This window comes from Clytia hemisphaerica, unplaced genomic scaffold (assembly GCF_902728285.1).
Source record: "Clytia hemisphaerica strain Z4C2 unplaced genomic scaffold, Clytia hemisphaerica genome assembly, whole genome shotgun sequence".
Taxonomy (NCBI): domain Eukaryota; kingdom Metazoa; phylum Cnidaria; class Hydrozoa; order Leptothecata; family Clytiidae; genus Clytia; species Clytia hemisphaerica.
This window is the reverse complement of record NW_027103968.1, coordinates 2290517-2357566: the sequence shown is the minus strand read 5'-3', so window position 1 is coordinate 2357566 and position 67050 is coordinate 2290517. Positions and strand designations below refer to the sequence as shown.

The following is a 67050-nucleotide window of genomic DNA, read 5'->3' as shown; positions in this document are numbered from 1 at the left end:
CTTCTATTTTCCCCCCATTGTTTAGAGAAATCTATTTTTTGTAAGTTAATCCTGCTGCGTGACGCGAAAATATATTCAATTCAATACACCTTAATCAGAAATTCCACCTCTCGCGTTGTTGCTACGACCTTTTTGGGGAGGTAATTTAACAAAGCGCGATATTGCGGTTTTCAGGCAAAAAGCCTTACAAAACACCCAAAATATTGATGCCAAAAGAGCCTCCAAATCAACTGAAAAACCACCGAAGTTGTTGTTATTCTCTTTCTTATAGCTTCTGCTAGCATTTTGAAAGCTTTGTTTTATTTGTTTTTTTCAAATTCATAATCAGTGATTCCAACTTTGATTAGGAGTGTCGGAATTAGATGTGGAATGTCGGAATTTTAGCTGAGGGATGTCTAGTTTGGACCAACTTACTACAATGGGCTATTCAAAAAAAATTATATAGGGGTGTGTATTGGCAAACTCTTTTCACCACCCCCACTGGAAATTTTAAGTAAAAAATTATCCTCTGGAAATCTGGGTAGAACCCCCTTGAATTTGAAAATTTAAAAGGGTCTGGAAACAACTATTGATGTCATTTTATGAGGAGAGAGTCCTCTGAAAACATTAAGAAACTTCAATGATCCCTTTGAAAATCTGAAAAATGAACAAAATCCCTCTGGAAAATCATTACACAATCACACCCCTTGGAAAAGTTCATCGATACCCCTTTATGGTTAAAAAATGGAATAGCCCAACAATTACTACTGGGAACGCCTTATCGTTTACTTCACATGCCAGCAAAAAATGTGCAACAAACTTCTAAATGTTTGAATGAAAAGTTAGACAGGCTCTTTTTAATGAAATTATAAAGGGATACTCAAAAATAAATTTTAGGTTAGGAAAACCTTGATTGACATTTTTAACTTTTTCCTGAAATCAATCAATTATATTTCTGTAATAGGGGCAGAAAAAACTAGCCATCTGCAAAAATTCTAGGGCTGTGTACGGGCAGTCAAACAATTAGAACCCTGAGACATAAACATTGGGTTGTTTGTTTGGGTTTTCAAAACACAGGGTTCGAATTATAGATTTTAATAGCTTCGCTAAAAAATTGTAGTGCCGCAGTCGAAAATTTTTTCAATGTTTGCAAAGCATTTTCAGTATTTTGCGATGTTGTTTGGAAGAAATGCGAAATTATCTTCAATGCATTTCTCTAAGAAAGTGAAGTAAGAAGTAGACAAGGCAAAGCATAGAGAGTTGATAGATAAAGCAATAGATAAACGAATGAATAAAGTAAGTTGTAAAGTAGCGAGTTGATAAAGCAACAGATAAACAATTGAACAAAGTTGTGAGGTAGCGAGTTTATAAAGCAATAGACAAACAAATGAATAAGGTTGTGAAGTAGCGAAAAAGCAACATGGCCAGTTAAACGAATGAAGAAAGTTGCGAAATAGGGAGTTCAGTTGATAAAGTAATAGTCAAACAAATAAAAAAAATGATGAGGTAGCGTATTGATAACTAAAACAACAGATAAACGAGTGAATTAAGTTGCAAAGTAGCAATGATAAAAAGTAATAGCTAAACCAATAAGAAGAAAGTAACAAAGTAGCGAGTTTATAAAGCAATGAAAGAAGTAGCAAAAAGTGTTTTCTTGTAATTTTTAACTTTGTAATTTTTGTGTCGCTAAATCTAAAATTCACTGTAACATTTGGTATGGAATTAACTTCTCTTAGGTTTATCCTTTTATAACAAAGTTTATTTTCACTTGTTTCTAAAAAAATGTAACCACCTTTAACCCTCACACATTTTCAAAAACTTACATGAGATAATCCAATAAATCTATGTTTTAGATAACAACTATGGCCAAGGGGGCGGTGGTCAACAAGGAGGCTACGGTGGAGGTCAACAACAAAGTTATGGTAACTATGATCAATCCTCAGGTGGTGGGTACGGAGCAAGTGGTGGTTATAATCAGGTATACTTTTCTGCAATTCTAATGTTCCTTATTGTATTGCCAAACGATTTGATATATTCTATGATTTTTAAGACCTGTTAAGACCTGGAAAAAAGTTACAGTCCAAATACTAGAAAGGCAGGACATGCTCTATTTTCGTCATATTCTTTTTAGGGTTATCAGCAACAGTCAGGTGGTGGGTCATATGGTGGATCTAGTGGTGGCTATTCACAAGGTGGCAGTGGTGGTGGATATGGTGGTGGCAATTCTTATGGTGGAAACAGCCGTGGAGGAGGATATGGTGGTGGCAGAGATGGCGGACGTGATGGCGGAAGGTGAATAAGTTTTTCATATGCCTTTCAAGTCAATTTAATAGAGTTAGAAACTAGCAAGCCAGATCCACCAAGGTGTGAGTGGCTAAAGTGGGGTTTTTCCTTTGTGCCCCTCTAGAATTAGTATTAACTCTAGTTTGTACCTGATTGGTCTTGAAGTCACATTTTCTTAATTTTGTCTACCAAAAATATCAGATTTCTGATGGGTGATCAACAAACTTTCTTTGCCTAATGTAGTCTATGGTTAGGATATCAAGAATTTTGTAAGATCGTCAAGGCCCAACTACATTTTCCTATGTGTTTCACTAAATTCAATTTGAATAATTTTGTCACAGATATTGATTTTGTGTTTTTGGCAGATCATCAGTGAATTATATGGGTTAGCTGACCAATTTGAGAGTTTTGAAATCTAGAGGTTGTAACATCAAGTAATAAGAACATTTCTCGGTGATAATATGACACTTATACAATTTTTAAAAACACATTAAATTGACCTTGCAATCAGTCCATATTCTAGAAAGGCATGGTAACATCAACTAAAAGCTAGGGAAGGTGTTTGTTCAGTGTGTTTTCAATAAAAATGGAATATTTCAGGAGGGGCAGTATTCAGTGGGCAGACAAGTGTGCTTGCTGAATATATTTCTCAACCATTAAACCCCTGAACTCACTGTCACCCCTTCATATGTGAGGCCAAGCAATTTTTGATATAAAAAGGAAAAACAATTCGTTTTAAACTGCACAAAATAGTTTGAATAATGAAATAATGTGAACAATGAAGCACCCTCTGCCACCATTCAGCACTTCTTCTTTGACCTTTTTTTTTGTACTTAAAAGTTATATAGCATGTACCGGGTGCGTCAGAAAAAACTTTGGACGTTTGGTGAGCCACTGGGACTGAGCAAAGTCTTTTTGAAACTCAAAACCACTTTTATTAGTAAGAGGATAGTCTAAATTACTTTTGAGGTCTCATTCATTACTTTGCCGCAAAACTTTTGCCTCTGCTATTTGAGCTCCCCTTCTTATCAAAAGAGCCCATGCATCCAAACAGGTAATTATTTTTCTCTTTTTTTCTATCTCTCTCTTTCTCTTTTGTCTGATGTGCACGTTTTTAACGATGTCCATTATGTTCCACGGATAATAAACTACCAGAATATTGTAAAACAACAAAAAAATTTTCTTTTGGTGAATTTTTGAGAGAATCTATCTGTGAGAGTGTGATGTATGGAAAAAAATCTCTCTTTCTCAAAATGCGGCGACAACATGGCTATTGTCACAAACATTTTAATTACCCCTTTTTGACGTTTTTTTACACTTTCGCAGTGAATTTTCTTCAAAGCTAAGGGCGTGTTCACACTACGCTTCCTTAATAAACTGTAGTTAGGAGAATCTTTTGTTGACTACAATCGAACGTGATTTAACAGAGTCGAACGCGTCGACGCGTAAAGTTAATTTTAATCGATCTTCTGAATTAAGAGTCGTAAGCTCTATTGGTAGGATAGGGTAGAGGCTTCCCTTAAACAACGATTTATAAGGAACATACAAGAAGCGACAGTGAAAAAAAGTTTTACGATTTCAAACGAATGCCTGAGGAAAAATTAAATCGTCAAACGGTGTTGTTGAGGTAAGAGATGCAGTAATGAGTAAACCATTAGAACAATATGTTTGCAGATTTCAAGTGGTAGGATACAATATCACCAATACAGGTGAATCGACTCTCAATAAAAATCACCAATGAGCTTAAGCAAATCAATTAACAGTTATAAAGATCTCGTGAACCTACAAAAACTATAAGAAACAGTGTATTCATTTATCATAAATCTCTTTGTTTGTTGTTAATGGATTTAATTAAGGAAGGTCTGCAGTGTGAACACGACCTATAACTTGAGAAATACTTTACCCAACTTAAAAAGCTATACCTCAAAATTTAAGTTAGACTATCCTCTTTCTAATAAAAGTGGTTTTGAGTTTCAAAAAGACTTTGCTCGGTCCCAGTGGCTCACCAAACGTCCAAAGTTTTTTCTGACACACCCGGTATGTTTATGCGAGGAACATCTTTTTTATGTAATTAAATTGTAAAAAGTTCTTCCATCCCGTTCAGGTCTCTTCCTTAAGGCTTGGGGACACGAGAAGTTTTTTTTGTGTTGGTGCAATGCAAAGTGCGTGTCTCATGGTTTCTTTCATTTATAAAAGTGAGAGAAGCACAAATCTTATTAATATTAAAAGAAAAATGGGACGGAGACATGAGAAAGCGTTCCCTGTCTGAGCAGGTCTGAGACAAAAAATTTGCTTTGACCACTGGCAAAAGACATCAAGGTTTATTATTATGGTTACCCTCTCATCACACGAATGATTTAAAAAAGAAATTTAGATCTTGATGGGAGTGAATGGCACTAAAGAAAGGGTGTTCTTTTATAATGGCTGTTCACCATGTTTTATAAAAAGGAAGACTTCACAATTCAGGGTGTATATGGGACTTAACTGGAAAATCTTTGAATTTACTATAAACACTAACTATGACATAAAACAATTATTATTATTAAAAGAATTAAAGATACAATGACATATCAATCTGGCTTAATTGCTTTCCTTGTAGCCTTGAAAGCTTTTTGATAGACTGGATAGCGCAATTAAGTGGCCATGGGTATTTCGGTTTTGCTTAGGCGGACAGATTTTAGTTGCTTTTGGAAGGTAAAAAGGATTTGGCAATGTTTTTATTTGCAGATAGAGTTTTGGAAACCTCTCATTTATGTTTGTTTCCTATTCTTAGTTCTATTTTTTTAAATCAAAGTAGTTTTTTATTATTTAGAATTTTTAGTGTTCTTCTTTTACAATGGTGACCTCGTCAATTGCTCCTAGTCTACTTCACTGGACTCAGCGTCATAAAAATTATCAAAAGGCAAAGTTCAGCTAGAAGTGACTCTAGTCTTCTTTCCCTGTAGCCTAAAGACCTGTAAAGACAGCCTAAAAATTACAATTTGGGTATCTTTGAGGGCTTGGCTACTGCTACTAAAGGAGGGTTTAGCTGCCTTTCAAATTGTGCAGTTACTGAAGCTTGTATAACTTGTGTATTATTTCGCTCTTACCTCATATTAGTGGTTATGGTGATCGTGGAGGTTCTAAACCTGATGGCAATTATAATTACGGGGGTAAGTTTATGGTATGCAATACGTCATCATTCGTTCATGTAAAACATATCGGTAAAATCGTAACAAGGTGTCGTAACAAAAAGTATAAAGGTAACATGCATGTAACACAAAGGTATTTATCTATGAATGGTATGTTTTATTTGTTTCACGTCCATCAAGTGTTAACGTCAATTGGGTGATTAATTCTAGTACAAACAGGGATCGAATTAGCGTATCACATTTCGCAATCCGCGGTGCGTTTTTGAATTACTTACAAGCTAAAAATTGAAAATTGATCCATTTTAGGATACAAAATCATGCTTATCAAAAAATTGCGATGCACTTTCTATTCATTATTTCAATGCCTGACAAATGGATATGATGTTCACTATCACTTTATCATTGACAGGCTGGATTCTAGCTTTCCCTTATCAACTTTGGTTGTCTCGTTTTTCTGGTCAAACTTAATGCTTACTTGCCTTTAACTAAAATTTTACTTTAAAATTTAAATTTTTGTGTACAGCTTCTTGATAGTGCCCAAGTGTGGGATCAAAGCCTAGTAATGTAATGGGTATAGTAAATTGAGCATTAGACTCTTTGGTGTTTACTGTGTTAACTGCAATATCTATCCGCAATCATCTATTCATTACAAAAAAAATTAAACTGTCAGCCTGGTATCATTTTCATTTATATCTCACCAAGATTAAAAGATACTTTCATCAGAAAAGTTCTATAAGATATTAGTGAAATGGTTCATTTTCCGTCCAAGAAGAAAAACTTTGAAAAAACTGCTTTAACCAATGTCATTAACAAGAAGTATTTGCTGAAAGAGTGGTAAAAATACCATAAAATATCCTAATCTTTTCAAGTCTATCTGGGTAATCATTAACAACTTTCTGTGTGCTGGATAGTAATGAAAAATGGAAATGTAAACGTAAACCTTATCATGCGCAAATAGTTCCCTACAAAATTTCAACCAGGGCGCAAATAGCTCCCTAAGAAGATTCTAACCAGGGTTAAAAAGTTATTAAAGCCTTTATTCGCAAGAGGATGCTGGCCGGTTTAATGAACAAAAATAAAAGGTGACTGATTTTGTTAAAATTACAAGACAGCATTGATGACAGCATTGATAGAAATATTAAAAAAGGTTTCTAATAAAAAACAGGTTTTTTTCGAAGAAGCTACAAGAAACTAAAAAAAAATTGTCACCTTCCATAGAATTTTGTGTTGCCTTTTTTAATTGGCACTGGAGATATAAGGTTTATAGATACCAACCAATGAAAATGGTTGACGAAAGAAGTCTTTTTTATTGGTTTCAAGTTGCATGTATTCTTTTTAAAGAATTTTTAATTTCTTAATTAGTCTTTTGAGATAAAATGATCCTAAGTATTTGAGACTAATTATTAACAGCCTTAATGTTTTTCTCTTGCTAAGAAAAATGTAAAATTCCATGAAACTTTCAGAATACTACTCATTCTTTTTAAGTAACCCAAATTTTCGAGTCAGGGTTGCTAAGCATACTTACTCATTTTCTGAAAAATTTGCTTTTACCGCCTTTAATATTATACTCACTAGATGTCGTGCTTTAAGCTCTTCCAAGAAAAGTTAATATCGCAAAAAATATTGTTGCTGTTGTCTTGCGACGCTTCTTATTGGTCAAGCGCTGAAACTATTGTAATGCTACGTGGCCTAGGTAGGATTTCTTACCTAACCTTGGCACTCTTTTCAGCCAAAGCACAACATCTAGCCCTTTGGGCTTAATAAATCTATGATTAGACCATATTTATGCTTATTGGGTAAAGGGCTATCGTTGGCCCTGATTAGATTATCTAAAAAGTTTATGCTTTACAAGATAGTAAAAAAAGACTAATTTCAGGACTCGAGCCTTAGCAACCTGTGTAATTCATTAGTTCAACGGATGTTTTTCTCTTTGTAGGAAACAACAAATTTAAAGATGGGATGATTATTCAGGAAGATACTGTCTTTGTTGCTGGTTTACCTCCAAGTGCCAGTACAACTGAAATTGCTGAATTCTTCGGGAAAATTGGAATCATCAAGGTGAGAGATACATTTTATAAACAGCAAGATCCTGAAGCTATTTGATGCCCCAGAGACGAAGCAATAGTTGAATGTTTGTTTTGCAGTGTGTGAAAGGTGATGTTTCTTCTAGAAAACACTGCATTTTCAAAACAGACATACAGCGCCAAAAATAGCAACATGCTAATGAGAGACCTGATACTGGGCCGGGGAGGAGTTTTATCTCTCTATAAAAAGACTGAGATGTGCCACCCTTTTCAAAATACTAAGTTATTAATTCCTGTCTTGTGAGCAATTCAAATGATTTCAAGCTGTGTAATCTTAACTAATGCGACAATGCCTTGGATATTTTAATAATGGCATTTGGCATTTGATTTTCTTTCTTTAGACGGACAGGCGTACTCGTGAACCAAAAATTTGGATGTACAAAAACCATGATGGAACACCAAAGGTGCGTAGACGGCCTCTGACAGTTTGCATGATGACATGATTAGGGCTAATTTACTGCATGATGGCGTGATTTCAAATTTATTTACACGTAATCACAGTGGGTACCCTCTCCCCCTGGATTTTGGAGGGTTGAGAATTTTGAAAAAAGTGAAATAAGGTTAAAAGTTTTTTTCTCTATTCTCTTTCTGTCCAGTTTGTAATCTTAAAGTTCTTCCTTTCACTGAGTATAAAACATTAAGTACAATAATTCTAATATTATTATATGGTCTTTCTCTTTTTAGGGTGAATGTACTATAACATACGATGATTGTGATGCAAGTCAGGCTGCTGTTAGTTGGTTCAATGGGAAAGAATATGATAGTTCTCATGTATTGAAAGTATCCATCGCCCAGCGGAAAGCACCCGAGGGTGGATTCCAAAAACGCGGTGGAGGACGTGGTGGCGGTAGAGGCAGAGGCGGTGGTAAGTTGAACTCTCAAATTTTTTAATATAATAGAAGATTTAACTTTACCATACATAATTAGATTTGAGAAGATTTCTAAAACTTCCTGACGTCAAACACTGTCAGCAATTTGTCTGAGTCTTAAATCTCAATTTACAATTCACACCCTAATAATTTCATCATCTCCTATCTCTTACAGGTTTTGGTGGCCGAGGAGGCGGTGGTCGCGGAGGTGGACGTGGAGGCGGTGGTGACCGACGTAAGTGTACATTCCTTTAATTCTTATTTCTGTGTTTATGTATATGTTCCTTACTCCCTTTTAGAGAAGTGGTCTTTCAGTACCAATGAACTAAATTTTTGATATTTTTGTCACAGAGACTACCCAATTTTGTTTGGTTTCTCAGGACAATTTTTGTCTTCTGATGACCATTTTCTCAAAAGTGAGAGTCAGCCTGAAAGTGCTGATTTTTCCAACATGATATTCATTTTTGCAAAAATTGATTCTTTTAAACAATGCTGCTTTACAAATCAAACAAATAATAAAGACATTTGACTGAATGCAAAAATAAATGTATTCAAGAAATTTTCTTAAATGAAAATATTTGATTTTTTTGAGAAACTCTGAAAAATCACGAAAAATACTGAAAAAGATAGAAAATATGATCAAAATCACTAAATTTAGTACCAAAGTACTAAAAAATATCTCAAATTTTGGTCTGGATACCACCTTTTTTATATTCAACACATTCTCACACTTATTTCTACCATATGTGTAGATATTAGAATCCGTAAATCTACCATATGTGTAGATACGGTAAATGCTTAACATAAAGACTTATGCGCATGCGTAATGTTAACACCACATGTAGTTAAATAGCGTGATGAACAAAAAGGAATGAATCGCTAGGGGTGGTACAGTCACTTTTTGGTCGGGGTTGTGGAGGGCAAAATATGTCGTTTCGTTCTTTGATAGTTAGGGTTAGGGTTTGAAATATGTCGTTCTTTGGATAGTTAGGGTTAAGGTTTGTCATCGTTCTTTTTGTTTCGTTCTTTGATAGTTAGGTTTAGGGTTTGAAATATGTCGTTCTTTGATAATTAGGGTTAAGGTTTGTCGTTCTTTTTGTCGCTTTTTAATAGTTATTTGTCGTTCTTTTTAGATTGTCTGGATAGTATTTACCGTAACTACCAATATGGTAGATTTATGGATTTTTACATATCTACACATATGGTAGATTTACGATATCTACGCATATGGTAGATTTACGGATTCTAATATCTACACATATGGTAGATTTACGGATGTTTACATATCTACACACATGGTAGAAATAAGTGCGAGATTGGCCTGTTATATTTTAATACCCCGTGGTACTAAAAGGATTTTTAAGTTTTTTTGGGCATACCACACGTTATTCAACATCATGATGTCCAGGATTTTAGTACTGACCCCCCGCCTGGTTTAGTAGGACCTATGTGGATTATGGGCTTTTAAGATTTTTATATATTTTTTTCATACTTATAGCTAATGCCAGAGATGGTGACTGGAACTGTCCAAGGTGAGATTGCATCTGATTTATTACCTTAAGTAGATTAAATTTTGTATAGGGGTCGTCCATATAGTACGTATATTCCAAATATTTGACACCTCCTTCTCTTGGACGCAGAGAAAAAGAAATGACGCCATTCAAACAATAGGCGTACGCTTTAAACCCCACTCTCCAGTCTTTATGGGTGGCTCCATTTATTAATTTGATATCAAAATTTCAACACAAACCCCTAGGAGATAAAAAATTTCGTTCATGCAATATTTTAGATTCTCAATTCGCTGAACAAGTCCAGGTTGAAAAGATACTGAATTGTTTCGAAAGAATTTTAGTTCGTGTTCTCAATTTCTTAATTCAATTTCTTATTTTATTCCTTTTACAGCTGTAATAACTTGAATTTCGCAAGACGAAGTGAATGTAATAGATGTCAAACACCAAGGGCTGATGGTGGTGGTGGCGGCGGTGGTTCCTCTTATGGCGGAGGTAATATTTATGCCATTTTGAAATAATTTTAATGTATAACCATAGTTTCCTCCTGGGTCGGACCCCCTCAGAAATTTTAGATTCCCCGGTTGTAAAATCCCCCCTGAAAATGAAAAAATGCTTTTCCCACACAAATCCTTCGTGTTTTCCCCACCCCCAGAAATGTTGACCCCCCCCCCCAGAAATGTTGACCCCCCCCCCCCCCCCACTTTTACCGACCTGGATTCGGGCAATTAATTTTTATGCACCTTTGGCACTTGCACACTAAAATGTAGTTTGTTGATGTTCTCTTTCTTAGATAATTGCTAATTATCCAAGAAAGAAATCTTCCATGTGATTTGAGGAAGAAAAAACATGCATATGTAAAAAAAACTAAAAAGACTTTCTGTCAAGAAGTCAAAAAGTTCTCTCCCCCCCCCCCCAGAAAAAAGTTTTGTTGCACATTTTAGGAACCCCACCCCCTGGATTTCTATTTTCCGTTTGCCCCCCCCTTTTGGAAGAGTTTTTGAAAAACCCTAACACCCCCCGGCAGAAAAGAGGGGGGAGGAAACTATGATAACTCTTTTCGTCAGACTTTTGAATTCTACTTTTTGAGTTTTGAATTTCCAGACTTTTTTAATTAAAACCTCTATTTAATTTTTAACTGTTTTCATAAAATTGGAGATGGTTTAGTGCAAATTGGGCATTAATTGAAACATTGAGAAACAAACATTAAAAAAAAGTGATTTGAAACACCTTTCTTTTCTTACACTCAACTGCACTCCAGAATACCAATGGGCCCCTATTCTCTTGAATTCGTGGTTTGTCTTTAAACCAACGTTCCTTGTCTAAGTAAGGCTGACATTGGTGTGTAAATGAAAGATTTATGGTTTCGCCGTTAAAAAAAGTTTAATTCTTTTTATCTTAACTACTTTCCAGGACGAGGTGGTGATCGCGGAGGTGGTCGTGACAGGTATGTAAACAACCATTTTTTACTTAAAGTGTTGCTAGCTTTTTCGTTGTTTCTAGTCTTTTTAACATCAATAGATGTTTAAAGGTACTAATTTTGGCCAAGAAAACTTCGCTAGTGTCGTTCTATAAAGCTTCTTAAACTTAAACTTGAAATATTTTCTACATAAAAGATGAAATTGCTTTCTTTGTACTAAAGTATACTTACGTGGTCTTCAATCTACTCTAATGTCTAATCCTGTTCCACCGCCATATTTGTGCAAATACAAGATCGAGTACACGATCAATTTCCGATGCAAATAATGTTTTTTGTGTACAGGAAATTATTGCCAACGTCACTACATCTTTAAATGTTTTGATAATGTTTTCCTCTTGTACTCGTAATTGTCTATACATAATACACTTCCTGGCCGAGCTTGAAATATTTTTTATACCTTTTTAGGAGCTTTTAAAGCAGTATTTAATCTGCAATATACTAGTAATATACCTTGATGCGTACTGTGGAACGTGTGTATCTTTTTGAAATATCAATTGAATTGCATTCGTGCTGGGGGGATGTAAGATATATTGGATAGATATATTGTCCGGGGGTGATGAAAATCGACAAAATTTGCTTTGTTTGGGGGCAAAACTGCTCTGTTTAGGGGTAATTATAAATGTCAGGGGGTTAGATCTGTTGTCCGGGGGTAAATTTTCAAAAAGTGTTATATCCTCCCATATTCAATTTTTTTCTGGAAGAGCCAGGGGGGGGGTCAACATTTATAATACCAACCCATAGCCCAAAAACCTGACTTTTGACCTTTTGAGCTAAGTTAACACCACCACCCCAAAATTGGTATCGATACCAACTTGAAAATCATAATTTTCAGAAAAAGGTAGGGACCCACCCCCTTATTTTGGTATCGATACCAGCTTGAAAATCATAATTTTCAGCAAAGGGGGGGACCCACCCCATTAATTTGGTATCTATACCAACATGACTTTTTGAATTTGACAAAATATCATGCGACCCACCCCCTAATTTAGTACCAATACCAATCTGACAAATTTGAGCTTAAAGCTGTTTAAAGGGGACCCACCCCCTCCCACACAAACAAGGTACTAAGAGAAACTTCAAAAAACTCATTTTTGAAATACTCTTTCTTCAACACAACACAAAAAATGTCATATGCTAAAATAGAAAATGACTGAAAACTGACAAACCCAATGATGCTAGCAAAATCAATCTGAATCAATATTATATTATCTGAATATAATAATTGATGTGCAAAAACTAGGAGAAGCTATTATTAGTACATAATTTTAGAACAGAATAGATTCACTCGTTCATTACCAAATGCTATCACAGAAAAAATGTTTTTTCTTCAGGCTTGATCAAAAAGAAAACTTGAAAATATCGAAAAAGTCCAAAATAAACAAACTTCAAAGTCATTTATTTATACTTGTTACTCATTTACAGTCATTATACTCATAAGCTAAAACAAATCCAATTGAAACCTGTTTAGACTGATATGTACCCCGGGGTATTTTCTAGCTATAGGGGCAGAATTTAGGAAAGTTTTGCTGTCATTTTTATATGGGTACCAACTTTCTGAATCATATTATTTAAAAAAAGGGGTACCCACCCCCTATTTTGGTATCAATACCAACTGAGAATAACTCTTTTTTTCTAAAAAAAGGGGGACCCACCCCCATCAATACCAACTTGACTTTTCAAACTTTTAAAGGAAAAAAAGACACCACCACCCGGCTATGGGTCTGGTATCTGGATGTTGACCCCCCCCCCCTGGAAGAGCCCAATGCTCTTTAGTGATTTCATCGTTGAAATGCAAACTTAAAAATTGAGATCTATGAATTTTCGAGTGTAGATTTCTTCATGTGATAACTTGTTGGTCACCAGCTTTGACGTTTTCCCTTCAATGTGTGTTAATTTGAAGATCATCTTACACATAGGTCGTTTCACAGTCGCAAAGCGTAATGGGTAATCAGGACCCCTGTGCGCTAATGACGACTTAGTATTTGTCCAAAGTTTTGAAAAAATTTGAAGATTTTTGCGTCTAGCCAACAGAAAGCCGTTATGGAGTCTCAATCTGTCCTGATTACCCATAATCCATTTCGACAGTGAAATGGCCTATTCATGACGTCGTGTTTTCTACGAAAGACCCTGGTTTTTGCCAGTAGTGGCAAATTTGATCTAACTTTAGTCTAGTAAAAATTTGCCACTACTGGCTAAAACCGGGGTCTTTCCGTAGAAAACATTACGTCGTGAATTCAACTGTTGTCTTTATTATTTCAGAGATCGTGGTGATCGTGATCGTTCTGACAGAAGATCGTCGAGACCTTATTGAGCACCATGTTTCATTCCACTACAACCAAAAATGTGTCGAACCTCGAGCTACTTCAACATAAAACGAAAACGTGAAACTTTAAAACACGTGACGACGACTAATCGATTCACATGATTCAATTTGAAAGTGTTGTGAATCCCTCAACCAGAATCTCCAGCTCAAAAGACGGAGTTTTAACCCAAAAATGATTGAATTATACCGGACATTGTATATAACTAACGGGTATCTGCAGATCACCCGACATATTCCGTCCACGCTTATATGATTCTTTTTTTGTATCATAAATTTTAAACTGGAAATAAAACTTTTTCAAACAGAATAATTTTGAACGAAGAACTCTCGAAACTTCTGCACTCCTTTTTGTCAGTTCTGTTTCATATATACAGAATAATTTTGAACGAAAAACTCTCGAAACTTCTGCACTCCTTTTTGTCAGTTCTGTTTCATATATACAGAATAATTTTGAACGAAGAACTCTCGAAACTTCTGCACTCCTTTTTGTCAGTTCTGTTTCTTCTTACTAATTGTTTGCTTCGCAAAGATACTTCACTAGGAAAAACATTGGTTGCCTGAAAAGATTTTAGTTACAGTATGTGGCCCCCAAAACGGCGATCAAATTTAAAATTTCTCTCAAATCTAGAGGAAAAAAGGTTTTACAACAATTTTTCTTGCATGAAAACCTTTAACATCTCTACTTTATTTCCTGGTAGTTCTTTTTGAAAATTTCTAATTTCAACAATATTTTTCAATCGCTTAAAGATAGGTAGCTTTTTTCTAATGGCCCCCAAAACGGAGGTTTGAAATTTTAGCGATTTCTCGAGATATCTTTAAGATATGAATACAAAATTTTGACCATAGTTTTGAAATATGATTTAGAGGGTTTTGGGCATAAATTTATTTGATAAAATTTTTACAGTATACCCCTGGTTGTCAAAATGCAGGTTTGGGGCCCCCAAAACGGAGGTGTAGCTAAAATCAAATTATTAAGCCCAGTGGTAATAGGGGGAAAAACTATGAACATATTTGTGTTTCCCCTTAAATTTACGACCCGATGGATGTAAAATTTATGATTTTTATGAAATATTTCAAGATTTTCGATATTGCAAAGTCCAAACTGAAAATTTAGAAATTTTCAAAATGACAATTTTGATTTAACAACGTCTTAATCCAGGGGGGGGGGTCGGTAGTAAAATCTCAGACATAATGACGTTTACTACGGTGGTGGTGTGACGAAAAATCGAAAAAAACTTTTACTACCCAGGGTAGTTAAATACTAAAATGGGTGGTATCTATGTGTTAAATGTTGAAAAATTTTTACTACCTGGGTAGTTAAACTGGTAAAATTAGCAAATTTAGCTATATTATTGTAATTCTCTCAATTTTTTGGATGACTTTTCTGAAAAAATCTGAAAATTTTTATAATTTGAAAAAATTTTCTGGTGGAAAGTTGTTTGTTGCAAACAAAAAATCCTCGAAATTTTTTGTCAATATAAAAAAGACTTTGATTCTAAGGGCAAAACATTAATTTTTGCACTAAGTGACATATGTGTCACAGAAATAATCATTTTTTAGCTTTTTTTGTAAAATCAGTCCTAAAAGCAATCAAAAAGTAGGTGGTCTCCATGACAAATTGTCCCAAAAACTTTTACTACCAGGGTAGTAAAATACCTCTTCCAAGAGTCTGGGTGGTGTGGTATGTAAAAATTCGTAAAAATCCTTTTACTACTCATATATGTCTGAGATTTTACTACCGACCCCCCCCTGCTTAATCAAGTTTTTGAAAACAAATCTCTTTTGAAAATAGTTCCATTCATGTATGGAATAAGCTGTGAAAATTTTAGAAAAAAAGCTTAACTGAAACTGAAAATATTAAGCTTTAAAGATATTTTTCTCCTATATTTTGCAAAAAAATGAGAGAATTTGCCGTTTTTGCTGATCCAGCGAAAAAAAATATATATAATGTTAATTTTTTGTTATAAACTATTAACTCAAGCTGATAGGAATGGAATTCCAAGATTTTTTGCTGTTTCTCATATTTAGAACTTTCGGTTTTATCAATGCTGATTCTAGGGTCCCAAAATACTGGTTGACCTTCAAGATGCTATATCTTTTACCCAGCCTCTAAAGTCACTGATGTATCTGCATTTTCTGAACGGCATTAGATGTAGAAAGGTTCCTATACCTCGTTTTCATAACTTATTTTCAATATTCAAGGAGCTAGAGTGAGTTATATGCAATTTTTATCTAATTTTGGTGTTAAAATATTTCCTTTAGACGCAAATATGCTATTTTGAATCTGTCTCAAACCAGCAAAAACATGCTCATTTTTAAGTATAACCATCTTTCTTTCAAAATAAACAAAAATCGTTTAATTCTGATAAATCTACAAGTCAGAATCTTCATTTTAATGACGACCTCCGTTTTGGGGGCCGTCTCTGTTTTGGGGGCCATATACTGTATTCAAGCTATATGCTTTGGTAATTTTCTCACAATTTAGCATTTTTTTCAATTATTGGGTATATTTAATCTTAGGCGTAGTGGTGTGATGGTCATCGCTCTTGACTCCTGTCTGGGAGGTCCTATTACGATTCCAAACTGTAGTACTACGGTTCACTAGGCAAGTGAAAGTGATATGCCAGACATTGGTTTGTGGTGTCACTCATCCCATCCTGCGATGAGCTATATGCTCTCCCGCGCAGGTCGAGTGTCACCACTATGTATCATAGTATCTGTGTCTCGCGTGCACGGAACCAGCGGTGTCTGGACAGTGCTAAGCGTTCCAACTTGAAAAAGAAGGAATTCCTACTTCGTAAGGAGTAGGATCCATTCGCCAGTGAGGAGGGCTCATATCATTTAATCTTAGCGCAGGAATGGGAATCTTATGTAAAACGACGGTATTTGGTGGTTCCTGGACCCAAAAGATCTATCAGATTAAGAGGCTGTAACTTTTGACGTGAAAAATAATTATTTAGCTGAAATCCGGAGGTTTCTAATAACATCTAAGGTAAATAAGTCCAAATTTTGTTCTTCACTTTCAAAATATTTTGAAAACTTTTTTTTGAAAAATTCAAGTGCTTCGAAATATCTTTTCAACGATTTGTAATTTGTTAAAGAATAGCTAGCAAAAATGAGCATCAGGCAGCAATGAACTTTATTAAACAACACGTTTTTTTATAAGAACATTCAAAATTTTTCAAGTTTTCGGATGTTCTTAATTAACCTTTTGAGTTTAAGGCTCAAGAATGTTCCTAACATGTTCTTATTTTCGCTATTTCTTTGAGTATTTTTGTCCTTATTTGCAAGAAATCAGGTGTTTTTAGAGTCTGCAAAAGCATAAATTCTTCTTAATACCATTTTCGTAACAATTTTTAAAGATGGTAGAGAAGCTACTAGATCGAATTTTTTTGTTCGAAAAAACCCCGGGGGGGGGGACACTGAAGTTAAGCGATCTATCGGTAGGTAGATGCGCGGCCCTTTATTAAGGGCCATTTTTCAGGCTTCCTAATCCTAAATTGAATAAGAGTGTAAAAAATGAGAAAAAAGGCTTTGGTGCAAAATTTTTTGCCTTAAAATAGATTAATTTCAAGAAAATGCACTGTAGTCAATTTTTGGCCCAAATTTCCTCTGCATTGTCAGGGGTTCATAGACTAGACGATGCTAGTGAACTCTTTTTATTAGAAAGCAAAGTTCAGGGCTAAAAACTGAATCAGTTTGTACAATTTTTTTCTTTATAAGGAGCCATTTTTTTAGAATGCTAAGCAACCCCAGCCCTGGACCCGAAAATCGGAGTTACTTATAAAAAAAATGTGTACTAGTACATTTGCGTTTACCAGCAAACATGGAATCTTTATAACATCCTGATCTAAGGTTTCCTATAGGAAATAAAAAACTCATTTAAAAATCAAAAGTCGATTGAAAAAACAAGAGAAAGTAAAAAAATGAAATCATCATCCCAAAAAGAATTTCCATTATTATTCTTTCCGGATTCTAATTGCGGTCGGGATAATTCCGGATCGGTCATTTTTCTATAAAAGGGGGTTCCAGTTTGTAAGACTTCATCATTTGCAAGCAACACTTCTACTAACGAATTGTTATACATAGCGACATACAAGCGTTATAGAAGTTGGAATCAAGCGGGGAAAACAACGAAAAATAACAAAAGGTTGCAGTTACTGTATCGTTCTAAGCAACTCAATTGCAGTAAAACTACACAAATTATAAAGTGAAGACCATCGTAACACACAAATCACACAAGACACGACAAAGTACAAAACAACACAGCGACACATCCTGAAGCGCCGAGTCTCAGACAATCACCGCAAGACACCAAAAAAACACGTCAAAAATAGGAAAGAACGAAGAAACTCCGGATTATGCAAATGCGTTCGATGCAACTGTACTCATTGCGCGAAGAACCGGCAAGCAATCACCAAAGGATGTAGTTCACACTCTTCGTCAATTGGATTGTGCTCTGGCAAAAATTGTAAATGCTATAAACATTTCTTTGGAACCGGTATGTTCTCTCATATGCAAAAGTAGACTCTCCACATACATGCTTTTTTTAATAAGCAGGTGACAAGTACCGAAAACTGAGTCTTCACATGCTTATAAAAACATGTAAGTTTCAAGGATGCAGAGATGTGTATGATTAAAATATTTTTAATATTATAGAATTTATTGGAAAAACTGAAAATCAAAAAATGAAAAGTTTTAAAAGGGGTACTAAAAGAGACTGGGAAATAACTTAAGCTGGGGTATCATTCATACATTGAATGGATTAAAATCCTTTCGTTTATTAAAGGCTGATTTACACAAACCAGCCGGCTCACACAAAACCAAGTTTACATTACAAAGAATTTTGAAATTCAGTCGTTGCATTTGCGAGATTTCACAGAGTAGGAAAGGAAAATTTAATTGAAAACTTTTCATGAATTGGTCATTAATTTTGCTTTTGATACTTTGAAAATAAACTCAATTTTGACGTAAATCACGCGATCAATTAGGGCCAGAAATTAGCCTTATATGTTTTATCAGATTAAATAGCTTATTCTCCCCATGATCATAAGTTGTCAAAAAATAGCCTAAATTTTTCGTCAGATTTATCAAGATTAAATTTAGTGAGAATTTAGATTTTTCCTTGTTTTTCTTTTTTTTCAAGGGCGATTTTAAGTTTATGCTTCTCAATTTTCCTACTAGTAATATTAGGGAAAGAAGTTTCATTTGCTTCCTACTTCCAAAATTTAGAACAATTATTGAAATAGTAACGTTAAAAAAGGCAAATTTTGTCCCCGTCAGCAATTAGCTCTTGCGTGATGTCATTTAATTGACAATTCTTTTAAAACTAATATTTTTGCAAAAAAACAAAACACAATACTTTGTACTGTAAACATTAAGATGTATATAATGTAAATAGTTTATCCATTTATCGCTATATTTAAAAATATCATTTTGGTAATTTCGAAATAAGAAAACTTTTGATGAAAAATATTGATTTGAGTAAAAGTTTTATTTTCATTTTAATTTGTCACATCCGTTTTCTAATTAGGTTAACTTTCATAGACCCATTTCCATTTCAAATCGCCTCATTTTTGCGTTGCTCGTGACGTAATTTATGAGAAGGTCTATTGCTTCTCATCGAAACGAAGATTTATCTGTCTTCACCGAAATAAATTTCTTTGTAATTAAAGAGTTAGTAATTAAAGAATCAAACCCCTAATTTTTTAAAAACGCTTACTTTTAGGCAAAATGGAACTGGTATCCTGTCATTCGCCAAAATTAAAAAATCATGTAATTGCCAAAATAAGTTGTCGATATCCTTCACTAAAATTAGTCATGGCATCGAAATAAGTTTTATTTTAAAATGTAAAAAATGTTATTAATTATCTTTCAATAACCAACGTTCCGTCACTGATAGTATAACGCTAAAATCAAAAGATAAAAATAAACAATAAAAAGGATACCGTTTTAATTTGGTACTTTTGAACCAATCGGTTATTTACAAAGAATAGGTATCATTATGCTCCAAGCCTTAAAACGTTCAGATGTCTATATGCTCTAAATTGAATTATTTAAACACGAGTGTCTTGTTTTTCCTTCTCACTTTTGACGAATGTTAAAAAATGTCCATGATGCAATGTCCACCATCAAATTCAATATTATCTTTTAGTTTTGCAAAAGTGTCTATTAAAGCCCCGTTTACATTAACGTCTTCTTGGGAAGAATCCTCTGGATCCGCCTCTTGAGCCTCCACGTTCCGTTCCACGACCGCGCGCTGCAACTAAAACGAGAGAGAGGAGAGAAGAATCAGAATGATTACTCAATATTTTCAGCAGTGGCCAAAACAAGATTTTTTGTATGAGACTATGAAAATGTAATTCAAACATCAAATTAGAACATAATTCTTGAACTTTTGGTGAATTATGCAGAATTTTGAGACGGGAAAGCCTCTTTATGTGGGACAAGCTGGAGTTTTTACAAGCTGGAGTTTGATTTGGTTGGTCGTTAACCTGTTATAAAACAATTTTGTTACTTTTTCTAAAGAACGCGTCATCTCTATTACTTCAAATAACCAATTAGTGAAGTCTCTTGTAAAAACTCCAGCTCATCCCCTTTATGTGTACATCATCGAGACGGAAATCCTTCTAAGACGGAAGAACTTTTAACACTGCTTCAGATTCAAAACATCATTCAATAATCTTAACAATGTCTATACGCTGAGGAAAACAACCAATAATTTTTATTTTCCCTTTAAGTAGTCCCTGAAACCAGTTCTTTTACCAATAAATACTCTTTCGTATATTTTCTCAATGATTATCACTTGGACAACACAGAGCGTACATTCATTCTCTGATTTTATTAATTAAGTTCACACTGAGTCGAAATTACAGCAATATGAAGTAATACTTAGTGGGTAAAGAGGGAGGAACTCTTGAGGCAGAATGCAGACTTAGTGTTTCAGCAAATCGTTGGGTCTAGATGCAACATATTGCCAAAACGTTTGGCCATCAATATATTATGTACCGAAAGTATACGTCTTTTGTTTGAATGACGTCTTTGACATCCCAAAATCACACCCCTTCTCACAGACCCGATAGGATTTTTCAGCCAATGGACCAAGACTCGATGGGGGTTTGAAATCCATTGTTTTCAAGTCATAAAATTCAGTGTGGATTTACTTATCTCGTTATATAATTACCCAATGGGGAAGATATTTTGGCCAATTCTTCCAGCGGGAAGGGGGTCCCAGTGGGTCTGTGAGGAGAGGTGTCAAATCATATTCTTTCCTCACCTTGGGCTTTCAGTAGTGCAGACTTTCCACGGCCAACACCACTACTTTTTTGGATCATCATTTTCTTGAACATAGGAGCGTTCTTCAGCATATCAGGTAAGATAACAAAACGAATTTTACTTCCTCGGATGAAAATCTGTTCCAACTGTGAGACACGACCATCTCGTGCAGTCATGGTAATGTTGATCATTTGACAGTTCATATTGTCTTCAGCCTCTAATAATTTTCCACGGTAAACTTCACCTGTAAGTGTCTCTAACGTCACAACATGGCCTTCAGCTTCGTGAAGAACTTTAATAGGAACACCGATTGAGCCACCTGACATTTTGGATTTATTTTCTATTTATTTCTAGCCTTAAACGAAAAAAAGATACTATAAATGTTAAAGCTTCAAAGGGTGCATTATAACATTAACATTAAGGTTTTTTTTTTTTAGTTTAAAATGATTTATCGTAATACTACTTTAATGGGATAAACTTTCGCGGGGATTAAATTTTGCGGTTGGGCCTATCCGCGAAATTCAAAAATTTCGCGGGGACTTAATTTCGCGGGTGGCACTATTGGGTGGCAATATTTTAACGATTTTGTGACTTTTACTGTCAAATCATGCATGTTGGTTGTTGAAATATACATTATTTGCGCCTCTTTGATGCAAGTAAACATTCAAATAGTATTTATTTGACATATTTTGAGTTTTGTTTAGAAATATTTCGCAGATGAGAGGCCCTTCCAAATTTCCATTGGGACTTAATTTCGCGAAATCTGTGAAATCTAATCCCCGCGAAAGTTTATCCCATTAAAGTATCAAAGAACAAAAAAGCCAAGGTGCCAGGTTTCAAAAATTTTGGTCCTGATATTAATATAACTATGTATGTAGTGGGGTCGTTTAGCATAATTTACAGGAAACAAGTAATACTTTTATGGACCTACCTGGTTATGCATTTATAATTGATATCTACGTGATTAAACAATCATTCAGAACACAAATAGTGACGATCTATTAAAATTAGTCGTTTGCTTCTTATAAAAAACCGTTTAGAAACCAAAATTTCATGCTCTTTTTAAAAATATTCTTTCATATTCAAGACTTCATGAGCAAAAAAAAACATCGCTCTCATCAAAATATTGAGTAATTTGGCTAAGAACATTGATGTATGCTTATTAATAGTGATTCTTATAGATAAAGATGCGTTTTTTGAGATGAAAAATTCGTTTTTTACAAAAATCTGCTTGAGCCATCTTTTACTTACATTCATTAAAAAAAATAGAAAAAATTAATGATCCAACTCGTTTTTAGCTGCTTTTTGGCCCAAATTTGCCCAAAAACTTTTTTTTCGAAAATCGGGCTCCATCACATTCGAGGGTTTATAGTTACGCATCTTTGTGCAAAAAATCATAAAGAATGAAAGAGCCAATCTCGAGAAAAGTTAATACCTAAGTAATTAATAATGTGCTTATAAAAAAAGATTGAATTTGGCCAGTTTTTCTATAAAAACACGCCAAGCAACCAAAATTTCATGTCTAAAGACACTTTCTTTAAAAATAAGCCCTCATGAGCAAAAAACATTTATCTCATAAAAAAATTGAGTAATTTGACTAAGAACATTGATGTATGCTTATTAATAGTGATTCTTATAGATAAACATGCGTTTTTTGAGCCAAAAATCTGCTTGAGCCATCTTTTACCTATGATGGTACCCTACTTTCATACAAAAAATCAGAAAAAACCAGTTTTTTAGCCGTTTTTTAGCCCAAATTTGCCCAAAAACTTTTTTTTTGAAAATTGGGTTCTGTCACATTCGAGGGTTTAGTTATGCAGCTTTGTGCAAAAAATCAGAAAAAACTAATGAGCCAATCTCGAGAAAAGCTGGTAACTAACGAACGAACGGACAATGCGCAAGTTCCACTTTTTGCCACATTTTGGTCTAAAATTGACCATCAATTGCATCTTCTGCGTGAATTATCTTGAGTTAGGTAATGAAATCGGCTATACCCGAGTAGTTTTTTGAGAGCTTTCGAATGGTATACATGATATTGTCGGAAATGAGTTTGAAATTTTCAAAAATTTTCGACCTTAGGGTTTTGCATGGGGAAAAAAGAAATTGCCCAAAAAAGGGATGTTCCACCAGTGGGATTTTAGGGGATTTTTTCCTGAGGCATAAGCATCCTATAGAGAAGGTCTGGAGAAAGTTTCAGCTAGATATAATTGTTTTCCTACAAACAGCCTGTAATTTTGTAACACGACCGCACTAATGGATGGGTGGAAAAAAGCGATAAAGTAAAAGTTGCTGGAAAGGTTAATAATGGTCTTCTTTTTAAGAAGACGCTGCATTGACGGACACAGACACTTTCGAACCTTCTAATTTTTCCAATTTCAAATGTTTACTTTTTGTCAAAAATAAAAATGAAACGTTGAATGTTTTGAAAAAGTTGAAGAGGTGCAAGATGTTGGTTGAAAAGAAGCAGTTGAAACTGTAGCATAGAGAAAGAACAGAAGAAAGAAGATGGAAATTTTTATTGTTTCATCGACAAGCCAGGATCAACAGAGTTGGTTGTGTCATTTCCAGAAAGGAAAGCTGAAAAATGACCTGCATACTTGATAAAAAAAACCTTTTTGCAAAGCGAATATAGCAATAATATGAACTTGGACTTTTTGTATGCTTTGAAATGGGGACGAAAATATTCAGGATATGGATAATCTGGAAGAATTTATCCCTCCTCTTATTCAGTGGAAAAGAGAACTGATTGTTTGTGTCGTTGTTCTTGAAATGTTGACTTGGCTCCTCGAAAATGTGGGCTCTGGTTGCTTCAATCCTTCAAGAAATATTTGAGACAAATGGGAAATTCCCCAGGAAGTTTTGAAACCACAATCGATTTGCAGTACAGTCAAGTATCAATATTTGAGGTATTACGAAAATCGCTACTTTTTGCCGTAATCGCTTTCGTTTTTAACATAAGGTCTTAGCAACGAGTACCCCGGGCATAGTTACGAGGCATTGAGATAAAATCCTGACATAGAATTTCAAAAAGATTCACGCTATCATATTCTTCATTACAAAATACACCTGTTCTATGTTGGGTTTATTTCTCGGTGTTTTGTAGGCTTAATTATCGTCATGCAAAGTAAATAAAACCCCCTGGAATTCTTTAGGTTTTGATAAGCAAAATACTTACATACTATTGTTTACTTTTCAGGTATTCATCCAATCAGAATTCACGCTCAGAAACTTTCAACCAATCAAAATTCAACCGTGACGCGGGAAATGATCCAATCAGAATCCCGAAGCTAAAGACTTACAGCCAATTAGAATTTGTTAGCGAGTGGTATTCATCCAATTGGAATCGCGTAACACGAAAGCGAAAGTGAAAGTAAAGGCGGAAATATATTCTTTTTTCAACGTGATTTGCATATATTAGAACAGAAAGAAACGCCAATTTGTCAAAGATTTGTTTAAAACCACCTTATTTAATGTTGAGTATCGCCTAAATTTATCGAAAAAATATGCTTTTCAACATTAATCTTAAAATCTCTTTTATTGTTAAGTATCCCCAGGGCTCAACGCCGAAAGAAAAATAAGCGGGCGGAACCGCCCTCGTAGTTTAATCCCGGGATTGAAAAAACCTGGAGAAAACCTTTTCCATACATATAATGTAGCTAAGGAATTTTAAAACACGGCATTTAAAGTGAAACAAGATGGCGGAGAAGTAGTGATTGGAGGTTTTTGTAATTAGACAGCATGACAAAGCAAAGGTTTGTTATATTTTAGCATAACAAAGACAAACTCAGGAGGTAAGGTAAATTGCGTTTTGACTGCTTTTAACTGTTTTTCTAATAAAGAATATCTTCAAACTTGACTTCACTGATTTGTAAGTGCTCTAAAATAGGTTCGAAGGGTAGAGTTTTAACTCTGAGTTTTAACGCTAGACTTAAGACTTAGGACCCAAAAGTTCAAAAATGGTCCAGTAAGGCTCCGAATATAGCCTGGAAGTCTGCCTACCCGTCTGGAGCTTATAGGCCCAATGCAGATAAAAAATTCGAAAGTTTTTTGTCGAAGACCCCTAACAGAGTGATCCAATTTAATTTAATCGCAATCAAACTCATCGAACATAATCGTAATCAAACCAATGGAACATAGTCAACTAATAATCGAACCAATCTATACTCGAACGCAATTGAACACAATCAGGAATCAGCTGTTTGATTGAGATTCGATTACGTTCGACAATCGAATCGCAATTATTCGATCGTGTTCAATTACGTTCGATTGGTTCAATTGCGATTTTTGTTCAAAGTTGTTTGATTGACACCGTCTGGGACATGTACCTGTCGATATTAGACCAACTTAGGCGGTCATCGAAAAAATGCTCTGTTCGCGTCACAAGTGTTACGCGTAAGCCAAATCGCGTATTACGAACAACCTCTAAATTGCCGAGTACAGGAGAAAAAAAATCGAAATTCAAAATGGCGGCCAAGCCCACGCTGATAACTATCAAAAATCTTCGTTTTTCAATCAGCTATTGCAGCTCAATAAATCAATGAAATAATTTGAAATAAAAAGTAAACAAACCTTGAACCTTTCACGAATCCAAATAAATAAAGGTATTCATCTAAAGTGAAGATTACATTTCAAAATAAAACGATTTCTAAACCAACCTAAAGTCAGTGTCTGCCAACTAAAAATGTCTCTGCGGGTTCACTGGCAAGGAGTTACGACTTCAGACTTTAGATTCCAATTCTTGTATAGGCTGCAACTACACTGCCAGATGATCTGTATTACAAAGACTTCCAAGTGGGTCCATAAGCTAAGAAAATGAGATTATCATAGAGCACGGGGGTTTTGTTTTTAAAAACAAACTTCAAAATAAAATTGTTAATGAACTTATTACTTAAAATATCACTTACTTACATGATTTATATATGATATAACACCCCTTTCTTAAATAAATGGCCTCTTAAAGTCTTTTATGTTTGCCGCAAGAAGAGAGAAACATTTAATTTGACCCCCGGTTTTTTTTCTCTTTTTCTAACAAATTCCCGCGCGTTAGTGTAGACACAACTTTAATCCGGGGAAATGAAGCGTTTTCATTGGTCTAAAATCACGGATAAGATGGTCACGTGACCAGAATTTTTATCCAGGGAAATGCCGTGGCCGCAATGTTTTGCTTTAGTGAGATTGACCATTTTGTTGTTTTAGATTTGAGCGGGCGAAATTTCTGTACAAACCAAAATATGGCTTCGTTGGAATACCGGTTGAAACACTTGTGGCGTCGCAACGGGTGTTAAAAATGCATGCGGGCGGACGGGCGGTCAAAAACATTCCCGGGTTTTTTTAATCACGCCAGTAACTCAGGGACGGGTGGTAACGCGAGCAAAACAATTTTTCGATGGTCGTCAGAGCAATTGAGAAAAAAGCTATACTTTAAAAGAACAAATTGCTTTTCCCAGATTTTTTCCTCATCTCCGCATCTTGATCGCTCTGGCGGCCATCAGAAAATTGTTCTGTTTGTGTCACCACCTGCCCCCGACTAACAGAAGCGATTAAAAAATCGCCCGTCCGCCCGCATGCATTTTTAACACCTGTTGCGACGCAAACAGAACAATTTTTCTATGGCCGCCTTACGGTATGGCATTTTATTGTTGTAAAGGAGGAAGATAAAAGAGTTAAGACGGCCTAGTTTCTAACCCTGATATAAGAGTTTAAGTCTAGACTGTCTGACTACTAGCTCTGCCACCCAATCTCCCCTGTCCTGAGCTGAATGAATTTATAAAGCTATAGAGGTTTGGACAGATAAAAAAAAAATTCCTTTCAAGTTTTGATCAACGATTATAATAAAAAAATGCCCAAAGATCATACCATGATATTCATATTTAAAGTTTGAAAACCTGTAGAATCAATCTTACAGAATGTGATCCAAAATAATGTGTCAATGTGCTTCCCTCACTTTCTCTGGAGAATCGACGTCGCCATCTTGCATCCTTCGCGGTGTTTTGTTCTCCACGAGCCGAGAACGTTTTAAAAACCTTACGGGACCGATTGTTGAAGTTCATTTAATTTCCCGCTCATTGGCTGTACCGGATCATTTTGAAAGTGAAAGTGAAACAATAGTGTTGAGAGAATTTAAATTTTGATCAATAAGAACTAACTCTCTCGTTCAGTTGATTCAAATCTTAAGTCAGAATTTTGAGTTTTAGCTGGTTCCAGTAGTGAAAAAAATCATTAATTGTCTTCATTTGGCTAAATAATGGATCAAATTGACCAAAACATTGGGATCCAGTGGGATCAAGTATTTTCCATCTTTCAACAATATCAAAAACCGGTCTGCTCTATTACCGGTTGAAGTTCCATGACGTACGGAAACAACCAGAGAAAGACTTTCCAAGATGGCGACAGTCGTCAATGAAATTTTTCATTAGTCTGAAATTTTTTAGCGTGTTGTGTTTTTAAATTAGTTTTAATTTTCATTCATGGATTTATGATTAAATAATGGTCAATGTAAATCTTTGATATTTTCGTATCAAACTCATCAGTATGACTGGAAACAATGGTAGAGTCCGATCAGCACAAAATATGAGGTAAAAATTTGCCAAACTTTTTACTACTTTTGTTTTAAAATTCATTGCTTTGTTATTACTATCAGTCCACAAGACCTTAAAAACCTGGAAAATGAAGCAGAGTAGTTTTGTTACATGTAGCCCTCCAGGGGTTACAGTCAAAAAGGAACTTTTCTCATTTGTTTTTGGTTTTTGATCCATTGAGTTAGGGGTCAGTCACAAATCGATTTTAGGTTAGAAGAACGTCAATTGACGTTTTAAAAGCTGACCCACCCACCCACACCCAAAAACGTCAAACACCTTGATATCCCCGTAAATCGATAAAAACTGCCTTCATCGCTGTTTCGTCAGCCATCTTGATTTTCACTACGGCTCGCATAATTTATATTTGAAAAAAAAAAGAAACAGAGATAATTTCTAAACTTGTTCACAAAATTCCCGTAATTAATTATCTCCGTAGTATGTAGCGACAGAAACAAAAAATTCAAGGGCCGTTCGGGCCGTCAAACAAAGAAAAGACCTAAACATCGGGCCGTTTGTTTTGGTTTTCAAAACAAACGAAGCGATCAAACAGAAACATGGCGAGAAGTAATATTTGGCATGGAATGAAAAATCGATGTTTCTGAAAAACGTCAACAACCTTTAACCCACCCACCCATATACGTCAATTGACGTTCTTCTAACCTAAAATCGATTTGTGACTGACCCCTTAGTTCCATTTTAGAACTTTTTTTGACATTGGATTGACGCTTGATCTGTAATAAGAATTTCTCTACTGTAAAAATAAAATGCCTTCCAGTTAAAACTTTCTTCTTCAAAACCATAAAATAAGGTTGGCAGACGATATCATCCACCAGGATCATTTGGGTTTTTAATTAAGGGGTCACGCACATACCACCGAAGGGGTGGCCGTGGGGGGGTTAGAGTTTGTGACACTAAGAAATTTCACCAGAAATATCGATTTTTGAGACGTTTATTCCGTGACAAATGTTGCTTTCCATACTTCTTTTCTTCCTCTTGTTTACCCAAGTATTCGTTGGCTTTGCTATTTTATAGAACAATTTTAACCAAAACAAACGGCCCGATGTTTATGTCCCGTGTTCCTTTTGTTTAGGCTGTCTGCGCGGCCCTGCACGCGACCTTTGAATTTTGTCGACGGTCGGTCTTTTTTTGTGAAATGCCGCTATGCTGTTGATTATGATTACGGAGATAATTAATTCCGGCAACTTTCCGAAAAAAGTTTAGAATTATCTCCATTATTTTTCAAATGTAAACTGAGCAAGCCGTAGCGAAATTAAAGATTGCTGACGAAACAACGATAAAGTTTCATCGATTTTTAATAATTTTTAAACTTTGGCGTTAAGAGGTGGGGGTGGTGGGGTTTCCAAATTAGCGTAAATTTGACGTTAGTCGTGGGAAGAATCGATATGTGAGTGACTCCTAAGAAAAAAAAGGCAATTATTGCTCAATTTTTTTAGCAATGAAATGCTCAATCAGCAAAATATGTTGTCCTTATCTTGCAAAGATGTCAGAGGTTTGAGAATTGTAAAATTGCATACAGGTGTATGTACTGCAGAATGTACTGTAGAGAAAAAGGTTTTCCAGATTTTTAAAAGTGATTTTTTCAATTTTTCGTTCTAAAATAATATGTAAAAAGATCTTGCATCGATGCCGAAACATAGCCAGAAAGAGAAACCCCTGGTGTAAGTTTGTTATTTTTTTTTTTTTTTTATTTTATTTATTTGATAAAGCAGGTTAAAAAACGCAGACTAAGCTGATGTGGACCTGCAACTAAGGACTATATTACAAATGAAAAATAGTTAAAATGTATTAAAATTATGTATATGCTGTAAATTATTAGTGCAGAGATTTCTGAAGGATAGTTAACCAGAGAAAAAAGTAAGCTTGATAAGCTTATGTGGCTTAAGTGAGATTTAGTTTTGTTATAGGAGTTAATTAGAACTAGACTTGAGCTAACCTAATGTAACCTATGAGTCATAAAAACCTACGCATGTGCAATATAAAATTAAAAGCTATGTATCTAAAAAAAAAAAATAAATAAAATTTTAAAATCTAGGTCATCAAAGTGAGATAGGGAAATTAAGCAAACAAATTGTTTTGTTTGCCAAGAATATAGCTAAGATAGGACTTCAAAGTTTATGTTTCATAATCAAAGAATTTAATGTAAAGCAAAGTTCATGGGAAATGATGTGTATAAAGTTGTTTGATAAAGATTAACTAAATAAATACATAGTCATCTCTAATATTGTATGAATTATATGTAAAAGAAAATTTATTGATCTTATCTTTAAAATTTTTCAATTTATTCCTAAAAATGTCAAATTTTGATACATTGGTAAGTTCATTCGGCATTGCATTCCATATCTTGGATGCTCTAACAACAAAAGTATTTTGATTTGTTGTTTTGAATTGTTTAGCAATTTTTACTTGATTGTCCCTCCGTTTAGGAGTAGATTTTGAGTTCAAAATACAAAACATATTTGATAGTTCTGAATCAATATTTCTGTAAAATATTTTGTGCATAAGACATAACAGTCTTCGTTTATACAAATATTCAATACTCATCCATCCAGCTGCCTTTAGTACCTCATCGTCAGACAAATGGTCAGGTGGTTGGAATATTCGTCTAGCAGCTCGTACATGCAGAATTTCTAGCTTTTTCAAGATAACATTATTGTTGCCCCATACTGTTATATTATAAGTAACGGATGGAATAATCGTTGCAAAGTAAAATTTTGACATGACAACATTACCAAGAATAACCATACGTTTCAACATTTTGATTTTTGTGCGATAGTGCTTTTCGTTTTTATCAATTTGTACTCTCCAGGATAAGGAATCGTCAATGGTGGTTCCCAAAACCTTCTGGTGATCCACAATTTCAAGGTTTCTTCCATTCATGGTGATGTTCTGCAGTGGACCAATAAATTTACGTTTGGAGATGATCATGATTTTCGTTTTTTCCAGGATGAATTATCATTCCATTCAAAGCTGACCAATTGTGCAGTTTATTGGCAGCTGCTTGGATTTTTGGTATCAATTCATCAATAGTATCTGCAGCACTGGATTCTGTAGTATCGTCAGCACACATTTCCGTTTCATCTTGATTCTCATCCTCAAGAGTATCTTCTGATTTTGTTGCATCTGGAAGGTCATTCGCATGGTAGGAATAGCATCTAGGGCCTAAGATGGAGCCCTGTGGAACTCCTTGCTCTACTGGTTTGATGGTTGATTTACTATTTCCAATTTTAACAAACTGTTGCCTTTCACTTAGATAACTTTTGCACCACTCGAACAAGTCTCCTGAGATTCCAATGGCAGTGATTTTCTTTAATAAAGTTTTATGACAGACGCTGTCAAAGGCTTTACTAAAATCAATTAGCAAAACTCCAATAAATTTCCCTTTGTCGAGTAATGAGAGCCATCTACTACACATTCTTATAAGCATGAGTTCTGGAGATCGTCCCTTTCTAAAACCCCATTGCTGATTACTTAGGAGTTGATGTTGGTAAACATGAGCATCGACTTCTGAAGCTATGATAGCCTCCAGCATTTTTCCTGGTAAACAAAGAAGGGAGATGGGCCTGTAATTTTCGCTTTTTGTTTTTGACCCTTTATTTTTGAAAATACAAGTTACTTTTGCCACTTTATGTTTGGTCGGAAATTTATTTGTTTCAAAACTTTTCTTTGCAATATAGTGAAGACCAGTTAAAGCTTCTTCACCGATTAATCTCATTATTTTAGAATTTACACAATCGTGTCCTCCTGCTTTGTTAGGTTTGAAGACATGTTTAAAGATTCTGCTCAGTTTGTAGAATTCGTAGTTGACATTCGATATTCTAGGTGTCACTCTGTAAATATGGCTCATCAGGTCTGAATTTTCAGGTATTTTATCAAGCTTCCCAATGTTCGCAAAATAGTTATTAAGAATATTACATTTCATAGGTTCATCGGTCGTAAGGACCCCCTTTTCATCCTCTAGAGGGCCGACATTCTGTTGTTTACTTTTTCCGATAAATTCATTGATACAATTCCAAAAGTTTTTACTTGAGGGAGAAAGCCCCTGAAATTTATCCCTCCAATATTTTGCTTCAGCAGTTCTAAGAATTTTAGTGCAGTGATTTTTGGCTCTGCGGTATATTTTCCACTCATGTGAGTCCTTTGGTGTTTTTTGGGCTGTTTTAAGTAGTTTGAAGCGATTGTTTAACTGTTTACGAATTAGTCCATTGATCCATGGATGTGACTTTGATCTTATTTTGACTTTACGTTCTTTGAAGTGTTCATTGACAGTACTATTATACAAGGTTTCCCATACATATAATGTATCATCAACATCGTCAAATATATCACAAACTTGCCATGGGGCTGACAAGATATCATTTTTCAGCTGTTTTATATCAATGTTTTTGTAGTTTCTAACAGTTTTTATCATCGGTTTTTCCTTTATCTGTACTGCGGAGAATGAACAGAATATAAGGTGGTGATCTGAAATTGCAGGATCCATTGATTTTGCATTATTTATCTTGTGTTTGATCGCATTTGGTATAATTATGTGATCAATGAGAGTTTTGGATGTTTCTGTGATGCGCGTAGGTTCTGTGATTGCATTATGTAAGTTGCGGGTGTTTAGCAGTTTTTTTAGTTGATTTCGAATAGGTGCACTAGATTCGTTTTCCTCTAACATATCAATATTCAGATCTCCAACAATAATTACATTACGTCTCTTGGTTGTTATCTCACTAACAATGGTTTCAAATTTGGTAAGAAAAGTTCGATGTTCACGTGGGGGTTGATATACACAACAAACAAGAAATCTCTGTGATTTGACATTGCATTCCAACCAAGTCATTTCAAGATCTGTCTCATTTAAGGTTTTATATTCAATACCGTTTAGGATTTTTTTATGGTAAACTATAACTCCTCCCCAGCCATTTTCAGTTTTTCTGTCACGACGCAACAATTCATAGTTCTCAATTTTTACTTTGTCATCTGATGTATCTGGTTGAAGATGTGTTTCAGTGATAGCAAGGATGTCTAGATTAGTTTCTTCCAACAAAACTTTGAGCAAGTTTAGTTTTGCAAGAAGTCCATTTATGTTGAGGTGAGCAACTTTTATTCCGTTTCCTTCATTGATTTTTGTAGCAATCTCTTTGAACGCTTTCATGATTTCCTCATCAATTTCTAAATTAATTTCAGTATCATTATTCAAGAGTTCATTTAAGTTTTCAGTTGGTATACGGTGACAATTTGGACAAAGCCAGTTAAATGTTTCCAATATTTGAAGTTCATCATATCGCTTTGGACTGATCTGGCCACATTTGATATGTATCCAATTTGAGCAACCATCACATTCAATTGCTCTATGTGATATGGCAACAGCACGATTGCAAATAGGACATCTTGGAGCCATTTTATATAGTGATTTTAGACAGGTTGCCGCCTTTTAGTGGACGGGTCTCTGTCTTTGTTTATTTTTCTTGATCATTCATCTAGAAAACTTCGACTCAAATTTGGAGTTATGGTGTTTCTTTTTATTTGTTTACACATGACTCATTTTTAAAGCTGCATTTCCAACAAAAACCAGTTGAAAACAAAACTAAATGAGGCAGAGTGGGCCTACTTATCGCGAGGGTGTCAAATACCGTGTGTTCAATAATAAAATCAACTTTTCTTTCCAAAAGTGGCAATAATTGCCAAAAACGGCAATTTTCATTCATTTACTTTTTTATTTTTCTGCTGATTCAGCATTTCATTGCTGAAAAAATTGCTCTTTTCGGCAATGAGCAATAATTGCCGTTTTTATCTTAAACACCCAACTGACAGTCTAAACTTAAAAGCTCCTATATCAGGATTAGAAACTAGGCTAGTCTTACCTCTTTTGTCTTTTCCTTTACAACAATACAATGCTGATAAGTTGACACAGCATTGTTGAACTTCATTTAATTTCCTGCTCATTGGCTGTACCGGATCATTTGGAAAGTGAAAGTGAAAGTTTCAATCCGTGATCCGTGGCTTTGGTTTTTTCTCATCTTCAACCACTCAAAACGAAAGTAAAATAGGCCTGTACTCGAAATCCCGTAATCTTGATATACAACAGGGATCGAATTAGCGTATTGCATTTTGCAATTTGCAATTCGCGATGCGTTTTTGGATTACTTACATACAAGCTAAAAATTGAAAATTGATCCATTTTAGGATGCAAAATCATGCTTATCAAAAAATTGCGATGCACTTTCTATCCCTTATTTCAATGCCTGTACAAGTTTAAGTCTATACTGACTGAGGATGCAAGTGAAATTTTTCAATCTGCAGACCTAGAAGACAGGGGGGTTCAAAAAAATACTTAGATTACAGTTAGAAACACTTGAGAAAGTCAGAAAATCAGGATAGAACATAGGAAGGTAGAAAATAGGGGGGGATAAGAGAGGATGCATCCTGGTGGATGATTTTGTTTGTCAACCATAATATAAAGCTTAAAAGGTAGAGTCCCCTGCCCATTTGTAGCGACCAGACTAATTTGCGACCAAATGTTTATTAACCCAGAAAAGTCATACAAAAACAAACCCTTGGAGAATTTCTTTTAGTAGTTATCTTCCTTGACCTATTTGCTGTACTGTGTGGAAAAATTCTAGAAAAGAACTAGTAGAGTCCTAAAGATCGAACTCAAGTTTGCATGAAAGCACTTGAAAAAACTGTTGTTTTCGAAAATCATACCGTCAACTGCTCTAACTTGGGACTATCTGACAAAACATGGGACGGCAATTCGACCACCATTTCACCGAACCTCCAAAGTCATTTGATTTGACTGGCGTCCGGTCATTTTGAATGAAAACAAAAAAGTTAAAAAGAGCGCCGATGGTACAAAAAGAAGCTGATGTGGATAAAAAAGCTTCTTAAGAAAAAACACTTTCAACAGCCATTCATTAAAATGAGAATGGTGGAAAGCATTTCCATAAAAGTCAGCCCGATACAGTTTCCTTTGTCTGAAATAATGATAAAAAAGTTGATGCAGTCAGCTTCGAAATTAGACGTCCAGTGTGCGACCACCAAACAGTTAGTCACACTAGTGTCAAAGATTAATGCTGCGAAAGCGCTTTATTTTTTATTCGGAAGCAAAAAATGCATCGCAAAACTTCTAAAGGGATTCATGAAAAAATAACTCAACGCTTTTTAATGAAATTAACATTTTCAAAAACTACAAATCACTTCTCTTGTACATTTGAACAAGTGCGGAAGCACAAAACTTTAAGTTATGTACTTTTATTGAAAGAAAACATTTAAATTTTTTAAAAACTATGAGAAATTGCCTAAAATTTGAGCCATAGATGAAAAAATTTCAGCCAAGCCAACCTTGAAAACTAATTTGAAGATCAACTTCCCAAGAAAAAGATCTACGGGGGGAGATGGAACCCACTTAGATCCACCAGATAGGCTATTTCGATTACTGACCCATTTACATGTGTGGAATTATTTTTACTTCAGCGTGTAAACAAAGTCTTAAAAATCGAAGCGCTGTCTCAGGAATTGAATGGCAAAATTTGGTTGGTTGATATTCTGGCTGCTGCACGTTCGCAATTGGTCATTTTGTCTCATTTTAAGTTTTCAAGCTTTAATCAATTGTCTTGGGAACTTGAACTTGATTCAGGTCACTCTCATCCTTGTTGTTGCAAATACATCCTGTAGATGACTGATGTTGTTTTTTCTGAAAGCTTGATTTCCTAGTTCCTGCCATGAAGTGTTATAAAATTCCTTGTTATAGAAAGACACATTCGCCTACGAAGAGGCTTCAAAAAACTGACGTAGAAAAAAAGTTGTTAAAAAGTATGTTATTTTATCTTAACAATTTAGTAAACTACGTCACAACCACAGAGCGCTGAATTATAATTTTATGACTTGTTCTCGCTTGTTTGGTTTCCATAATAAAAATAAAGTCGTTATTGTGAACTTTGAACATGCTTAAAATCGAGGTACTTCCACTAACTGGCTACCAAAATCGAAAAAAGAAAAAGAAGACTCTACATTGCAATCAAGACATTTGAGATGTGGGGGACAAAAAGAAGAACTTGCATTGCGATCAAAACATTTGAGGGGCATGCCCACAGTCTTCAACTTTGACAGCTCCAATGCGATGTTATTAGCTTTGATTTCAAATAACAAAGGAAACCGGTATATTCAATCTCCAGATAGACATAAAAAGTTCCTGCATTTTTTATCAAATGAAGACTTCCCGAAAACCGCTACTTTCATATCAAAACAAAAACAAACTTTAGAAAAAAATGGCGATGTGAAGAAAAATTCTTGGAAAACATGCCAAAGGGAAATAAAAATGGAATTTAATTACGGGAAAGTTTAAGAGTTTTTTTATGGTTCAAACTGGTTCAAATCAATTCGTATTACCTAGCCTGCATCTAGTTAAAAGTTAAATGCAAGTGAAAAATTTAAAATTTCTCTACTGTTTTTCAAAAAAACATACAAAGACAATGAAAAAAACTGTACATTTCAAGCTTCTTTTGATGGTTTTGAAGAAGAAAGTAATAACTTGAGATTAAGTGAGATCTGAGGACTGTGTTGTCCTTACCTAATTTGGGTTACTTTTGGTTGTCTTTGAGCATATTGCTCTGGGAAGAGCTTCTTTTGATCCACACCACAATCTCCATGAATCCATAATTCCTGAAGAATGGATCAACAGAGAGATTTCATGTCTGAAATCAACTCTCCTGCACCCTGTATAACCACAGATTTGGGGTTCATTGGGAATTTTTTTGAGGTGCTTATCTAGTGCATTTTTGAATTTATCAACTGGAACATTTTGCTATTTTCTAATGCTCTTTGGCATTGCATTGAACAGCTTTTTGTACCTTGTATTGCTAGTGTGCTGTCATGTAATTTTCAGACTTTCCCAATAATTTTGCAATGTTCTTCTTATTTATTTAAAAAAAGATTTCTGTATCTCTTCAAGTCTTTGAATAAGGCTGACAGCACCAAGGCTCCATAGAACTGAGCAGTACTCCAGAATTGGGATAACAATTTATTTACATAGAGCAAGCATAGTATGAGCTTAGCAACAAGTGAAGGCTCGTAATATCTTTTTCAGTCTTTTTTGCTTTTTCAATAGCATTTCAATCTGATCTTTGAAGACATAAGGACTCTTTAACAAAATCCTTTTCTTCGATTTTAGGTTTCCTTTTTGATTTCATTATTCGAACTATACAAAACAATTTGAATTCGGTATCATTCAATTTCATATGGTTAGCAATTGTCCATTGATAAGATCTGAAACTCTTACTGTAGTATTTTGACATGACATCCACATTTTTCTTGATTTGGTGGTGCAAGTGTCATCTGCAAAGGACTTTACAATACAGTTTATGGCATTTGCATCTATGTCTCTCATGAGAATCAGGAAAGTCAGGGGTCCAAGTACACTTCCTTGCGGAAAACCTGAGATATTCACATGTTGGTTTGATTTCAAGCCATTCACCATTCACCATTACTGGTCTCTCAAGAATGATCCTATCCAATTATAGATTTTACCAGTTAATCCAAGCCTTTTGAATTTGTTGGTTTTATTAAGAGTGGCGAATGTTGAGTTGAATGTTAAGTCTTAAGTAGTTGGCAACGTTATCAAGATCAAAGACAAAATAAACATCAAGTAAAAAAAAAACCCAACCCTTAAACATAAAATAGACCTTTTGCTAGTTATAGTTAGGATACTATTTTATCTTCATGTGAAAACATTATGTAATGACTCCATGCGATAGCCTGATAGTAGGTCAATTTCAATGGGTATAATTTTTATCTCACTGTGTTTCTTTAACTAAGTATCTGCGTGCTGGGCCTAAAAGTGCACATACAAACATCAGGTTACAAAATCTGAAAATATCAAATATTTTACTGTTGTTTCCGGTGGTTTCATTTTCCATTTCAAGTCAATATCTTACTAACAAGATGATCGCCTATAGTTACAGGCATGAGCTGGAGTTTTTACAAGATACTTCACTAATTGGTCATTTAAAGTGATAAAGATGATGCGTTCTTTAGAAAAAAGTAATAAGATTCTTTTATTACATCTTAACGACCAACCAAATCAAATAAGAGCTTGTAAAAACTCCAGCTTGTCTCTAGTTACAGGAGTTTGTGCAAGAAACCAATTATATAAAATTTTCCAAACCCCGACCCCGAAATGAAATGTTTAAGATTTTGAATTTTTCTTTTATTCAACGATTTCATTCAAAAATCTAATTCTTGCATCGAATTCCTGCTTTCTCCAAAGAATTTAAAATGAGAAATAGCCTACCCTGTATGATCATAGATTGAAACAAAAAAAAGAGCTGTTGTTGAGGCTCGGATGTTTTTATTTTTTTATACAAAATATCCTCATGATGTTCTTTTTTTACATCGGTCCCCCCAAGAAAGTGGTGTACTTAAGCCGTGTCCTTTTTATGGAAAATTTAAATAAAGGTGTAACTGAGCTGATGCTCATGAAATTGTCACAGTCTGTGTTTTCCTGCCAGAAATGTTTTGAGGTCGTTTTTGATGGAATCATGGGATTTTGTGTTGATGTTAACCTCGTTGTTCAATATTTGTAGTTGATACAAGGTAGCTGTATGTACTCATGGTGAACTGGTCTTTTACATTATTGTACGTTGAGCGATTCAGCACTTCATTATATTATGTACACATCTACATGTACTACATGTACACATGTATGTGGTGAGGTGTTAATGTTGCATTGCAAAGCATCTTATCAAATTGACATCAAATAAGAAGAATGTTTTAAAATCGTTTGGTCAAATGATAAACAAAGTTTTTCAAATTTTTTAAATCTGACTTTACAATCAAAACAAACGGAAAGTGACTAAATACCACAGCAAGAAGGAAGAAGTAGGCTGCATTGTTTAAGGCGTGCAATTGCACCAACATGCCTCCGCACTTAAAAGCTACTTAGAAGAGTGATAAATCACACACCTTCAATTTGATTTTACGTCTAAAAGCAGTGCATTGCACACCCTGTCACATGTCTGAAACTTCTAACAATAATGGTTTAGGAGTGCGATTAACCACACATCTAGCATTTTCAAATGATAAAGCCTGAAGAAGCATTTTCATTTTCTATTTTTATTACAATCAAAACCATTAGAGGAATTTTAGTTTTTCTTGAACTACAAGATCAGATTATAATATAGCTATGGGCTTGTAATCTGCTGCGGAATATAAAATAGTGTTTTGTGCTTGTTGAAAAGATAAACAGGAGTGGAGTATTATCAATGAAATTAGGAAATCACGAATCAAAAAATGAATCAAAAATGAATTTAAAAATATCAAAAAATGAAGATTGAAAATGAGGAACAAAAAAATCAACTTCTTCAATAACTGTGGCGTGCTATAATAATCATTTTCATACCAGTGATTCTTTGATCTTAGGACATCAGTGTGAAAATTTTGATCGAAAGATAGTATCACTGATTGACTTTGTAAATCATGACAACAAAAAAGCCCTTTTTCAATTCAACTAGGCGAAAGTTTTAAGCTGCATTTTTTGACTGAATAAATATTTTTTTGGTTCTTTGATCATAAATTATTCTACATGAAGTTGATTTTCTTCTACTTCACTTTTCATCTTCAGTTTTTCCAATTGTTGAATTTTTTCTTTTTTGATAATATTCCCCTCTGGAATATCTTTCTCACGAGCATAAACCTACTATTTAATTCAAATTCTATCAAAACTTATAGCGTTTTTTGGTCTCTGCTGCAGGTTATATTGAGACAGGCTTTAGAACAGAATTCATGATTCTCAAGCTTAAGATAGAACAAGATACAGACAAAATGATACAGGGGAAATAGAGGTTCTGCTTTGAAGAAAAAATTCTTTATTCTTTTAGATAGCTGCAATTCAGCAGGTTTAGAGGCCTAAAAGTCTGGAAAATATACTCAATGAAGATCAAACCTGGAATGTCTAGTTTAGTTGGCTTGAAATCAAACATCAAAGTCTTAGCATTTGAGAGCCTTTGAAAAATTTAGAATGTTACATCTATGAACAAAGTGTACAGTCTCAACCCCCTTTTATAAATTCATCTAGCCCTACAATATTTTCATTCCCCCTATTTTTGAAATTTTTCAACCATCACTAGTTATTAGCTAAGAAACTGTTTCATCTTTTCATTTTCCCATCATGTGTTACTGTTTAAAATGTCCAAAAATTGTTAAATTTCGAAGGCGAGAGTGTATTAATATTGGCACAGTCAAAAATTTAGCCATTTACGATGACATTTTTAGCAAATACCAGATTCTTTATGTAATATAAATATAGATTTCTTTTAGCTTTTAAAGGGGTATCAAATAAGAATCATGGTTTCAGCCCACTTTTCAGGTGCCCCCATTGAAGCATGGTGCCCCCAACGAATTAGGTCTCCTTGAGAAATTGCTTTGATAGGTACCCCTATTCAGCCGATAATTTTTTTGAATTGACACTTTTTGTTCTTTTGTCATTCCTAAAATCTTAATGATTTTTAAATCTTTCTAACGATGAAAAAACAAGACTATAGTGTTATTATATAATATACAGGAATGTACAAGGAATAAATATTAGTACCAGTAAAGATTTCAAAACGTCTACAGAAGATTGTTATCAGTTATGTTAATGTGAAACAGAGCCAAAAACAAAACTGGCTACCATGTTTGTTTACTCTTATGTCCTAGCTTCTCAATGATAGTGTGGGAAGCGCTCACGCATGAACGCCTGCTAATAAGCTTTGTTGTTATGCTATAAAGATGGCGGCTGTAAATCAAAACAACCACATTAGAAAAATATAGCAAAATATGGCATGATGGGAAACTGGGAAACGAAAGAAAAATTTGATGGGAAACTAGGTGCTGGGGTAAAAAAATTCAATAATTTGAAATATTTTGACATATTCGATTTGGAAAATATAGCCAGCCCCCAGAGCCTCCATCAAGACAGCTAGGTACCCTTAATGAATAGGTAACCCCAAAGAATTGCAAGGCATTAGCCCCCCTCTACTAACCTGGCCTAGGTGCCCTTCAGATTTTTGGGGGGCTGACACCATGAGAATCTTTGGTCATGATATCATGTTTGCTCGTACTTTACTGGTCATTTTCGTTAAAATAATTCTTGCACTCTCAGTGCAGTTTCCCCCCCCCCGAGAGGGGGTGACCAACTAAAGTGCACTTGTCCAGCCGCTCCTTCGCTTCCCGACAGACCCAACCCCTTAGAGCCAATCTTTTTCCCGAAGTGTCACTGTTTATCTCTGATATTATTTGTGAACTTTCTTAGATGTCATGTCTTTTAGTTATGTAGTAGTATACTCAAAAAAGCTTAAAAATCGTTTTAGTACCATGTACTAAAACGGTGGTATACAGACTAAAATTTTTGAAATTGTTTAGTACATTGGTACTAAAGTTAGTGGTTTTCATCATTTACTACTCTCGGGTACCTAATAGCCGGGGGGGCCCGCTAATTAATTTTTCAAAAATTTTCCACCCAGAACACCCCCCACCCCCCTATTGATTTTTGGGAAATTCTTTTTGAAAGTTACCTCTTTTGCCCTAATTCTGCTGTATCAGCCTCCTTTTCGAACCTTTTCCACCCAGGACATTTTTATTCCAACCCCCCCCCCCCCCCCCCCGCTTATTAAATTTTGAGATTTTTTCAAACCCCCCTGCTTATTCCAAACCCCCCGGCTATTAGGTACCCGAGAGTATTTGTCTTGAAAAGGCCAACATTTGGTGGTCTCTGTGTCAAAAAGTCCCTACATCTATACTAAAAATACCACTCTTCTCCAAAACGGAGTGTTAGTATGCAGAAAATTCTCAAAAACCCTTTTAGTATACATCAGTATATATATACGTCTGTGATTTTAATACCCGTTTTTTTTCATAAGAACAAACTATATAAAAACATGAGACTTCAATGGCCAAAATGTTAAGAACCAGTTAAGAACATTTAAGGCTTGGTGAACTCAGAAACACCCTATGTCTTAGGAAAATGGTCAAAAATACTCACATAATGGTCAAAATAAGAACATGTTAAGAACATTTTTAGGGTTCAAAACTCAAAAAGTTAAAAACATCGGAAGACTTCAAAGATTTTTGATGTTCTTTAAAAAAAAACGTGTACTGTTTACATGTTAAACACTTTCTGAAAGTGAAATTATATCAAATTTAATGAAAAAACTTAAAAAATAAGGTCTGAATCTGCATATTTATATACAGAGAACTTGTTAAATGTGTAAAGACATTTTTGCAGTGCATCACTACAAAAAATACAGAAGATAAAAAATGTACAACTGAAGTTAAAATTGTAAATGAAATGCTCACATTTTTAATAATATCTAATCACCCATCCTCTCAAAAGTATAAAGTTTGTAAAACATAACTCTTAACATTTTCAATTTTGAATAATTTTTCAAAATTATCATTGAAACAGAATTGATTTTAAAAGAAAGTAAGAAAAAAGTAACAAATATAACCCATGAAAAGTACCATACATTAGCAATTCTGTTGCCAAAATGTGCTCGAATTTGTAAAGTAAACCTCTAAAGTTCTAATGCCCTATAACCCTATATCAAAACAGATTAAAAGGCTTAAAGATCGTCTGAAATCGTCAAGCTCGTGTGACATTTAAAACCTTTTTAAGTCATTTGGACACTTTCTGTTTCTCAAATATTAAAATTTATTCAATTCACTCACTTCTTTATGCGAATAATAAGCTTCCAAAGTTGCATAATTATTGAAATTCTTTTTGTTTATTCAGCAACTTGTTTTGTAATCACTTTTGAACTGTCATTTAAATAGAAAGAGTAATGAGAGAGAGCTGATGTAATTTAAATGTGCTTCTCTTTTAATGGAATAAAATCTGAGCTTGTAATATGAGACTATTTTATTATAGCAAGTTTAAAAACAGTCTGCACATGGTGCCTTATGATAATGTTATCAACGTGACTTTTATATGATTGTTGCAATAATTTTTTTTGTAATGTAAAATGGCTTTCTTAGAAAGATTACACACAAGAGTTTTTTTGTTTATTCACTGATTAACCACAGATTTTTATCCTGGACACAATAACAATATACCTGAAAATTCGATTTAATTAGTATTTTAATAAATGTGAACACCTGGAACGATAAATCTATATCAAATTGTTTTGATTTGTTTGGACTTTTCTGGGATGGTGGTGGCTCTATTATTTGCATCAAGGTATTACTAATGGTACTTATACTTATTAAATATTACACTTTTTATGAGAACATCCAAATTTTTCGAATCCTTGGGATGTTCTTAACATTTTGGGTTTCAAGCCTAAAATGTTCTTAAAATGTTCTTACATTCACTATTTTGCTCGTCTACTACACGTCAAGAAGTTTTTCACCAATGAACGCTACGATGCAATGATTTTAGACATTTGACGTCATTTGACCCCGTCAGACACCCAAAACAGTTTCTGATTGGTACATTATCTTCACAGAAAGCTCATTATGTTTTACCAAGGTCATTTGACGGCAACAGTTTCTGTTTCAAGGAGTCCGTGTTGTACATGACATTCTATAGTGTAATCTCCATAACTCGAACACACACACGCAGGGGTTTTGCTTTGTTTTTTGGTAGGCTGGCGAATGAAAAATTAGCTCTGGCAATTTCTAGATTCTTGCCCGGCGAATTCGCAATGTATTGATTAACGTAAATATATACTTGAGGCGGCGAATCGAACTTTTCGAACGGCGAATTAGAATTTTTTTGATCCTTGGAACGGCAAAATTCGCCGTTCGCCGGGCCTAAATAAGATCCCTGCACACGGGGAACACAAGTTTGTTCGAATAGCGTTAAGTAATGTTATTGAGTAACTTATAGGTCATTGTTAACTAACGGCCATCAAACTAATGCTAGATAAGGAGACATTCGAGTTATAAAGGTTTGAGTTAAATAGACACTGTGCTTTATTGATTCGTTAGATCATTTTCAGTCAATGTAGATGTCTATCCAAAATGTCAGTGGTTGTAAAGCTTCTCGTTTTGCCTCAATCTAAAAAAGGTTCTTCAAAAGTCTCTCTTTCTATCATTTTCAGCATTTTGTCTAAAATTGAAATCCTTGAAATCACATAATTACTAGCTCTCGCAAACCCCTGCTATTTTTGTTCCCTTTTTTCCAGACACATTAACAAGAAGAAGAATCACAGTGGGTTCGGTTCCGGTGGATCCAATTCTACAAACTGGCGTGAAACAACAAAGGTCAGTGTTTTCTCTGCAACATCCCACTTTCATTTTGTATCTGTAAGTTGTGAAAGTCAAGGCACTCTATAGTCAGTAAGTAAGTCTGCGACCCCAGTCAGAGGCGACCCGAAGGCTCCTCTTTCGATAGCTATCTACCCGAAGGTAGGGAAGGGCGCCACTCTTTTTCCCTGGATTGCTCCACTTACCCTTGATCCTTCTCTTAATTGCTGGGCCTCAAGCAGACATGCATCAAATACCATTTTGGGAATCTTTGGTATGACCCGGCTGGGGTTTGAACCCACAACCTTGCGAACAGTAGCCGGGTGCTCTACCACTGCACTACGGTCGGCACTCTATGGTCGCTTTCCTGTCACTTATAAATCAATTAGCGTGTAAACGGAATAGCTTTAATAATATTTTTTCATAATATGAACCTTACTCGTTTCATCATATAGTATTTTGAGCTTATTTTTCTTGCTTTCTTTCAGAACAACAACTACAATGATTTCGCTACGAACGGTTACAAAAACCATCATTTAACAAGCGCCTTCGTTACTCTGGTGGTGAGTTTCGTCTTTGTTTCCCAAAGTTATGAAAACCCAATCTGCTCTTTTTATGCTAGCCTGGGGTTCACTATTTGATAGACTAATTACCGCGATTAGGTGACCCGGTAGTATAAAGTAGTTCTCAATTTTGAGCTTAGGTGGACTGTTCGAACGTTGTCGACAGTTTCTAGTCTACTTCACTGAACTCAGCGTCATTAAGGAGCGATGACCAAGTGGTCAAAGGCGTCAGTGTCTTAAACCAGGGGCTCGCGGTTCGAATTCCCGCTCCTTCCAATGTTCCGTTCAGTTCATAGAAAGCCGAGCCAGCTGGCCGTGGACCCCATGAAAACAATCGAAAGACTGTCTAGAAGTCCTAGATTACTGAGCTATCCACATAAAATATCGACTCTATCAATGTTAACAAAAAAGCAAAGTTCAGCCAGAAGTAGACTCTTCAGTTGGTGCGGTATTTTCATTTCATTTTTCTAGTCCCCACACTTCGCCCAAAGGTTTGAGTAGAAGGAGAAATGACTATTGATTTTCATAATCACCATTATTCATTCTTCATTCTCCAGGGACTAACAGTAGAAGTACAAAAAACAGATGGACACATTTATGAGGGGATATTGGAAAGTGTGTCACCCGATGTAAGTGTTAAGAAGAAAAGATGTGACTTCGAAAGTCTTGTTTGCACTCGACTAGTCATATTACCTTATTCAGGCAGTTTTAGGATGTCTACGGCCTTGAAAACTGTTAAAATCTGATCTAAAACGTGAATATAAAATTTTCCACGAGAAACTTTAGCTTTAGTATTATCAATAAGACATTAGGTATTTGCTTGACTCGCAAACATCTTATTACCTTTTTGTAAAAAAAGTATATGAAGTCTCTCGTTTACCATGCTCAAAGGTTTTCATTCCCCCATTTCAAGAGACTCCCCCAGCGGTAACTCTGGTCACGCAATTTTTGGTCTTCAACCTCGATCACATAAAACAGCAGAAAACTTTGATAATCACTTTATTCCTCTAAAAAAGTCAAAATCACGCATCACGGCTCAAAAATCTTTCAAATCACGTTTTATCACGAGATCGCGAAGAAAAAAATTCGAAATCACGCAATCATGCTAGAAAAAAGTCCCGATATCACGCAAACGGCTTGGGGGACTTTTAAGCGAATCAGAGTATTAGAAAATAGTAGAAAATAATGTGAAAACATGAAACTGGTGAAAACATTCCCATAGTTACCCTATCTTTTGAGGTTCTTCTTATTGGCGTGGAAGTCTTTAGATCCGAATCTCATTCTCAGTTTGGGAGTTCGCTATCAACTAAGGTTGAGAGTTGCTTATACGCTTCTTGCTTTTCCTGTTTATATCACCCCGTCTCTATGAAATATAGTGGAGTTTCCAGAACTCGCACACGAACGGGGAACGCAGATTTGTTCGAGTTAAGGAATTTCAAGTTATGAAGTAAGGCTTAGACCATGTTCAGACGTTACGGTTCCGCTCCGTTCCGTTCCGAAATGGTTCCGGAACAAGTGTGAACGTCAAAAAATAAGACGTTACAAAGCAAAACAGATCGAAACGGTTTCGCTCTACTTTTGTCATCGGAACGGAACTGCTCCGTTTTCTTGCTTCGAAACGTTCCGAAACCAATATGAACAAATTCGATTCGTAACGAAAATCATACCGGAGCGAAACGGAACAGTAACATGTGAACATGGTCTTATAAGGCATTGTTAACTGATGTTTCGAATTTTGACGTTCGCACTTGTTTCGGAACGAAACGGAACGGAACGGAACGGTAACGTCTGAACATGATCTGAGGGACCATAAAACTTGTTCGAGTTAGGGACTCGTTCTAGTTACAGAGGTTCGAGTTTAAGTGACTCTTCTGTAATTTTCATCTTTCGCCGTATATTGTGATGATCAAACTATCAACTTGGTCTAATGTCGACACCCCTCCTCTAATTCCGACACCCTTTTTATCAGCTGAAATTTATAGAAAGGTTGAAATCTGTTTTTCTTTGCTTAGTGGTCAGAGAGGAATAATCCTTTTTCAATCAGTGATTCAAGCTTTCATATTATTCCTTTCTCTGAAGAAGGGTGTCGGAATTAGACAAGGGATGTCGATATTAGACCAACTTGCGGTACTCTTTGGAATGAAGCCATCTGACTCTTGATATTCTGTTTCTTTTCCAGCTTGAAGTTCATTTATGTCATGCATCATTGAAGTCAATAAATGGAGAATCGATAGAAAATGGGGACTCTAACCAACATAAAACTCTTATGTTCCAATTTTGTGACATTGTCAGGTGCAATGCCAAGGTAAGATTCTCGGTGGATACCATAAGCGAACAAATTTTCGCGGGAAAAAATTTTCTTGGATTTTAATTTCGCGGATTTTTGACACATTCCCAAAATTTAAAAAAAATCACATAAAAATTGGTCTTTTTAGGGCAAATTAGGCCATATTTTACGTAAAAAGTTGTTTTAACCGCGAAATTAAATCCGCGAAACTTCCGAATTTCGAACTGTGGACCGCTAAATTAAATTCCGCGAAAATTTCTTCCCTTTAGAAACAATTCATCATTTTGATTGTCTTCCAATTATTTTTAAGCAAACACAAACGTTTCCTTAGCGATTTCCTTTCTTGGACTTGTAAAGTTTGTCCTAAAGTTTTTTCAATGCAATGAAAACACAAGAAATAGAAAGTTTCTTTTCGTCGCAGTTTTTGTCTGTCTGTTCAAGGCCTATAAAAATTACTGTTTTACACTCAAACTATTTTTGTTTTTAGGATGTAGACTTGGATTTTGCGAAGCGTCAAAACTTGATGACAGACACAGCCATTTCAGGGGGAACTGGTACATTTGTGGAACGGGAACTTGTTCAATGGCAAGCCGAAGAAGGGGACACGGTGGACGGCGCCATCAATGAACTCGATACCGTAAGTTATTTGGAACACACTGTAAAGTGTAATGGAATACGAAATTTTTTTAAATTCAATTTTTGGCGTAAAATACCGTAAATTTGCTACTTTGGACGATAATTAAAACAATTCTTAACTGACCTTTGGCTGATTGGCGAAAATTAATACAGAAAATTTCGCGATTGAATTAATCCGAATTGAAAAATTCAATATTTCATTTGATCCGTTTGGATGATTATTATTATAGGGTGATTTTAGGATACGCTTATTTTCATACCCCATGTTTTATGCTAAAGAAACGGATTGTTCTCCCAAGTCTCTGTTTGAATTCGAAATTTGTGGCGATTTTGTTTTCATCCTTGATTATAATGATTCATTCTTGATATCTTATAAAGAAAATTATTTTTTTAATCAACGTGACCTTTTCAGGGAATTCAAGGTTTTAGTTTTAATAAAACATTTAATTTCGTTGACTTTTTCTAGATGGGGAACACTGGTGGATGGAAATTTGAAGAGATGATCAAACAACATGAAGATAATTACGGCACCGAATCAACATTCGATAGCACTATGTCTAACTACATGTAAGATCCTATTTTAGAGACAGAAACAACTGTTGATAACATTGTGTTGTATACAACAAATCTAGAGTGGAATGCTGTTCGTGCAATCAATAATGAGTAATAGACTATTTTGAATGAAAATCAATTGAAGAATTTGTGTACAACAGAAGTTGGCTTGCAATAAGTTTGCCAACTCTTATTATTCAAAACCTGAAACAAATCTGATTCTTTTTTTTTTATCGTCTCTCTCGTCTCTAAATAATAATAATAATAATACTAATAATAAAGAGCCCTAAATATATCTAAGATTCTGTAGTTTTGATCATCGTAAACCTCAAGGTCAGATCCATAAAGAATGTGCCTACGTCGTGTGTACTTCAAAAATAGATAAACAGGTATTTATAAAGTTAATTAAAACCGAATAAAAGTATATAAAAAGATGATTTAAAACATGCTGTTTTGTTTAAGTTGCAGAGATGATTTGACTGTGTAACTTCCCCCTTTTACATAATGAGAACCGAGAGGTATGAGGTTGGAGGTATTATCTTGGTATATGAATACTAAAAGGGGTTTCGAGAAACGTTTGCATACCACCACCCCCATTTTAGAGAAGTGGTATTTTAGTACCCATGTCATGTACTAAATTTTTTAGGGACATTAAGACAGACTACCCATTTTTGGTCTTTTCAGGACAAAATTTTGTCTTCTCGGGACGATTTTTCTCAAAAGAGCTGATTTTTTCAATTTAAATATTCATTTTTTGCAAAAATTGATACTTTTAACCAATGCTGCTTCATGAATTGAGCAATACCAATTTACTAAAAAAATCGTAAATTTTAGTCTGGATAATCACCTTTTTGGTATTTTAGTACCGCATGGTACTTAAAGGATTTTGAAGTTTTTTGGGTTTTCATGATATGCACCACTGGAGAGTCTTCTGAGAACTTTTAAAATTTTCCACCCAATACGTCACTTAAACAATAGAAAAAGTGACGTATTGGGTGGAACAAAAACGGAAAAGTTGCATAATTTCGTGAAGTCATTGCAGTGGTGCATATCATGAATACCACCATGACATTAAATATCATGATGTCCTAGATTTTAGTACTGAGAACCTCCTCGATGTTTACTCTAAAAAACTAAAAAACTCTAAAAAACTTCCAGTCTCCTTTTGACCAAAAAATGAGTCATAAATTTTCTTTCTAAACAGGACTCCCCTTGAGAACTATGATGAAGAAACAAGGCGAGCACTGGAAGAAAAAGCAGAACGGACTGCTCGCGAAATACAAGGCGATACGAAACACAAAGAATTCGAACAGGTTGGTCTCCTCTAGTCTATTCCCTCTGACTTGAAAAAACTTTTTTCAGTTGAATTTCTTGATATTCGTGACGTAATGTTTTATACAGGAAAACTAAAAAAAGCACGGGTGTTTGCCACTAATTTTGAATTTAAACAATTAAACCAGTGGTGAAAGCCCAGGGTGTTTTGGATGCATCCGTATAAAACATTACGTCATGAATAATAACATGTATATGGACCATATATTTGTATCAATTATGCTCATTAGATTGTATCAGTTGTAGATGGAATTACAACTTGTTACAGTGGAGTCTTCATAATTCTAACCCGCACGGTGAACACAAATTTGTTCGAGTTAAGGAAATTCCGAGTTATGGAGTAAGGTTTATAAGGCATTATTAACTGAAGGGACGAGAATATTTGAGATTTGAGTTAAGGTGACATAGGTTCGAGTTACAGAGGCTCGAGTTAAGAGACTTTGCTGTAATTACGGTGATGCGATATCTAATTTTTCTTAAATATTCTCTTTTCAAAACAGGCGGACAGTGGTCAAGGCGAAGAAGAACTTTTCAGTGCTGTTCATCGTACACCTTCAAACCCTTCAAGTAACAACATGTCGTACCCAAACTCCCCTCGAAATGCCGATGGAAAACCTATGGGCGGTGGTGCGCGAGGAGGAAAAAACGCCCAACAACCGCCCCGCTTTCAACACCGCAGAAGTCAAGAAGATGTAACTGGAGGCGCACCCCGGATTCATCATGGCGGAAGTCAAATGCAAAGAGTCAATGGCGGCAGCCCAAGACACCCTCGTAAGTGTAAATATTTATTGACTTTCTTTTTTTCGCCCCACCTTATTTTCTCTTATCATTTTGACTTTGCTACAGGTACTAATCTTGATTAGCCACGCAGATTTTATCCATCAATACAATACTCCTTTTTGACCGTAGTAGCGCGGGCATTTTTTTCTCCGCTTTATCCCACTAAAACCGTCCCAATCCTTTTTTGACGCATTTTTCTATTTTCTATTGGTGCGAAAAAAGGACTGGGACGGTTTTAGTGGGATAAAGCGGACAAAAAGTGCCCGCGCAGCAATTGGTGGCTACGGTCGAAAAGGTGTATAACTGTATAGTAAAAAAGGGAAAGATAACTAAAATTCTTTGACTCGAGGTGATTTAAAAGTAAATTTATTTAACTGTTTGACAAGTTTGAATGACTGGGCTGATTTTTACAATTAGTTATAAATAAAATATTCCACGGCTAAAATTGCGGAATGTACAAAATGAATGAATAAGTGAATGAATAAATGAATGTTTCATGTTACACCATGTTACAGTTCCTGAAGTAAGCAAAATAGTCTTTTTGATAACTACTTTTCTTTTTCCAACAATGACAAGAAAAGGACAAATGCAGCTTTCATCCTATTTTTTACGAAACTGTCACGGTCAATCTATGTGTTATCAACCATTACTTTGGGCTCCATTTGGCGGGTTATTTTGACTTCCATTCTCCTGGGTATTTTCAAATCTAGCTGCCTCTAGATGCGAACTTTCAACTGGAGATCTTCTCCTTGTACATTGTATCTCAACATTTCCAATATCCTGTTGACGAACCTCTGGTAGTGTAGAGTATCTCACCAACCCACAAATAACAAAAGTAGACTCCTTGTCTGTCTCGATAAAGACATCGCCTCGAGAGGCAGTAAAAGTAGTAGTCCTCTCCACTTCATCGCCCATGTTGAAATAGCTCATTTTCCAGTATCGGTTTCTGCTTTTATAGTTAATGACGTCACCACTCTCGCTGTCGAGCTTTTTATTCTCTCAAAATACAGATTCGTTGTCCGTTTGAAATTTCCCTGAATGCCTTTTGTCGTGTTGTGTGTATTCTACTAAACTACTACTCTTGATTACTCCCTGAATGCCTTTTGTCGTGTTGTGTGTATTCTACTAAACTACTACTCTTGATTACTCCCTGAATGCCTTTTGTCGTGTTGTGTGTATTCTACTAAACTACTACTCTGATTACTCCCTGAATGCCTTTTGTCGTGTTGTGTGTATTCTACTAAACTACTACTCTTGATTACTCCTGAATGCCTTTGTCGTGTTGTGTGTATTCTACTAAACTACTACTCTTGATTACTCCCTGAATGCCTTTTGTCGTGTTGTGTGTATTCTACTAAACTACTACTCTTGATTACTCCCTGAATGCCTTTTGTCGTGTTGTGTGTATTCTACTAAACTACTACTCTTGATTACTCCCTGAATGCCTTTTGTCGTGTTGTGTGTATTCTACTAAACTACTACTCTTGATTACTTTCAAATAAATCCTGCAGTTGTGACCTTGATATGATTATTATTATCAAGTCTATTTCGATATTTTTTTTATAAGCACGTTACAAATTACTTAGTTATTAGCTTTTCTCGAGATTTGCTCATTCGTCCTTTATGATTTTTTTGCACAAAGGTGCCTAACTATAAACCCTCGAATGTAACGGAGCCCGATTTTGGAAGAACAATTCGGGGGGGCAAATTCTAGCCAAAAAAAACGGGTAAAAAAGGGTTTTTTGGACTTTGTTGAAAACTGGATCGTTAATTTTCCTGATTTTTTGCATAAAAGTAGGGTGCCATCATCGGTGAAAGATTGTTGAAGTAGATTTTCACACAAAACATTTTTCGCCTAAAGAATTGAATCTTAATTCATAAGAAACGCTATTTATAAGCATACATCGATGTTCTTAGTCAAATTACTCAATTTTTTTATGAGATGGATATTTTTTTTACTCATGAAGGCTTAATTTTGAAGAATATTTGTGTTTGACATGAAATTTTGGCTGCTAGACGTGTTTTTCTAGAAAAAGTGGCCAAATTCGATATTTTTTTTATAAGAACATTACCAATTACTTAGTTATTAGCTTTTCTCGAGATTGGCTCATTCATTCTTAATGATTTTTTGCACCAAGGTGCCTAACTATAAAACTTCGAATGTGACGTAGCCCGATCTTGGGAAAAAAATTTGGGGGCAAATTCCAGCTAAAAAACATTTTTTTTGGACTTTGTTGAAAACTGGATCATTAATCGCTTAACTTAATAATTGACGTCAAATAAAATCTGTGCGGTTGTGCTCTTGACAATGCAACAAAATGGCGAAAACTTCTGAAAATCTTAACACGGAAATTTCATCAAAATATGGATCCTGCTCCCCAAATAAATGCTTTATAAATGAAATAATACGGGATAACGATGTCTTGCAGTGTAGGAAGTGTCAAAGATTTGTTCATTATGCCTGTTCCGAGCTTCCAGCCTACCAAGTACAGATTTGCCTTCAGTACAAAGCAAGGAGATTCGAATGTGCGAAATGCATCACAGTCACGCCAATATTATTAGAGAAGATCAAAACAAGTAAACAAAGAACGACCAATAACAAGGCAACAAATACTGAAGGTAAAGAGAAAGATCAAGATGAGCAATGTTTTTTCGCTAGACTGGATAGACTGGAGAAGAAGATCGACGATCTTGTAAACAAAGATGATGTCGTTAAAGGATCCAAACAACAACAGACATACGCTAGCATCGCTAAAGATGAGCTAAAGAAAAAAGACCACGATATAGGATCAAAGCAACAACAGACATACGCTAGCATTACTAAAGATGAGCTAAAGAAACAAGAGGTAACGATCAAGAATTTCATCAAAGAAGAGAAAGAAGAAGAACGATGGTTAAACTTAACAAAGTACAATATCATTGTTCACAACCTCGGAGAGAACAAACATGAAGACCTAGAAGAACAACGTGTCGGTGATAAGGATTATGTTGAAGAAGTTGTACAAAACCAAATGGGATTTAAGGTAAACATCGTCAGCGCAGAAAGAATAGGAGCTCGGAAGGACGAAATGTTCAAAACAAAAAGATGGCGACCCTTGAAAGTCGTTCTAAAGAACGAAGAAGAGAAACGTCATATTCTGGCATCAGTCCACAAATTAGAGAAAGACGAATTTAGAGTATCCGACGATTTTTCGAAGAAAGAACGCGAAACCATCAAAGAGTGGCATAGGAAGGCAAAGGAGAAAACAGAATTACAAAAGGATGGCAGCTGGATATATAAGGTTAGAGGAAGTCCTCGGACAAAACTCTACTTTAAGAAGATCTGTAACAAACCGGTTACTGAAAATGAAATATTGTAAAGACGACTGGTTAGGCCCATGCGCCTACAACTGTAAAATTGTAAAATGTTAAGCATGATTATTTCATAGAGGTCGATAGACCTGAGAAATATATTACTGTAAATTAATCTTCCCTGATTTTTTGCATGAAAGGGTACCTACCACCATCGGCAAAATATTGTTGAAGCAGATTTTCACAAAAACATTTTCTCGCCTCAATAATTGAATTTTTATCCATAAAAATCACTATTTATAAGCATGCATCAATGTTCGTAGCCAAATTACTAAATTTTTTGATGAGATAGATAGGACAATTACCCCCAGACAATTAAATTTATGGTGATCAAATAACTCAATTGTAGCCTTAATGTTCTTATAAAAAAAACTTATCTTTGGAATTTCCTGAATTTTTGAAAGATATTTTGAAGTTTTGTGAAGGAAAGTTAACTTTTGGTCATACATGTTTGTTTACAGTTTGTTGTTGTATGATGCAGACAATTTTCTCCTGTAAATGAGACCCGAAATGAGAGGTTCGAGTAAAAAATGGCTTTTTGAAAAATCGTACTATTAACAGCATCCTTATACACTTTCATACAGCATTCTTAAAACTACATTTCGTCCCTCACATGACTAAAGGTTCAATCTCAAATAATTGTCTTGGAAAATTGGAAATCTTGCAATCCTGTTCTGCCTTTGACATTGGCCTTTTTGTCCTATGAAAACATCGACTATTCCTCTACATGAAAAAAGAGCAATCTCAATCTCAAAGATGACCACCACAGTAAAACTCTAAATTTCATAAGGTATTAATTTTGAGATTAAACCTTAAGTCATGTGAGGGACGATTTGCAACAAGACGAATAGTAAAAAAGACTAACTGTAACGATCAAAATTTTGTCTCGAAGGTAATTGTTTGGGAGGGGGGGTAATTCTCTGGGGGCTGTCCTAAAATCTAATCGGGCTAGAGTTTTAATCTATTTATCAGGTTTTTTATACTGCTTTGTTTTCTTTATATTCTGTAGAATACCAACAACAGCAACACGAATATTCGAACAATCGATCACCACAAAACCACCAATCAGCTTCACCCTACAATAATCATCACCATAGTAACCATCATACTCACCATAGCAACCATCATGACCCTCATCACAAACAAGTACCAAGCAAAAACCAACCCACCGGTGGAGCACCACATAATCACTCACAAAACGTAGTGGTCGACCCCAACATCCCTCCACCGTTGAAGTCCTATTCTTCAGTAGCAGCGCGTAATAAACCAAGCGGTGGAATGCCCCCTCTACCAGGACAACAGCCTCAAGGAGTACAAATCACCAATAATATTGGACAACAGCCGCCTGTCAACAATGGGCGGCCGCCTATGAAAGCAGGTCCTCCCGCCCAAGCAGTGGAACCTCAAGATATAAGTAAAGCTCTACCTGTCAAACAAGAACAATTGCATAATGCAAAACAACAATATATCGCACAAGCTAAACAGGCTGTTGCTAAAAGTAACAGTACCCCTCCCGCCAATAAGCCACCTGTCAACCAAATGCCTATGTCAACTGGTACCCATCAAGACGCCCCTAAGGCGCCAACACAAGGCCCTCCCGGCTTGTCGTTAGCTGCTGGATCCGCCCCGACGCCCACCTCAAACGCCCCGAAAGCTTCGTATAGTAGTCGACTAAGCACGACGAACAAGACGGGTGCGGTTGAACACACGCGCATGGAGCAGATGCCAAGCACGACGCCAAGAGGACAGGGCGAAGTCATCAAGTTCGGAAAAATCAATAAGATTAATGAGGATGGTATGGCTTTTTTTGTCCGTAACTTTTTAACAACTCTTTTTGTGAATCAGAGCAGGTCTGATGCAGTACTATTACAGGTTTAGCGTAAAGTTTTCCCAGAAATAAACGAATTTATGCAAAGACCCTTTCAAAGGAAAAGAATTCTTGTAAAAAACGCTAATTTTGTACTTTCGCACCTCGAAGATAAGTTTTGTCAGAGTACTGTGTTAACAAGGATCGCAAGATTGACAGTTTAAAATGGTGCCAGATCATTTTTGTCCATAATCGAAGATATAGTCGATATTTTACAGCAATATATGAACTCTAACGGAGCGTTGAAAGTGGTATAGGTTCGTGGGGTTGGCGCTTTTAGACGTCTCAGCCATCGTTCCAGCCATTGGGCCATTCCATTTTATCTCCATACAGGGGGGGGGGGGTGGACAAACATTTCCAGGGGGTAACCCGAGAAGAATTTCCAGGGGGGTCTAAAGAAGTGTTTTTTTTTCCAGGGGGTAAATATAGTTATTCTAAAATTTGGACAAGACAAGTTTTATTTCGTCCACTGTCACTTTAAACCATTTAAAGTATAAAATAAAACTTTTCCGAGTGTTAATTTGCAAATTTTGCCATTTTCCAGCAGGTATCCTCACATTTCCAAGAATTTATTTTTGACATTAAAAGGTTCGTCCATCCCCCCACCCTGTATCAATTTTTAAATGGAACAGCCAATCGGTGTCGTAGATTTTTTCTGAAGATGATCCTTCTTTTCTTTACTTGCAGGTCGAAAAGAACCAGATCTTAACAAATTGAAAGATTTTTCACACTCCTTCAAAGTAAGTAATGCATGAATGCTTCTGCACGCTTTTTTTTTATAAGAATATGTTCTATAAGAATATCAGGGTGCTAAATTTACCAAATCGTAAGAATACCTTAAGAATTCCCTCTAGGGTGAATTTCACAGAATTTGATAAGAATACAGTCATTTTGTATTTGGTTAACAGAAAAAGCTGCTTCCTTTGTTAGACTTGAATTTGAACTTTGAGGCAAAAATGCAATTTTAGCTCCAAATGTTCATTCAAAAGTCCAAAACTCTCAAATTGATCATTTGTCATGTTTGTAAAAAGTCAAGTCTAAAAAAGTAATACTTGACCCTCATTCAAAGTACACAATTCTTATTAAAAGAAAGCGCGCATTTTACCGATGGTTTGTTTGTATGTCAAAATTTGGAGATTTTTTTGGGAACAGTTGAGTAGTAACACTTTTTATGTTCTTTTTGCCATATTGCAAATAAAACATTTTTAATTACAGGCATATGTCTAGATTTATTTTTTTGCGATAAACAAATTTGCGATGAACTGAAACCCAGCCTTAGGTTAAGCGAGTAGTGATTTCCCTAGACTATAGTCTATTTCTGACTGAACTGTGGTGCTTTTTGATGACTCTGATAGCGCTGAGTCCAGTGAAGTAGACTAGAGGACTTCGCCATCTTGATTTTGTTCACTTTCGTTTTCAAAAATTATATGAAAACATCAAAGCAATAAAATTTTTTCTGAAAATCCATTACAGTTTATGAAATTATAATAAAAACAAGAAAATACCTCCAAAATTTGAAAAAAATTGGTCTATCGGTCATGGTTTTCTGTTTGTTTTTCTTCAAAAAGGGACTGTATCTAGTGGTACGGATTTGCTACCACCTCAAGCAAAGCCAAAAATTGGAGCCTGCCAAATTACATCGGGCCACTTATCAGCGCCATCCAGTCTATTAAAAAGCTTTAATTGACCCCCGGGCTATGATTTCCCAGCCTTTCTTCAAATAAAGTTGGAAAACTTTCGTTCATGCCAAGGATATCTGGAGGTATCTACGACAGTTAGTCAGAAAATTGACTTGTCAAAGCTTGGAACTAAAGCTACCCTCAGAAAAACACACAGTTTCTATTGCATCTTTAGCTACCACCCACCCCTTCATTAGTCTGAATATTATTAAAAAGAGAGTTTTTAGAAGCTCCCAAAACTATACGGCAAAAATATAAAACAGGCTAAATTTTTCAATAATTTTTCACTCTATGATTTTTGCTTGAGACCGTTGTATTTGTCCCAAAATCACACCAAAGTGTCAGAAAAAAAATTGGCACCTAAGTTATTTTGATTCCTCTACCCATTAGCTTTCCAAAAATGTATAACAAGTGCTTTGACTAAAAAAATCGAGCGACCTCAAAAAAACGAACAAATTTCCCCCTACTACGGCAAAAATTCAAAATAAACTTCGAATATTCTAATACTTCGACATACCTTATCGGCCCTTATTGGTTTTATTTTTTCGTCGCTGAAGTAATAAGATCCGGCGTAAGGGGCTGGTTGTAAATTAAAGCGGACCTAAAAAGGACAGAAATTAAATTGTGGCGTAATAAGGGCCGGCGTTTAAGGGGTCGGCGTTAAATTAGGGCCATCGTAAGAAGGCGTCGGCGTTAAATTAGGGCCAGCTTAAGAAGGGGTCGATAAGGTAGCTGCTTTAAACCAATAAATTGCAGGTCTTCGGTATCGGGGGAATTGATATCTCACAAAATTTTCTTATAATTTTAGCTTGAATCAAAAACAAAAAAGACTGAAGTGAAGACAGACATGACCGCATCCACAACACATGTGGCTGTTGCAACCCCATCTTCCACGACCAAAGACAGTAAGGCGGTCGTCGAAGAAACAATCACGAAATCTGTTGCAAATGTTGCTTTATCTGCACCAGGTATATAATCTCTACGCCCATTGATGTCATTTCCACAGCGGGGTGTATTTTTTTAAGTCTTTTCAATATTGAACTATTTCATTCGGTACCAATGACATAATTTGTTTTAAATAATTCTAAATCATTGATATTTTGTATAGAATTCTTGGTCTGAGACGGACTAGTACAATAGTCATTGAGAAAGACCCCTTTAACTTAAGTAAAATACAAACTCAAAAGTAATGATGGTGCATGGTCCGTTTTCCTCAAAAAGTGTTGTTTTAAAAATTTCAACTTTTTTTTCTGTCTATGTTTACAGTTCCTGAAACTGTTCTTACATCTAAACCCAACACCAAAGACGTCTCCGCAAGACCTTCCATCACAACCACGACTTCTACAACAACTACTACAACTTCTGCAACACGAGTCGCGACATCTACAACCGACACTAAGAACGTCTCAACAACAACTCCGACAGTTTCAACGACAACTACGACATCTGTTGTCTCTAGTGTTGTCAGTGCTACCGTCACAACCTCCTCTACGACACCTTCCAAGTAAGTAAAATCAATCAGAGAGGAGTATATTTGATTCTAAAATACTTGTACCTAGGAGTATGGAGTATTTTAAAAACTCTTTCTAATTCGAAATTCCAGCTGGAGAACTAGCAAGAACGCGAACCGGAACACTATCTTCGTTAGATGAGATATACGAACTATAGAAATTATTTTATTTTTATTAATTTATCTCTCCTTACTGAAAATGAGTCCTAATTGTTGAAAGGTTAGAACAGCAAAATGTGGAATTAGCTAAATAATTATTACTCTATATGATATGGTGACAGGAAAATTGTCCCCGGAAATCCCCCTCCCCCCCCGGAAATTTGCCCCAGGAAATTATCTCCCAATTAATAATGACCGACATTGAGATTCAGCATACAAAAAGCCAAAGCAATACTTTTTGAGAAAGTTATACTTAAATCAATCCTGGACATTAGTCTACTGTCTCTGTTTCTTAAATAAGCATGAGTTTGATCTTCTTTGTTTTATTACAACCTTTTTCCATGCTCAAATGTCAGTCTCTCTGGCATTTCCTACATGAGGTACATTTTCGGGATTAAATTACGGGGGTAATTTTCCGGGGGGGGGGGGGGTGCGGGGCGTATTTCTTATAATGATTGATATTTTTAAAAATATATTTCTATTTTTTCTTTCTGTTTTTTTGGACCTACCTCCGGGTGCCCCGGTGGAGGTCCTATGAATTAACCTCTGTCTGTTCGTCCGTTCGTTCGTTCGTTCGTTCGTTCGTCTGTTACCAGCTTTTCTCGAGATTGGCTCATTAGTTTTTTCTGATTTTTTGCACAAAGATGCAAAATGGCAATGGCCAAAATGTGACGGAGCCCGATTTTCGAAAAAAAATCATTTCCGGCCGAAAATGCCGGAAATATGCCGGAAAAACCTGTTTTTTGGCATTTTCTCAAGATTTCATCATTAGTTTTTTCTGATTTTTTGCCCAAAGATGCGTATTAGCAATGCCCAAAACTTGGCCGAGTCCGATTTTTGAGAAAAAATCGAAAATGCCGGAAATATGCCGGAAATCGCCGTTTTTCTGGATTTTCATTGGACTTTTTCCATGTAATTGGTTGTTTTTTTCATTCAAAAACATTATTAATAGCAATGCCCACCATCAAGCATGTTTCAATTTTCAATAAAATTGATTTTTGAAGCCGGAACTATTTAAAAATCGCCGGAACAACCTATTTTCGCCGGAAAGACAGTATTTCTTGATTTTCTCGAGCTGTACTTTATATTTTTTTATGAAATTTTGCACACTGATGCAAAGTGATAATACCTAAAATGTGACGGAGCCCGATTTTCGAAAAACATTTTTTTCCGGCCGAAAAAGCCAGAAATATGCCGGAAATACTGTTTTTTTGGCATTTTCTCGAGATTTTATTATTAGTTTTTTCTGACTTTTTGCACAAAGATGCGTATTAACAATGTCAAAAACATGGCCGAGTCCGATTTTTAAGAAAAAATTTTTTCCGGCGGAAAATGCCTGAAATATGGCGGAAATCGCCGTTTTCTGGGTTTTCATTGGGCTTTTTCTTTTTAAATGGTTGTTTTTTCATTCAAACACATTATTAATAGCAATGTCCACCATCAGCATGTTTCAATTTTCAATAAAATTGAATTTTGAAGCGGGAACTATTGGATTTTTTCATTATATTTCCAATTTTTTTCACACAAAAACATTATAGGTAACAATGCTCGCCATCAAGCATGATTCAATTGTCAATAAAACTGATTTTTGCGACCACAACTTTCTATTTATTTTTTCCTTACAACCCTTTCCTCTCCCTTATCAACAATCAATGATGAAATTTTGCGTTATGCATTTTTGCTAAACGCTATATTTTCTGACTGATTTTTTTCATTTTTCTCCTCGCATTGCTATCTAACTTTCATCATCAGGTAGGTCCATTCAGCATCTAGCTTGTTTATATATTGTTTAATGTATTCTCATTTCTTCTTTTGCCGTAGATTGAATCCTGGTGCGAAATCGTTTGTTTTCAATCCTGCAGTAAAGGAATTCAAACCGAAACCATCTCCAACCAAACATGTCAACAGCGTATGTACTCTTTCTCTTAACTCCACTCAATGAGTATTCTATACACAGACCCGATTTCTACGACTAATTTCAAAATTCATTGCCGTAGAGCATGGTATCAGCCCCCCCCAGAAATCTGAAGGGCACCTAGGCCAGGTTAGTAGAGGGGGGCTAATGCCTTGCAATTCTTTGGGGTTACCTATTCATTAAGGGTACCTAGCTGTCTTGATGGAGGCTCTGGGGGCTGGTTATATTTTCCAAATCTAATATTTCAAAATATTTCAAATTATTGAATTTTTTTACCCCAGCACCTAGTTTCCCATCCAATTTTTCTTTCGTTTCCCATCACGCCATCTTTTGCTATATTTTTCTAATGTGATTGTTTTGATTTACAGCCGCCATCTTTATAGCATAACAACAAAGCTTATTAGCAGGCGTTCATGCGTGAGCATGATTTTAGGAATGACAAAAGAATAAAAAGTGTCAATTCAAAGAAATTATCTGCTGAATAGGGGTACCTAACTCAAAGCAATTTTTCAAGGGGACCTAAATTGCTGGGGGCACCATGCTCAATGGGGGCACCTGAAAAGTGGGCTGAAACCATGTAGAGGGTCTGTTGTCATTGTCTTTTCTCATTTGAGATTTTTCAAACCGACCACTGCGATGGAGTGTTGATGAGAGAGGGAAGACGATGAGAGAAGTGCTGCTGTTTATAAATCATACTTTATCGCAGAGGTCTCCGTACGGGAATGCACACAGAGTGTACTACGAAGCGATAAACGTGAGATACACTCTGGTACAGAGTACTCAATGAGTGTTTAGGAGAAATCCATTTAATGTCATAGTGGCCCGGGAGATACTAGGGTTAAGGGAGGCTGGGTATGTGCGTGCCGGACCTTCCAAACCCTTACCCTTAGAGATACTCATTTTTGTTGAAAAGGTGACCCTTAGAGAGACCTTTTTTAATAATTTTCTTCGTCCTCCCCCCCCCCCCCCCCCCCAGTTTAAACTCTTTTGTCAACCTCAGCTTGTGTGTCTCAAATGTAAAAACGAAGACATCGTAATAAAAGGAGGCTGTGATATGTCTGCTGACGCATCTCGACTTAAACTCAAAGACGCTCTTGGCTTAACTTTGCCTGAGCCAAATTTGCATAGTTAGCGTCTATTGGTGAACTATGAGATAATCACCATAACTCGAACCCAGTCCTTCGCTCTTATCTTATGATATCAACTTAAACAATAGAGTGTCCATTATTACAATTCTTTGAAACAAATTTTCTGCTCGTCTGTCGATAAACCCTTAAACAAAACAGTTTTCATAACTTGATCTCTCTATTACTCGAATACATTTTTGTTCCTCGTGTTTGATCGAGTTATGGAGAAATTGCTGATCACCTTCCCTCATTATAGGACCACCACGTGACGGCTACTCCACATGTACACCACCCACAGCCACAAGCGTCGCATCAATACATTGCAGCAACGCCCGGCGGCGTTAACCAACAACAAGTTGTGATTGCCGCCCACCATCAACAAGCAGCCGCCCATCACCAACATGCGCCGCAAGTGGGTCCACAGGAAGTTATTCAGCCTAATCAACCACAACAGACACAACCACATTATATTACAAGACCGGTATATCGAACGCAATCATGTAAGAATTTCTGTTTTGTTTTGTTTTAAACTTTTTTTTGTTACTACAGGTGGTAAACTTTAAAACTTATTAAGGATATAATGATCTCAAAAATGTGAAACAGTGTTAATAGATGCTTGAATTTCAAAGAAATAAACAAACACTCTTCATTCGGACTATGTTTCGCGAGATTTAATTTCGAAAACAAATCTCGCGAAATTGCACGAGATCACTGACAATGCTATTTTTAACGTTTCATGGGTCACTTTATGCAAAATTTTGGTTGACGCAAAAATTTGTCTAATTAAAGTATCTTTGATCTAATAAAAGTTCGAGTTCACGGAGAGTTTTTAGTTCGACGGGAATTAGATGGATCGAACAAAGTTTGATGAATGAGTATATATAGACTCAATACATTCAATATTTTTCCTTTTTCTAAACAGATCCTTCCGCTGGCACGCCAATCGAGATGCAAAACAATTCACCCATATTGAGTAACCCAACATCGGTGTATCCGAGTGCAGCAGCGGGTTATGTACAGAATCAACCGCAGATGTTTGTACTGAACACGCAACAGTACCAGCAGCAGGTTCGTCTTAAGGTAGACTACACATAACTTTTTGATTAATGATTAATAGGATAAGATTCCTTGGATTTCTTGAAATCAAGTCCCGATGGAGATTTGAAATGATTTTATCAAGAATTCTGTGAAAAATAGTGAAAAACTACTAAAAACTACTAAAATAGAAGAAAAAATGAAAATTGAGATCTTCTAGAGAGGAAAATATTGAGCCTACTCTTCTTTCGGAAAGTTAGCTTTGTTTTTTGTAAACAAAGGAGAGATTTCCATGTGTAAAAAAGGTAAACTTGGTACTTTTCTAAGTTGTTAAAGTCCGTTCACTTTATGCGTGCGCTAATTCTTGTTTTACACTTGCTTACTAACATATTATATACCGTTGAAAAGATAATTCAGAGCGCTTTAATTTTTGGGGAAAATGATTCAAAAAAAAATACAAAATAAAGATAAAAAATGGAGAAGAAGAAAGATTTTTATCCTTTGTTTGTAGGAACTTCATTTTTGGTACAGAGGTACTTTGAAGCCTCCTGATTTCAGCTATATAATAATTATTTTTCTCTCAAAGTTCCTGCATCGAGCCCCTAGAAGGTAGCTCGTTCGAGTCGAAAAATGTTATAAAAATGGATTAATACTTTAGTTCGACTTACATAAAGATTCAACTTGTTCAAATTCGAATAAGAGAGGTTTGACAGTATTTACTTTTGCATCTTTCAGATGATGCAAGGTCAACAAGGACAACCTTATATGACGGCGCCTCACCCTTCCGCCATCCGTTTCATCAATCCAGCACAGCGCATGCCCAATACCGCCAATTTCCACCCACAAGATAACAATGCGACCATCGCATCAAGTTATATATTACAAGGTAAGGTCCACATTTTAAACAATTTTGAACAGAAATATTTTTACAGCCTCGCAAGCCATATCTTGAGTGCTTACACACTAAAAGGACGCCTCTGTATTCTCAAATATGTCATCGAAACGAACTTAAACATTTTCTCTTTTAGCGACACCTCATTCTGTGGCCACACCCCACCAAACGATGGCGGCTTCCTACCAACAACATCAAACGCCCTCTTCTCCCGCCACAGGGGGCGCCGGTTCAGTGGTGGTCTCACAACATTACGTACCGTCCCACCATCAGCAATACGTTATGAATAACCAAAATACAAATTATCAACATGTTGCGCACTCAATGCATTCACAAGGTAAACTTTACTCTATACTTGTATTTCCATCCTTAAGTTGCTGGGAAGAACTGATTCTAGAGAAATTCGGTCCCGGAAATATCACCCTACCCGGAAATCTCCTTTCGGGGAAAATTTCCAGGGTCTGATTGAACTTCTGTCACCGGCAGAAGTAAAGTGGACTCTAAGAATTTTCCATAAGATGCTTTTTATGATTCGAATCTCTATGACATTCCACCAAATTAGATTACACGCTCTGAGTCCGAATTAAGCAAAATTAAAGGTTTTGTCTTGATTGAAAGGTCCGATGATGCTGATGTAGTAAAAACAAGTGCGACAAGATTAGAAAAGGTTTTGAAAAAACGAAAATACATTGAATTAAAAAATTTTTCTTCAAAAAAAGGGATTTTTACTGATACTCTTCCGAATGTTTCATCTTATATTATAATCAAAACATTCGGTTGTAAATCTGCTCGAAATCAACTTTGCTATTCTTTTGTTTACAAAAGCAATAAAATGTGAGGTCACATCTCGAAACAACTTTCGATCTTTCACTTGTTTGCAGAATATCGTTGCGTAAAAAAAGTAGCTTAAATTTATCTGACTCAGCTTGAAGACACTGCATAAAATAAGCTCCTTTTATTCCCGTAAAGAGCCTTTAAGCATGTACTTAGCATCAGCTTTACCAACAAAATTTACACCACGCCTCTAAAAACGTGTATTCCTGTTTAGGGAACCCAGCGGCGGCAGCAGCGGCAACGGCCGTGTACCAGCAACGACCATCAGTATACACAGCGGGTGGACAACCTCATCATCAACAACAACACCAACAACCGTTCGTCGTTATACCACAACCCTTTCATCACCCAGGTAACCGAAAACTCTTTGTGGAGATTTGTCAGTTTTGAATTGAACTTAGCATTGATGAAGCCAGTTTTTACAAGGCCAAGATACGGCTGACGGCATTATAGCGTTATCGGCGCTTTAATGATTTTTATGTACGGAATTTTAAGTTTGCCTTGAAAAACAGATATTCACTCACAACTTACCATCAGATTTTACCAAGTGACTGAATCAATCTGGCTTAGATCTCTAGGCTAGCATTAGGCTATTGCCATTATTGATGGGTTTCGATAAGATAAGATAAGATAAAAAGCTGAAATGGAAAAAGAGGACAAGGTTAGATTGAGAGATTATTAGTTCTGTGAAATAAAAAGACGAAAACACATTATCTCGGCTCCCATTTTTATCAGTATTACTGCTGTTTTTCCAACTTTAAGGTAGAGAAAAACTGAGGCATTTTCGTCTTAGGTAACTGAAAATTCAGCATCTTAAAGGTTTCCCGAGTATATAGCCAACGGTGCCTAATTATGATAACCTTTCTTCTTTCTTTCTCAGGCCAAGGAGGGTTGATTCAGCCGAACTTTCAACAGGGAAATTAGAAAAGTGAACACATAAAAAACATAGAAAATGGTTCAATGGTAAGCTGGTTTATTTTTCATTCGACATCTTATCGGGTTGAGGTTTTGCGGGTCATTTCAAACCATTCATTTGGCTGTTAGGTTTTGAAACATTCTATTTTATTAAAGGTTTTGTTTTTAAATAAGAGTGATATCGTTTGCTTACTCATCAATTTTAATTTAAAAGCTTTTTCACATTGGATTGACACGGATGTGTAGCAAGATGATCAGAAAGAGGGAAAGAAAAACATTTTTTTGTTTATACCAGCACAATATAACAATAGGCAGACACTGTCCTGATTAGACAGGAGACCCGTCCTGTATTTTTATAATCTGATGTATACGGGACGGGTATGACCTGCGAGGCACAAATCTGCCTCAAAAAATTTACAGTGGAAAATTCGAAATTAGCGCTGCTGTCCTCACTAAAACAAAAACCAAATTTCGGAAGTTGCGCTTTCTCTAAGAAAGTGTGACCAGCAAAAGAATAACAAAATTTGATTGGCTATGTTTTCAACCGTTATTAGGATCTGGGAAATTCAAACTCTCAGGCCATACCATGCTATATATTTCGCCTCAAATTGTTCTTATAAAACCCACCCTTTTTCACAGACCCAGTAAGATATTCCATTGTTTTCAAGTCAAAAAAATCCAGTAGGGATAGAAAGTAGCATATTGATGATTTGTTTATTTAATTATTTTCAGTGGGGTCAAGAGCGGTGTATACTTTGCCATTTGGGGACGATATTTTAGCCAATTTTTTTCAGTGGAAGGGGTCCCACCGGGTCTGTGAGAAAAGGGGTGTTATAAAGATAGTGTGTATAGCAAAGATTTGGTGCATATGCACAGGGGGTAGATGTACCTGTCATGATGTTTACACGTTTGTCATAAGAACATCCAAAATTTTCCAAGCTTTCGAATGTTCTTAACATGTTCTTATTTTCACCATTTTGTGACCATTTTTATCAATGTTCCTAATAAATAGTTGTCAGCAAAGCCTCAAAATGTTCTTAACTTGTACTTGATATTTTGGCCATCGAAACTTTTAAATGATTTTACTTCTGCATTTCTCTATTTTGTGTAGGTATGCTTACGTGGGGATGTTCAAGCGTTCAGTTTTTGCAAATGAAGAAAACACAAAAAAATAGAAAGCAAATTCACGTCGGGGAAATGCTCCGAATCAAGGTTGAGAGAAGAAAAAAGAGACGAGATTACTAGTCTATGATTACAGATAGAATTGATAGATATTTTCTCTTCGGGAAACGATACAAACTTTGTATTTTATACGAAAAATATTTAGCAAAGAATAAGATTTTATGCATCCAGGATGTGACAATGCCAAAGCAATGTCTTTTCAAAAATTGGATAAAAAGATATTTTGATGAGATAATAAAAAGAAAGAATTCAGAAATGAAATAAAATTACTTTTGTTTTCATTTTTATCTTATCTGTCAATAAAATAATTTGACTAACTAATATAAAAACTTAAAAAAGAAAAAGAAATATTCAGTCCTCAATCAAAAGCACAGTTAGATATAATCCGTCCTCATGATTGTGGCGCGTTCTAGTTTGCGGTTTTTGCGAATTTAGGCCCAAACCGTAAAATTAAGTTCCTGTAAAATTTTTCAAATGCGGAAAACAAGGATCGAATAATTCACAGTACAGCTCTAATTTGCTTTCGAGTGAGAAATCCGCAAAATTAAGTTCCTGCAAATATTAAATATTAAATCTTGAACTGCGAACCGCAAAAATTAGTTCCCGCAAAAAATAAGTGACATCAAAAGACAAATTTCTATTTAGAACCCGTCTTTCTTTATTTTTCAAAATTTGTGTACAAAGTTGAAGGTTATTCCAC

General features: G+C 35.5%; 3 protein-coding genes across 7 annotated transcripts in view; 2 read left to right on the top strand and 1 right to left on the bottom strand.

Annotated features, from left to right (window-relative positions):
- Positions 1-13981, top strand: part of LOC136810500 (RNA-binding protein cabeza-like) — a 15577-nt gene extending 1596 nt beyond the window's left edge. The window contains exons 2-12 of one of the 2 annotated variants that reach the window (XM_067067073.1): positions 1833-1957; positions 2111-2271; positions 5362-5414; positions 7330-7451; positions 7819-7881; positions 8162-8342; positions 8522-8581; positions 9845-9878; positions 10249-10349; positions 11268-11301; positions 13594-13981. In XM_067067073.1, coding sequence (XP_066923174.1) covers positions 1833-1957; positions 2111-2271; positions 5362-5414; positions 7330-7451; positions 7819-7881; positions 8162-8342; positions 8522-8581; positions 9845-9878; positions 10249-10349; positions 11268-11301; positions 13594-13645 — 986 coding nt within the window. In that variant the 3' untranslated portion in view covers positions 13646-13981. The remainder of the gene's footprint in view (positions 1-1832; positions 1958-2110; positions 2272-5361; positions 5415-7329; positions 7452-7818; positions 7882-8161; positions 8343-8521; positions 8582-9844; positions 9879-10248; positions 10350-11267; positions 11302-13593) is intronic. The other variant, XM_067067074.1, reaches the window with a different exon arrangement.
- A 5407-nt stretch (positions 13982-19388) lies between these two features.
- On the bottom strand, positions 19389-21323 carry LOC136810499 (small nuclear ribonucleoprotein Sm D3-like). The gene is made up of 2 exons (XM_067067072.1): positions 20934-21323; positions 19389-19922 (listed from the first exon to the last, which is right to left on the bottom strand). Exons 1-2 carry the CDS (start codon positions 21256-21258, stop codon positions 19846-19848), a joined length of 402 nt encoding a protein of 133 aa, XP_066923173.1. The 5' UTR covers positions 21259-21323; the 3' UTR covers positions 19389-19845.
- Positions 21324-27178: 5855 nt separating this feature from the next.
- LOC136810498 (ataxin-2-like) lies at positions 27179-66616 on the top strand. Of its 4 annotated transcripts, none has more exons than XM_067067068.1 (21): positions 27179-27507; positions 43674-43752; positions 44223-44297; positions 44855-44926; positions 46477-46602; positions 47072-47221; positions 47687-47787; positions 48977-49085; positions 49605-49875; positions 54245-55030; positions 55790-55842; positions 57590-57749; positions 58048-58285; positions 60272-60359; positions 61749-61992; positions 62415-62572; positions 63263-63413; positions 63556-63756; positions 64468-64605; positions 65134-65216; positions 66280-66616. In XM_067067068.1, the coding sequence occupies exons 1-20, from the start codon at positions 27464-27466 to the stop codon at positions 65175-65177; spliced, it is 3288 nt and encodes a 1095-aa protein (XP_066923169.1). In that variant the 5' UTR covers positions 27179-27463; the 3' UTR covers positions 65178-65216; positions 66280-66616. The 4 variants fall into 4 exon arrangements, with proteins under 4 accessions (XP_066923169.1, XP_066923170.1, XP_066923172.1 ...); XM_067067069.1 differs by having other exon boundaries at positions 27180-27507; positions 62415-62560; XM_067067071.1 differs by lacking the exon at positions 27179-27507 and adding an exon at positions 42362-42724 and having other exon boundaries at positions 62415-62560.
- Positions 66617-67050: the final 434 nt, after the last annotated feature.

Excerpts from the sequence above, each read along its gene's own strand:
- LOC136810499 (XM_067067072.1), bottom strand. The coding sequence starts at position 21,258 with ATGTCAGGTGGCTCAATCGGTGTTCCTATTAAAGTTCTTCACGAAGCT. Across the intron at positions 19,923-20,933 it reads TGCACTACTGAAAGCCCAAG|TTGCAGCGCGCGGTCGTGGA; the intron begins GTGAGGAAAGAA and ends CTCTCGTTTTAG.
- LOC136810498 (XM_067067068.1), top strand. The coding sequence starts at position 27,464 with ATGACTGGAAACAATGGTAGAGTCCGATCAGCACAAAATATGAG. Across the intron at positions 47,222-47,686 it reads CCATCAATGAACTCGATACC|ATGGGGAACACTGGTGGATG; the intron begins GTAAGTTATTTG and ends GACTTTTTCTAG. Across the intron at positions 64,606-65,133 it reads ACAACCCTTTCATCACCCAG|GCCAAGGAGGGTTGATTCAG; the intron begins GTAACCGAAAAC and ends TTTCTTTCTCAG.